Genomic DNA, 71,458 nt, shown 5'->3' on the forward strand with positions numbered 1-71,458 from the left:
AGCTATCCAGGAGCAACAGGTGTAACCTGTCGTATTTAAACCTCTGTCAAGTTGATGCTAGAGAAGTGGGTGGTGTCAACCTCCCAAGATCTTAAGCCCTTAAGGAATATGTAGTGAATACTTGAAAGTCTGGCAGATGATTTAAGATCTCCAAATTAATTGAATTGATCCTGTAAGCAAAATGATCTACAGGTCACATATTTGTTTAATTTTTACCTGACACAAGCCACTCCAGCTACTTGAGCTCAAGAGGAGAAAAGGAAAGGAAAAGAAGTCTCAAAGAAACTCAAAAGTCAGTGAAGTGAGTTTTTTTTTTCCATATGAAAAAGTAAGTAATTTCTAACTTGGGATAAATAAATTATTCTGTAGTCTTTTTTTTTTTTAGTATAATGACTATAAAACAAAATACAAAACATCCTCACAGAATATTTGTTTAGCAGAAGGTGGAAGAGTTGAAAACTACTACACAAGTAAGTTTCTCAAGGTCTAATGATCTGTTTGATCAACTACTAGATTTCACTTTCCATCCAATGATTATTTGAATTTTTATTACATAGATTAAAATCAAATTAGAAGAAACGCTGGATCCTCGGGCTTTTCTACAATCTCCATTGTTCAGTATTATGACTATTTCCAAAGCAGTCTGGAAAAAAAGTATGTGACTAATGTCAAAATCAATTTTTCTCTCGCCGCCATGTTCTGATAAGGTCACTGGGACTCATCTTGGCACTGTAGCTCTTTTTTCTCCTGCTCATAAGTTCTGTCTATATCAGTCTCCATCACTCAAAGCACTGAATACTTGTCAGTAATAATATCAGTGATAACTTGAATTTTTTTTTAATTAGAAAAGTACTTGAGATTGGCAGTAGAGGACTGCTACAGTCATTGTTCAAGGGTACATTATTGCAGAGGCCTATTCATACATGATCAATACAGCAGATATGACAGAGATTAAACAGAGATTCATCTCAACGAGCCAAGAATATGATCGATATTACTTATTTTCTTTATTTAAACAAGCAAAAATACTGAAAACAACCTAATTTACAATTTACATGATATATCTTTTGCAGAATGTCTATAGAATAGGAATCATCCTGTTCTAACTTTGAGTCAGAGCGCACAACGGCTTTGGAGCTAGCATTAGCAGGTGGATAGTACCTTGGGTGAGTTTCAACAAATGCCATACATAAACTACTAAGCGACACATAGAAAATATGAAAAGCAATCTGAAGAAATAAGCTTTTATTTATTTATTTACTTGTAAATGAAAATTTTAATGCACCAAGTGTATGTACTGTGCACCATACACACTAATGAAAAGCCGGGGCTGTTAAAAGTCTAACAGACTAATACAATGAAATGATTATTCTTGAGCCGTCCTATTCTTGAATTGTTAGATTATGTTGCCTGTGGTCACGTTCAGTAAAGCCTGTTTCCCTGCCCTTAAATTAAACTGATTTAAATGCTCGATAAGCATCGCCTCTTCAGCTGTGATCTTATCATCCATCCCTTCCACTTCAAAATGGGTCAGTGTATCATCGCTGTGATATTAAAGGCATTTGATGTGGGCTGCAAAATGTGACATTTCACTGCTGTGTTTACAGTATATTTGACTAAAACCCAACCGGCTCAGATATTTGGGTGTTTTTGTCATTATATGGTGCAAACATTCAAAAACTGTAACATATTTACTTGTGAATCGAGACTAGTGCAAGAAGGCCACTTATTGCTCATTCTGTACAATAGTGTCCATCCATCTGAAAGGGAATTAGTTATCACGGGCCTGCAGGGAGCCTTAACAGAGTTTTGTTTCAGAGAATGGCATACCAGAAGCTGCTTTGTGTTTGCTAAATGAGCAACATCAGAAGTAGAAAGAAGAAACAATGAGAAGACGCAGTGGGAAGTTTCATCTGTAGTGTAAATACATTAGATTTCTTTATTTGAATGGGTTTTTCCCCCCAGTTTTTTCTCCAGCCTGTGATGTTATAGCCTAACACACACGTTGTTTGCAGGTGGTCTCGTGTTTCATGTGATTTAATACATTAATTCTCCTCCTTCGGAATACAGTTCTTAAAGAAAAAAAATCCCACATGGACCTAACTTATACCATGAATCTGAATACATCCCTGTGTAAAATCAGTAAAATGCTGAAATAAAAACTTCCACATCAGTGTGGTAGTTAGTACAGTATTATACAGAAATCTGTTTACTCTCACGACAGAAGTAAAAGTGATTACACATGTTATTTCTCCTTAAGACTAACCATATGAACAGCCAGCCTTTTTAATTTTAGTTTGTGATGCTCATTTTGCACATTTTTGATAACTGACTGACAGTGTTGGGGAGTAACGGAATACATGTATTTAAAATACAAAATATGAGTAACTCTATTCCGTTACAGTTACCGTTTAAAAGGTGGTATTTAGAATACAGTTACTTTGTTGAAATAAATGGATTACACAGAGGTATTTTCCTGTTTCATATTGTGGCGGGTCAGGACTGTTTGGGTTTTGTTTGACAGCTATGTTCTGTTGTTCCAGGCTGCAGGTTACGGTTGGTTACAGGGTGACGCCCTCACTCTGCAATAGTGTGTTTCATGCGGGAGAGAGCGCCTTGTTGTTGTTGTTGTTGTTGTGCTAAGCTAATAGGCAGAATGCTACAGGGGTAGCTCTAAAGAATGTAGCATCATGGTCAGTGTAGTCTGTGCTGCAGGGAGAATGGACTACACGTGTCGATCGTGGATCAAGAGTTGGGAGTTGCCTTGTTATCGGAAGGTTGCTGGTTTAAGCCCTGGCTTGGACAGTCTCGGTCGTTGTGTCCTTGTGCAAGACACTTCACCCGTTGTCTACTGGTGGAGGTCAGAGGGCCCGGTGGCGCCAGTGTCCGGCAGCCTCGCCTCTGTCAGTGCGCCCCAGGGTGGCTGTGGCTACAATGTAGCTTGCCATCACCAGTGTGTGAATGGATGGCTGGTTGTGTCAAGCGCTTTGGGGTCCTTAGGGACTAGTAAAGCGCTATCCGGTTGTTCAGTGATGACGCGACGAATCCTACTTCCGGGTCTAAAGTAGTCTGCGTTTAATATGGCTTTTGTGTTGTTAACATGTTTAATGTTATGTATTTTCTTCTATTTGATCTCAAAAAGCTCCTAAAACAATCAGTGATCCCTGTTGACCTCCCTCGGCTTTTATTACCGCTAATCATTTATTTAAGCTCAGTTTTTAAAACCTTAGGATGTAACTACAGCCCAGCCCATGCAGCAGCCCATGAATGACTAACCTCGTATTGTGGATGGATTATCTCAGTTGTTCTCCTGGCTGAAGTTTGGTCCTTTTACAGCATCCTGCCATGCGATTACATTTGTTCCTGACCACCGAGAACACTCACGTTAACTTTTATCGAGTGGAAAAAAAGTTAGCTTGTTTATATTGTGCTAACATAGCTGTGTCGCTAGCGGTCACGTAGCACATCATTATATACCAGCTAGCCCAACTTCAGTAACCCTACAAACTTCACTGCTGTTTAGTTTTCTGTCTTCATTTATGCTGGAAGTGATAACAGAGCTGTACGTTCCAAAACCCCGCACTCAGGACATGCTATATTGTATTTAGATAGAAGCTAGCGAGCTAACTCCCTGCTAACTTCTAACTCCATTAAATGTCATAAATTCCGTTTTCATGGATGCCTGGATGTTAAACTCAATTGTTACACCTGGTAGAGCAGAACGCTGATCATTTTATTAAAGATGAAAGACTTAGACAGTTTTTCAACTCTCAGTAATGCCATAGTGATGGTTTGATATATGGACCTGCAGCGGAGTTTAGGTCCAGACACGGCTAGTGACGTCCGACTGAACAATCGGTCATTTACCATGTGTCCGTGAGCGCGAGGAGGGAGTTGTCACCCTCCAGAAACAGGAGCTGGAAGCATGTAAATATAATAATAACCACTGCAGCCAAAAAGAGTGCCTGACAAGCCCAGTTGTAAGTAAGCTATTAATACTCGACTGTACACTGTGTTCGTGTTTTCCTCTAAAACAATAAGCTCCGTTGGAGCAGCCTTTCAACTGCTAGCAAAGTTGACCCAGACAACAAAGTAAAGCTAGTTTTCAGCTACAAACCGGACATATTAGCCAGAGGTCCCTTTACTACGGTTCGGAGCCGCAGACCTTCAGTAACAGTAATCACACAGCAATAGTACATTTATGTAGTTGTAAAAAGCATGATAATATATTAAGTAATCCAAAGTATTCAGAATACATTACTTTCATTGAGTAACGTAACGGAATACGTTACAAAACAATACATTTTGGCGCATGTAATCTGTAGTGGAATACATTTTAAAAGTAACCTTCCCAACACTGCTGGCTGAGCATTATGCTGCTGAACTTTAGCTGACACATCATTAGAATAGTAGCTTGGGGGTATAAGAGAAACCATATTACTTGCAGGGCCATACTTCTTGTATTGCTCTTGGTCAGGACCATTACCACCTGGGAAGGACCACTACAGTGCTGATTGAATAGTGATAGCAATCTCATTAAGAGCTGGCGTTATCAATGCAAGTTAAAATATCAGCTAAGTTTCTTCTTAGCTTCTTCAGACTGGATCTCATGATATCTAAAGCTAAGAAGAAACTTTCCAACACAGAGTCACAGAGGTGCTTTTAAAGGGGAAAAGAGAGAGAGGGGGGGGGGGGGGTGTTTAAGTTTAAACTACTCATTTATTTGTACTGCAATGTACTTAATTTTGTTGTAAGGCAATGTGTATATTCTCACCAGCAAAAATGAAATAACCCTAAAAAGATGTGAGAACCTGTAGGTAAATGTATAAATATATGAGTGCACAATCCTTTCCCAAAGTTACCAAGTCAAGTCAATTGATTCATATGTAAAAAAAAATTTAAACAACACTTGCTGGCTAATAGGGTTTTACAGGCACACACTTGTAATCCAGGTCTCAAGAACCCAATTACAAACATGGAACTTACAAGTTACTTGATCTAAAATAAGTATTATAAGTCCACGTGGATGCTGATGAGGTACTATACTATCCAGTGTCTCAAAATGGCAAAGATTCACACTTATGTGTGTGTGTATTTGTGTATGTTTGTAATCCTATTGCCTGAATAGCCTAATCAATAGGTCTATCTAGTCTCCAGAGTAACCACTGCTATTTTCAGTTTTTAAGATCAAAGTTTAGCTGAAAGGGGAACATTATTATTATTATTATTATTATTATTATTAGCAGTAGTAGTATTATTAGTATTATTATAGTTGAGATGGAGGAAGACATGATCAGTCTGTGGACATTATCCAAATTTCGCGCCTGCGCAGTAGCTATATTTTCTAGCCATTCAAGCTACCCCAGCCAGCTAGACAAATGTAAGCTAGCAGAGATATAAATTAGACAAAGAAACCTTGTAAAGAGACTGAATGAAAAAGAGTTCAAAGTGACGGACCGTGAAAGGAGCAGGTGTAATACAAAGCTTTATGCGTTATTCGATATATGTGGGAGTATGAAATTGAGAGGTACGCAGTCACCACGTCTTTTTAAACTTTTTTGCCAGCAGCCAGTGTAGAGATTAGCTAGCTAGCCGCTAGTTAGCCGATGTTGTTTTCCCACCAGCAGGCTGAACCAAAGCGCTTCGTTAGGTAGCATCCTGTCTCAGCGAAGGCCCTTTTGTTTCACGCCGGCTAATGCTGGGTCTAAACAACACGGCACGGAATCAACTTGAGGTATCTTTAGTTATTTTGTGTCGCAGATGAGAAGTAATACAACTGATCTAAGTGTGCTGGGAAACATGCGAACAGATTTATTGCTAACATGTTGTGTGCTAGCTGATGACTATTCGCCGTATTTGCGGTCTGCTAAAGTGAAGTTAAGCTTGCTAATGAAAAGGTTAGCTACATACATATTGAACATAAAATCGATAAATATCTAAAATATGATGCTTCCCCTTTTATTACTGTTCTTATTTGAGCAAGTTTGTTGTTAAATGACGACATATGGTGAAGCGGCGTAAATGATGGTCTGGAAATTTGTATTGATACTTTAGCTAACATTGAGCTGTTGCTTTATTTGCTATTTATTTTTTTAATGTTTTTCATACAAACTTACTGTTAGTCACACTTGTTTACATCTGGAAAACCGTATTGGGTAATGTAAGTTGTGAGGCTCAATACAACTCCTGCGGTGTAACTTTTAGCTAATGCAATCCAGCTAGTTGAATGTTAGTCCGCATAGCATCATCTGTGTTGTGTTACAGGCGAGGTAGCACAACTCCAGGTAATGTGTTGGCCAAAGAAAGTTGCAGGTGAATCTTAAGTTTAACACACGGACCTATCAGCCGAGCAGCCACCTAAAGGATGTGGCGAGCGATAAATTGTCCTAAATTATCGTTAACGTTTAGCAAAATACTACAAACCTAAATTACTCATCCGGATAACCAGTATGTTGTCGTGAGTGCTGCACTCAGTTTTTAATAACGTGGCATTCACGACTGATTTTTATTTATTTATTTAAGCAATCACTTTCCTGTGGTTCAATTTGACTTTTTGGGGGGGATAAATGTGACGGGTTTGTTATGAGCATTTTCTTCATTTCTAGATGCTTCTGTAGCATGGGGGCTCTGCAGTTACTACTAGATAGGTTGAACAGCTCTATATTCAAGGCCTAATATTTGTTTCCTTTTTTTTTCTAGTATGTAACATCAGGATAAGGTCATGAAGGATCCAGTGATAACCTAAAAACATCCATCTGTGTACATTTCAACCATTCAAGAGGTGATTATAAGGAGTTGGTTCTTGCTCTTTAGGGCACTAGGCTCAGATGTGTGCAGACTTGATTGTGTAGATTCAGTTTGACTACTCAAAGCACTGATACAAGGCTTTATACTGGAAACCGCACATACACATTAGCATGAGTGAGCGCTATAGCTTGCAAATTATATCACAATATTTCTAGGAAATTTGCCATAGCGATAATTCTGACATTACAGAGAAGGTAAAAAAATACTGAAAGATGTTTAAATGATGCTTGCAGGCAGCAGCATTTATAAGTGCAAGTAAATGATGAGCATTTTCCATTCTGCTTTTCCAGTGAGCTACTGTCACTGATGACATACTTCCTAATTTAAAACAATGCAGCGTTTATAGTGCAATAGTAGTGACAGTATGATTTAGCTGTAAGCAAACAAGTTGTTCGGTAGTGTTTTTCCTGAAAATTTTAACAATAACTACAGTGACATAAACTCATAGCTGTACAATACTGTACAGAATAAAGGAGAAAATCTTCCACCTAGGATGTTGCATCTTGGGTCCAGCTTTTATTTATTTCTTTATTACATGGTTCCACCATGTAAGCGCGTCAGTGATTTCCATCCACCGTTTGCCCTTGCTGTCATATGGAGCGCAAGCAGAAAGTCTTCCTGTGATGCTTGGTGGAGTCATTTGTTTTCTTTTGAGTCGGAAATCGTCAGCGCCTGCTGTCTCGTCCTTCTTAGCCTGGTTGTACTTGCAGTGTGTTTTTATTTATTTATTTGTTTTTTTTTGTTTTTTTTTTTTATCTCAGAAGGTAAAATATGTTTGCTATTTCCACCTGTAGCAGGAACAGTTTTCTTGGAAATTTTTAAAAGTTCTGTTCTTATTTGGAAATTGTGGAAGTAGCTCCATTTTTTAGGTACCAAAGTAACAGAGTAGGGAGTGTAAATGTATAGCATTGATATAGCAATCATATCACGATATATTTTTATAGAGACATAGAAAGAAGTCTCATCGGAGTCTACAATAATCCAAAACAGTTTCAGTCATACTGTGTCTACAGCAAATTCACTGACCGCTGGTTTTTATTTAACGAAATGTTTTCTTTAGGTGATAAAACTACATAATGTATGATCGTGTGCTATGGTTAAGCAAAGTCATAACACACACAGAGGAGTACAAGAACATTTTTAGGTAAAACATTTATGCATTTAAGATTAAGTTTACATTATTAGTATAATGTATTATAAAACATGGAAATGGCGACATCAGCTTGCCCTTTGACACTGGATATTGTCTCAGAATTGGAACACTTTTGGGCTCAAATTAAATATTGGAAATTAAAGAAATTTTACTTAATTTTTTTATGTAGCACATGGTAGGAGGGAGGTACAAAAGATGATTAATGCTAGGGATGTTTGCCAATTGTCTAAAAACATGACCAGTTTCATCATTTTTAATAGAAATTTACTCCAAGAAAGTGTGATAAGGATCACAGGGCTTTAGAGACTTTTGAACTTACTGCAAGAAAATATGAACTTAAATGATCTTACGTTAGGAGAAAAATAAAAATAAAACTGTGTGATCCAGCTCTGATAAATATGAGCAGTTATATGTAGGTTTTGGTATATTGCTGTCATAAACATGCACTGAATAAGTGAAATAAAAATGGCATTTGTATCTTGCCATTGTTATAAAAATAGTATGGAGCACTTGTTTTTTTTTTTTTAAATTTTATTTTATTTTTTTCAGAAATTTGTGGAGAGGCATGTCTTGTAGGTGTCCAAACATTAGACATACAGTTCGGACGAACTATAAATCCTGCTTCAATTCCTGTTTTGAACAGCCAACATTGTTTTGACCCTTTTTTTGCCAGCCACAACTGCTGAAAGATAACCTTTTGATTTATTTAGTTATGTAATATTGGCTGTTTTCATTGAAGCTTTTCTTTTTTTTCTTGCTGTAATCATATTTGTAATAAATCACGCTGACTATAGCTTTACTCAAACTTTGGAGATGTGCTTTTAGGGTGACTGGCTGTCAAGTTATGGTACTTTTTACATAAAGGAAAAGTACAGAGAATACAGTTAACTGTACATGAGGATGGTTTCATTTTCATTTTGTTTACTCATGTTTCAAATGTGTTTCCAGGCTGATTCATGAAAGCTAAACTTTATGCTGTTTAATTCTCGAGAAATACTCGTTGTTTATTGTTTTCTTGTAATGTTAGTGCTTTAAGGACGCAAGTGAGTGGTACCACAGAGCCAGCGATGTCACGGGTTCCCACTCCTCCTCCTCCTGGGGAGATGTCAAGTGGACCTGTGGCAGAGAGCTGGTGTTACACACAGGTATGGTCACAACAGTACTCTTTTTGTTCTTTTCTGCACCTATTAATGATAGAACTATTTTTATTTTTTATATAATTGTATTTAAAGTGGCAATCTCATACACATGTAATTACTGGTAGTAATGAAAAATAAAGGTAAATATAATACTACAGGTCACCAAATTCTGGGGGCAATAAAGAAAAATATTGACTCCCCCCCCCCTTCCTAAATGCTGCACATAGCTGAGTCTGAATAGCAGGGCTGTAGCCTGACACCTGCAGCTCCTCATCTAACTGGCTACACCCACTTTTTGCATTTGATAATAAAAGTCAATTCATCTCTTGCACACAGTGTGAAGCTGTAGCAGTAAGAACGGCTTATTTTACATTTGGGGTAACTTAATACAGCGTTTTACTCCCAAGTATGTTGTCAGAGACACAGTATTTCTAATATTATAAACATGCATATAAATATTTTGGTACTTTAATAAGCAAATTGCAGAGTAAATCATTATCAGGTTATCTCATTATAAATAGGCAGTGACCCTACAGGCATTAGAAAAATGAAAGCTTCTTGGTTGCCACTTTAAATGCAGATTTTTTTTTTAATGTTAGTTTTAAAATCATATTTTCCTGTATTTTATTCTCCTAAGAATATTATTACTGAGGTCGGGGGTGGCACAGCTGTTAAATATCAACAGTAATCCAGCATACAAAAGATTACACCATACAACAGGAGCTAAATTGAATTTGGTCTTCATTAATGTTACAATTTTACATCTTTTGGGATGTTTTTTTTCTCTCTCCCCATAGTGACACTTTCCAAGTGATCAGAATTTACTGTGGGAGTATGTTAAGTTTCACATTAGGGGTCTGATGGGTCTGTATGTGTCTTATTCTTGTTCAAGGTCAAAGTTGTGAAGTTTTCCTACATGTGGACCATAAACAACTTTAGCTTTTGCAGAGAGGAAATGGGAGAAGTGTTGAAGAGCTCAACTTTCTCTTCTGGCCCTAATGACAAAATGAAATGGTTAGTACTCAAGATAAACCTTTTACTGCTGCTAGATGTTTGTTGTTTTTTCTTCTTCCCTTTAGTTTCTGTGGCCATGAAAATCACTGATGTGTTGAATAGCTTTTAGAGTTTTGGAAATGTAAACATGGTTTAGCTTTTTACTATTTATATCAAATTTTTTGCCTGATTGAGTTCCTAGAATTTTCTAGAACAAACCAGAATGTCAATAAAAAGTATATTTGTTTTCAGTATGTGAACTCTGCACATAGGTGATAATTACACACAGCTGCTCAGAAACATGAAAATTGCGCCTAAGGGCGCGTCGCAGTACTGTTTTAAGTTTGTATGATAACTGACGTGCAGTGTTATCTGTTCGCTTGGCAGGTGTCTGCGAGTCAATCCAAAGGGACTTGATGATGAAAGCAAAGATTATTTGTCATTGTATTTACTTCTTGTTAGCTGTCCAAAAAGTGAAGTCAGAGCAAAGTTCAAATTTTCTTTGTTGAATGCTAAACGAGAGGAGACAAAAGCAATGGGTGAGTGCAGGATTTTGAGTGTTTTTTGGGTTCCTTTTCATTCCCTACTTGTAAAAGCTATAACAAGACTGCAATTTTGTTTTTTTTTCCTCTTGGTTGCAGAAAGCCAAAGAGCATATAGATTTGTCCAAGGCAAAGACTGGGGCTTCAAAAAATTTATACGGAGAGATTTCCTCCTTGATGAAGCCAATGGACTTTTACCAGATGACAAGCTCACCCTGTTCTGTGAGGTAATCTTTCCTTTTATTCTTCAAATTAAAGTGCTACCATTTTGTCTTTTTTGGTCATTATATTTAGCAACATTACAAATGACATGAACCACAATTTCTCTACTCGATTGCAGTCAAAAGTTCTATCGATTGTAAAAATTGTAAGCGATTAAATTCATATTGGGTTCTTTCCACTAACATTTGGCTAGTGGAAAGAACCTGGTTGTCTTCTCTTTTTTTTTTTTTTTTTTTTTTTTTTGTACCAGTTGTTGTGTTATATATGGCTTTATAAAGTATTCATTTGTTATGTTAAATTTTAAATGAAGTCTTCAACATTAGACCACTCTTATATGAACTTAATTACACCCATGTTGCGACCTTTTAATGGATTAGAGCTCTTGACATGACCACATTACACCTGAGTGCATGCTGTGGTGCAACTTATTGTTAGGATTTGCTTCAAATGACATTGAACTGTTGGCAAAAGAAATGCTTCCCCCATCACACATCATTTGTGTTGGATCTTGTTTTCTGAAATAATTGAATTTGGTGTGTCAAGAAGAATGAACATCTACTGAAATCTTCTTTCAAGGGACAAGTTAAGTGAGGTGGCAGTGAATTTTCATGTACGTGCAATTGAGTTAGTATTGCTAGGATTACAATTTGCCAGCCGGCGTTTCCAGAAGGATTAAACAGTTTCAGAGAAATTGCCACTTTGATAAATAAATTGCATTCAAATTAAAGACAAACTGTCTCTTCCCATCAATTAGGGATGTCAGCAAAGTTAATTAATTTTGGATTTAAGTGGTTGTATGTTTTCAAGCATTTTGCCATCCTAATTGTAGGTTCCCTAGTCTGGATAATACACACTAAAAAAGAAAGAAATCAAACACATATTGGCTGCTAAATGTTTGCTACATATTTGCTGCTGGATTTGTTAGCATGTTTTGACTTGATACAACAGCTTTAGTTTGTTTGTTTTTTGTTTTTTTTTCTCTCTGCTATACAGGTTAGTGTTGTCCAGGATTCTGTTAACATTTCAGGCCAGTCTAACATGAACATGCTGAAGGTACCAGAGTGTCAGCTGTCTGATGACCTCGGGAACCTGTGGGAGTGTTCACGCTTCACAGACTGCAGCCTCTATGTGGGAGGGCAGGAGTTCAAAGCCCACAAATCCATCCTTGCAGGTAAGACCTCCCTGGCCTCCACAACTTAAGTTTGTAACAACTCAGAGAAAAGCCCTCAAAATGGGCCAAGACAGACACATCTGTGCCGCCTCTGAACAGCTTCTGTGGAGAGCTATAAGTACCTCGAAAGACTACGAGCAGTCTGTGTTCATGGCTTGATTTGTAGCGGCCTACTTCTGCAGTGGGTGCTAATCCACACCACTACCCCTGCTTGGCCCTGCTTGACCCAGATGACTGTAAGATTCAGGAGATTGAGAGGCTGGCTCTGCTCCCTAGTTCATCTTCATTAGACATGGTGGAAGCCTCAGTGCTCAAAGAGGAAGTGCTAACAAAGTGGCAGCAATATAAATTTTGCAGCATTTTATTTTAATAGTATAGATATTTGTGGACTTTTTACATCTGTCTTCTAAGATCTTAGTAATTTATGTGCTGTTTCCTTATGTGACATTGATGCTTATATGCCTGGATGAATTAAGACATTTTTATTTGCTTTGCTAATGTGCTCAATATTGTTGACGAGTCATTGGTAAATGTCAAAAGTGTATATTTTTTAATATATATTTTTATGCTTTTTTTTTTTCTTTTTTTTTTTTTTTTTTTTTTTTGCAGCGAGGTCACCAGTTTTTAATGCTATGTTTGAACATGAAATGGAGGAGAGTAAAAAGGTAGGAGTAAAACTTTAATTGTCACATCCTCAGCAAATCCTTTCAGTACTGTTATTGCTTTTGTGTATATATACATACTAGGTTCTGTGCACTAAAGAAAGCCGTCTAAATTTGCAGAACCGTGTTGACATCAGTGATGTGGATCCTGATGTCTTTAAGGAAATGATGGGCTTCATCTATACAGGCAAAGCGCCAAATTTGGAGAAAATGGCAGACAATTTGCTGGCAGCTGCAGATAAAGTAAGTGCCCAGTGAGATTATGCTTTTATTTGACCAGACATCTACTGCCAGTTTCTCTTGTAAAAGTAGAAAATTAACCTTATAGTCTTATGGTCTTGCTTTGTATTGTATTCAGTTACTAACTCACTAGTAACTTAAAGAGTGAAACTGTAAAGCTGAAATGGTAATTGTATGCAGTATTGTCATGGACAGTAGTGTACCTTGTGAGCGTTTGAAGCCTCCAGCTGTTCAGTGAATGGAATATGCAACACTATATGTAAGTCAATGAGGCTTAAGGGCTAATGCGGTCAGTTCTGTAATTATGTAGCTGTTAGCCGTCGTAGTCTGTATTTTTTACCTTTATTTATTTATGTATTTATGGGGGGGGGATGTGCTCATCCACAGTGTGTGCTTCCAAACACATACTTGTAGGCAGCTTTTCAAACTTTAAAGGGCTGATTTAACTAAGGTTGCTGATATGGTGATGTGGTTTCTCTTCTGTGTTGAGACTGATTTGTCTAATATTTTCATCTAGGGCTGTTATTGTGTAGCTGGAAAAGGATAAACTGTTAGAAGAATCAAAACTGTACTGAGTGAGCTTTCTGTCATTCCCGTAAACATCCGTTCTCAACATGTTTAATGGTTCCTTTATTGTAATCACCTCTAATGGTAAAGCATCTCCAAGTATGAGGACATAGAGTTTTTGCACACTTGTACTGTAAACACAACACAAATTTCTTCATTCTCCCTTACATAACTCATAAGTTTAAACTGGATGTAAACTGCAACTCTACTGGTCGACAGAGGCATAGAACTGCAAGGTAGTGCTTTTAGTTTTCTTTAAAATGCTTATTAGAGAGCCTTCTGCTTCAGCATTTTGGATCCTCGTCATTTTTTCTCCATTTCTATTAGGATTGCTGAGTCATCCATTCCAGTAAATGATTGCATCCGTAGCCTTAATGTGCATTTGCACTAACTGTGATAAAACCGTAAGTCACCGGCATTTATTTAACGTGTAGACTATAATCGCTGCTCTCTGTGTTCCCCCCCTCGTTCCATCACCTCCACCCCAGTATGCTCTTGAGCGTTTAAAGGTTATGTGTGAAGAGGCCTTGTGCAACAGCCTTTCAGTGGAGAATGTGGCCGACACCCTCATCCTGGCTGACTTGCACAGTGCCGAGCAGCTCAAAGCACAAGCCATAGATTTTATCAACAGGCAAGTATCGCAAAAAAGAAAAAAAAAACCTCCAGTGATAAATTCCTGCTGCCATTTCTGTTTACCAGCCCTGAATGCTTACCTTTTTATCTCCTTGCCATAGGTGCAGTGTCCTGAGACAGCTGGGCTGTAAAGATGGAAAGAACTGGAATAGCAAGTATGTAATTAGCTGATATATGTGACACAAGATTAATACCACACTCTTATCTCTTTCCCCAACCAGATGCATTAGAATTCATTGTTTTAGCCCAGGTAGACAGAGTGCTATTTGCCTTTTCAGTTTGAAGCTCCATATCTTTGTATCCAAGTTATTAATAGACTCATTCCTGGATAAACCCTGGAAATGGAATATTTGTAGAATTTTAAAAAGAATGCAGGTGGTTGCCGTGGGAAGATTTTTTTTTTTTCTTACTTCTCTTCCAGATGATGTAGTGCAGTGTTACAGGACACCTTGAAATATTAAGCTTATTTCTCTCTGTTGTATTCACAGCGCGACGCATTCCACCGCTCTATTAATTTTAGTTTATGCATGTGTGCGGAAAGCACTAATGGCCCTTTTTCAAGTTTAGCATACAACTCACAAATCAAATCCCACTTATTTGCTTTGTCATTACAATCTCATTTATGTTTATTGGTTTTTAATGTGCAGATTATCATGTCTGAGTATCTGACTTCATTTTTGCATGTGCTTACAGTCATGCTACAGATATAATGGAGACTGCAGGCTGGAAGTCAATGATCCAGTCCCATCCTCACTTGGTAGCCGAAGCCTTTCGTGCCCTGGCTTCAGCACAGTGCCCACCCTTCGGTCTTCCCAGGAAGCGCCTAAAACAGTCTTGACTGCCCGACTGTGTCCCAGGACTTTACTGGAGGTGTGAAGCATGGGTTTACAAAAAAGAAGGACTAGCAAGGATACCACTCTTTATTTCCACCAAAACTGAACACACTTGAATAAAGAAGAGTGGGGCTTTCTGGCCAGGGATGTGGGGGAGGCTGGCACGTGGAAGACTGACATCAATTGACTGGGGGGAGGAAAAAAAAAATTGGTTCACTCGGTGTTGCTTGCTTGCTTTGCTGCCCGAACTGAATTCTGTTCAGACTGGGTAGCAAGTCAAGCTCTCTGCTACAGTTTTATTTTTCCTGTAATTTTCAAAATGGCCTTAATATATCTGCCATTGCTCTGGAGCTGCTCTGGAGTACTTTGTCTATTTTACTCTGTGCCTGCCTTGTCACAAAGACCAGGCCTCCTCCAGGTTGCACTAGTTCCCATGAATAGTCATTTTGATATGGAGTTCTATAGGAACGTAACAAAGGTTTAACTAAATGGGAAATATTATATATTTGTAATGTTTAGCCCGTTTTGTGACTAGACATTAAAAAGCATGAACACTTTCAGTGCAAGGTCAGTTCTTTACACTTTTTAAAAGATGTGTATGCCCCATATTGATGGCACCATTTCTATGTAAATGACAGTTGAACCATCTTCAAAAGACCAATGTACAAGAAAGTGTGTCCTATTGCGTATTTGTGGGGGGAAATAGTGATCTGCCATTATGAAGACAGTGTCGATCCTTGTGAAACATGTAAGACAAAAGTGTCTGTACTTTGGCCCTAATATATTAAAACATTGGAAGTATATGGACATATTTACTCAGTCTCCCATTTGAATGACTTTTTCCAGATCATACGTCTGTGAACTGTTATAGATTCAATTTTGAGAATTTGTTTCTTTAGTATTGCCAACATGCAAATATTATATATTCTCAATATATTGTGGTTAACTAAAAGTGGAGAGACTAATGCATGGTCATGTTATTGTCAAAAGAAAGTGTCCAAGTACCAATTTTGTTTTAACCATTTTTTTTCTGCAATTATCTGACATATTTGTGCAGAATAAAATTAATTGAGTATGTGCAAAATCTTCCTCTAACATGCTTGGATATCTGTAGGATGCTGAGCATCACTTCTACTGGCAATGTTGTTCTGTGTTTGAATGAGGGGTTGTCATTTTTTATTCGGTCCGTCTTGTATGTTGTGGCGTGACAGACACTTCAGAGGATTTTGTAAATTACGAGTAGCATCATTTTTACATGATATTACTCATCATTCAGCGTCATGTTGAGATGTTGAAATGTTGGAAGCAAAAAAAAGAAAAAAACAAAAAGATGAAGTTGTTGTCTGCAAGAATGCCTGCATTAACCCATTAAAACATTTTCCAGCAGTCTGAAGTGGCCTAGGGTTTTTTTTTTTTTTGTTTGTTTGTTTTTTTTTTAATATGTTTTTAACTGGAGAATGTTGAGCTCATGAAGAGATTTCAGTCTAAGGAAGGATGGTTATTATCCACACCGTTTCTTTTAATGGTTGTACTAATGGGTGCAGGTATCAGGCTGGGGTGATTTTTTTTTTTTTTTTTTTTTTTTTTTTTTTTTTTGAGGGGTTCTCGTTTGGAAAAAAATAATAATTAGACAACAACACCACTGTGATAATCAAAAGAAAATGTGCTTTAACTGCATTAGCATAGTGCCATGTTAAATGTTGAACCTTTGTTCAGCACATAAAAGACGTGCTTCCCCCCCCCCCCCCCTATTTTATGTGTGAATGCTTGGCACAAGCCCTAATTAAAGTGAATGTGAGGCCGCTCTTTTCTGCTGGAAGAGAAGTCTTCATCAGCAGCTCGCTGATCCTCATCCGCCCCTCTCAGCACAGATCCCAGGAAAAGACCTGATACCATCTCTGCTTTAGGACGCCTCTCCAACCTTTTATCTTCCTCCTTCGCGTTCCTCTACTAACTTTAAAGCTTGAAAGAGAGAGATGCCTGCAGTGTCAAAATTGAATTTTTCCCTTATATTGATTGTCGGAAATAAGCGTTGAATGCTGAGAAGTGAAACGTATGTTAACATTCCTTGTAGTTTTCCAGGGGATTTGGGTGCATGCAGCAGGAAAGCGTAGTGTGACTTGATGCCTATAAGGAGTAGGTGCCTCACCCTGATCAGATAAGAGTAATGGAAGCGAATGAAAAGACCCCTGTCCCTGATGGCCACGGCAAAATGGATGTGCTCCCTGAGGTGTACCTCTGGTATCATCCACGCCTGTGGACACAGATTTATTGCCCATTAAAAAGCTACCCTGAAATGTACCTCTTAAAATTGTGTGTTTATCCTGTTGAGAAGTCCTTTCAGGAATGAAACGAGACAACTACGAGCACCAACAGACTAGACCTGACTCGGTGTGACAGCATGCTTTGAGCCAAGTTCAAATAAGGTTTAATGCCATAAAAACCTAAATTGATCTTTACAGTTACATTTTAACAAAATCTGAAATCAAATATTCCAAAATGAAAAGTGTAATTACACTATACACAGAAGAGCTTTTACTCCTATTTTACAAGGGAAACTATTGAAACAATTTTGAGCAAGCAGAAATCAAACTGGGTACAATCTGCAGTTACAAAAAATGAAATCAAAGCAATCTAACCATCAGCTGAAATATGACATTTATCTACATGATATTTCTTAACAAACACCAAAAAATAAGGTACAGTATACTTGATAGAGTTCTCTGGAAAAATTAGGATAATCTGACATCATATACTTTGAAACCATAATCAATAAACACGTTTAGTTTTACACATTAACACACAGCATTTGCACAAAGGAGCAGAACCAAAACATCAACATAGATCAACTCCGAGTTAAGTTCCTTATCGTACACCTCACCTCATGTATAAGGTGATGGAATCATTTACAGCTGAAGTGGAAAGACATGAGATACATCCAATAAAATGACGCTAACAGAAATGTATTCTTTGTCTTTAGTGGCACATGCCCTAACCTAAAAACCCTGGGTATCTCCAGATAACAAAACTCATGCCGTTTAAAATCCGAATGGTTTTTAACAAAAGCTTTAAAAAAAAATTTGAGTGATTTCTGAGTCGAACACATTACACCATGTACTACAAGACTGAATGTTATCCACTTTTACACAAAGTCAGCCAACTTAAGCCTGCTGTACTATTGGGAAATGTCTTATATTTCAAATTTAGTCCCTCTTCTCATTAAAATTGCAGATGGATTTTGTACTTTTGCCTTTACCCCCACCTTTTTGTTTCTCCACTCTTGGTAAATGAAATTTCCCAGGCTAATTAAAGCCTATTAAAGACAGGTAATGTCAGGGCTGGTGGCAGAACCATGACAAAGTGCTGATAATTGTCTGCCAGACTCACTAAATCCACCTGTCCTGCAATTATTGCTTCCCCCTCCCCACCTCTCCTGACACATTAATCCACTGTGGGGCTCACTAGGCAGGCTGATGCCTCAAAGTGCATCCTGCAAACACAGATGTTGGATCTCAGACTAGTTTAGCATACACATGCCTTATGATAATTGTAGCAGAAAACCAACACATTTTAAGGCGCAAACAAGGCTGCAGCCATGTTAAGCTAGGATATGTGCCTACATACAGTTTGTTAGTAATGTATGATCATGCTCTAAAGTTTCTTATGCATTAGATTAGTTGGATGGACTTATTTTGTCATGAGCACTTTAGGAATTGGTTTGAATCAGTCAAGTCACTTGCTTTTAGTCCCCACAAAAGAACGATAACAGATCAGTTTTAAGACCATATTAATTATTCATTCCTTAATGAAATAATTCCATTGATCAAAATAATTTGAAGTAATAGAGACTGTCCTGTCTGTGTTCTGTTAACAGGTATAAATGGATGTTAGCGCCACTTCAAAGGCAATGATCATTTTGACTAATCATTCTTAATGCAGTGATCTTCCAAATGGGATTTCTTTTTTTCATTTTATGCCCTGTTGAATAGCTTTATTAATGTTTAGGTATTGTAATTGTTAACATTATTTAAAGTCCTGTCATATTTTGTCACATTACTATTTAAACAAGGTTCGAAAATTGTTTGAAAATGTTGGCAGGAGTGCAGCTCTTCCAGAAGCCAGCTACACGCTTCCAACTCAGCAGGGCTCCATGCCTATAGTCTAGCCTTGAAGGAAACATCTGGACAACATACTAATTATACCCGTGGTTTACAGAGAACATGTGCTGTTGTGATGTGGTGGATTCTTCCAGGGTTGGTAACTACCTTTTGAATCCCAAGCCAACCCCTAAAGCCAAGTCCCTGTACACCTAACTATCTGAAGTGTTAAACTTGTGTATTTGTGTAGTATATACAAAAGTTTCACCAAATCCCTCCAGTGTGCGTCCCTTCATAAGTCGCACTTCCTGCAACATGTCTCAGGTATTTAGGTATTTTGGGATAAGGAGTTTAGAGCTTGACATTTACATTATTTGAAGATAAAACAAAAGGCTGATGCAGACTAACAACTACTAGGTCACCCTGTTGAGGAGTAAGGTGTGTCACTGTGGTAGTTGTAGTCAGGGCATACCTTCTGGACCAGTTTATAGTCTACACTGTAAAAGGCTATATAGATGCATATGACTTTGAAGGGTTTTGAGCATAACCATGACACATGGCTCTGCGTCTGCTCCTGATAGCACACCTTGGATGGATCAAAGCTGCACAAGGCAGTCTTCTTGTTGCGATCCGTCTTCTCATATTCAATGCGACAGTTGAAAGATTTGGTGTCTTTGGTCTCCAGTGTGGACTGCTGGGCGATCTCAAACTCCACCACCTTGGAAGGTGGCACCAGGCTCACCGACACATTCCCCAGACCTGTGGAGTTGTGGCGGAAGTAAACGCTAAAGGTGCCGTTCCCATGGTCCACAATCTTTCCTGTGATCAGCAAGTTGAGTTTGACAGTCTTGATATTGGAGTGGAAGTCTCCCCAACCAAACATCTTTTTGAATTTGCCAGTCTTGACGATGGGTCTGCGTTTAGTTCTGGCCTGTGCGCCCTGAACATCTGTCTGGTTAGATAACCAGTCCCAAAAGTCCTCCATGCTGTGTAAATATGTCATTTCCCTTATGTTACTCTTGAACTCGGGGGAGCCCCTGGCAAACAAACGCAGGGGGTTGAGGATCCGTGGACTGGCCCCGGTGGGAGATATCTTCTGTTCATTATCGCTGTCCCTCCACTCGATGAGTTCTGTGACTCCTCCATGCACTTTCCTGCACGAGACCTTGATAGGAAACAGAACAGAGATAGATAGAAAAAACAATTAACCAACGTGAAAACCTTTGTGAAATGCATTTTCATTCATTCAAATTCATTGCTTGTTAACGTGACGTGTATAAGAAAGTTTTGACAAAACTCTGTGCAGTCATGTGAAAAGGGTAGATAGCAGCCAAGTGCTGCTAATAATAACTGATCGTTAGCAAGTGTGATCACCTCTATAAATACATTTTAGCAGTTTGTTGGTCTGGAGCATTCAGGTGTATCATAACACAATGCCACGATCTTCCCAGGAGTGCCAAATTCACCCCAAGGCCATCAAAACAGCCACAGCATCAGCTAAAGGTTGGTCCACTGTTTATGTTCACTTCTTAAGAGAACTGCATAAATGAATGCTCACAAAGCTCAATGAACTGAAGCAACACTGTAAATAAGAGTGGACCCACAATGCTGGGAGAGACTGATAAAGTTACACAGAAAACAATTACTTCAAGTTATTGTCCCTAAAGATGCTCATGAATCATGGGGTGTACTTAGTTTTTCTGATATGTTCTTTTTCAGATGGCAGTAGTGTTTTTATACACTTTCATTTAAAAGTGGCAGCCTCAAAGCCAGAAAGTTCTGGGTTTTAACTTCCTGTTCAGCTCAGGGACTTTCTTTGTGGAATTTGACTGTTCTCCTTGTGCTTGCATAGGTTTTTTCTGTGTGCTCTGGTTTCCTCAAAAAAATTTATGCATGCTAGGTTAATTTGTGATTCTAAATTGCCCATAGGTGGGAATTTGACTGAGAATGGTTGTGTGTCTTTTGGTCTTATCCCTGTGATGGACTGATAGCCTGTCCAAGGTGTTCTACCTGTCACTCACTGTCAGCTAAGAGGCTTCCTCTACTACCCTAGTTGGTTAAGGGTTTAAGAAAATGGATTGATGGGTGTTCTTTAAAAACTTTCTATTTGGTAATTCTACATAGATGAATTCACATTCATTATACTTTGCTACTCTGCTTTGCATTTGTCTGTTTCACTGACATGTAGCAGAGCAGAGAAAGAGAAAGGTACATACACAAATAATGAAAAAAGCACAGAAAAGCAGCAAAGCTGCGGCTGTAGAGAGCTAAAATGATAGCGTGCATATAGACAACATGAGCCTATGAATAACTAATATGGTTAATGTTAGATAAACCGTACGCACGATTGCCAGTTCTGAAGAGCAACTTCCACCTCACAAGTTAACAGTAATAGGTTCTTGGGTTTGGTATGTATGAAGTTTCTGTGTTTTTGAGAATTGCCATTGGTATAAAGCAGATGGTAAAAACATTTACCCATAGAGTAAATATAAATAAATAAATAATATTCACAAGGCGTCACCACAGAAGGTAGCTCCACATGTTTCATTTGGCAGATTTTTACACCTCCAAAAGGTTTGGGGCTCTTCCTGGAATCGGTTGCCAGCTAAAACTACTGCTCTAGGGGCAGTATGGACAATTTTCACATTCATCTTCTAGCATATCCTAAAATCCTTTGTTATAGATATTTATGAAATGATTCATTATGGGTTCATTAATAAAGAAAAGGGAAACAAACAGATATTCACAAATGAAATAAAGATTAAATACAGAAAATTCAACAGCAGCATCTCGTAGTATTGTAAACTCAGTAATAGAATACGGAAGATTATTACAGGTCTGTGCAAGAAGCTAAATAGCATTCACTGGACATCACTTAACAACAACCAAATAAATAAATAAATAGAAAATAATCATTAATATAAATATAGCATTAAAAAGTGCATGCACATGCAAATAAATAGCATGTAATACACTACTGCTAGATAGCAGGGGCACCACAGAAGGGAGGAAACAAGAAGTTTGTATTAAACTGAACACATGATGCACTGATGAACTCAAGCAGATTCTGATATTTAGAGTGCACAGATATTCCCATGGACTTCAGGGAAAGGTGAATCTAAACTTTAGCTCGCATCCACCTATAAACACTCTTCCACGGTAGTGTCATGAAGTACGTACGTATAAAGTGTATACGTATATAAAGTATAGTGCTAAGTGCTAATCCAGACGCAGCAATGAACCGTGATCCCTCCTTGTACCTCAAAGCCGTTTAGCTTTAGGAACGATTCCTGGTCCACTTCAGATAAAGCTTTAATAATTCACAGCAATAAGCTTAGCTAGTTTTATTAGTAATTAGTAGTGCTGGGTTTTCCCCGGGCCCAGTTATAGGGATCACTGAGAGAAGCAGATGTTGAAAGTACAGAGCAGCGGCTGCTTGAATTCTCACAGAGATGCTGCATACTATTTCCAGACTAATTATATTTTTGCTGTAAGCTGAACCGAGGCATATGTGTATAAAGCTAACAAACTAGGTCTGTCTAGCACAATTTGTTTTGTCACATATACCCAAACCTTTCCATCTGAAATGTAACAGGGCTACATTCACCTTAAGCTGTGCTGCTGTGTCTTATAATTACAGCTTTGCTTTACTGTGCTGCTTATGTCCGAGACTGCGGTAACACTTTAATGCCCAAAGCGGAAGGTAATGGCTCGCCTATCTGGATATGTAATGTGAAATCAATGGGTCTCCCACGGACAGTGAGCCCGGCCCATTTATCACCTCTCACAATGCTTAATTAAGACAGTTGCTCCCTGTAAACATGGATGAATGAGGCAACACTGTAATAATGCCCCTATGTGTAGTTCATCACATCCAAAGTCATTTAATCAACCAATTCCAGTGGCGTTATTCCCCACTGATACAGCCACTTAGTAATACCTTATGTGAGCTCAGCTGTTAATTTGATTTGACTCTTATAACATCACAACAGCAGATGATGCTAAGCATAAAATCTGCAGGCTCTCAATAGGAACATTTTTCCTCTGCTGTGAACAAGGAAGATTCGGCACTTGTCTTCCCGCCAGCTCAAACTGTTATATCTTTAACACGTTGGGTGTCATGCTGCGCGGCTTCAGAGGTGAAACCAAATTGTCTTTCTGCGTAAATCTCAGGTGTGCTTTGTATAGGATGATTATAATGGAAAAGAGAGAGGAGTTTAAGTATGATGAGCAACTGGGGAAATTGCTGTGACAACAAGGGGATCAGCAGAGGGATATCTAATACTTAAATGCCCCAAGAGAGATGAAGCACTAGGAACTTGAAAGCTGGCACTGGCACATAGGCTTTGGTTTCTTTCTCTCTCGCTGCCTCCCTGCACAACCACAGCACCAACACACACTCGAGCACACCTTGTTCATTTAGGCAGCAGCGATGTCTCTTAAAACCGACTAAAGGATTCTGAGGTTTTGTACAAAAAAAAGGGGAAAAAAAGGCAAGGTCTGATGAAGGAGAATCTACAAAAGCTTAATTAAGATTTCTTAATCGGTGCTGCCGTGCTAGAGGCGTTTCAGGGCAACTTGAAACAAGACATTATTATGATAATAACTGTAGACTTATAGAGCTGAAAACACCAGACCTCATTTCAACAGCACAAGGCGCAGTGACTCGTGGCAAACATTACGGATATCTGCTAGTGTGGTTTAGCTTCTTCCTTTTCCTGCATGTCCTACATTAAAACACAAAGACATGCGTGAACTTCAGACACCCCGGCACAGATATCGCGCTTTTACACCACAGCAGTCAGTGTTCTATCTGCCCTATAAAGGACTATGTTTAGTGATACAGCAGTAAAGATAAAGGCCTATGCACCAAACAGTTTCCTGGTAATTTTAATGTACATCCACCAAGATGAGCAAAAACAGTAAGGTATCACACAAGGTGCTAATAGCTGATATTTCCAGTTCACTATCAAATGTCATGCATAAAACACACGGTTCCTCTCTGAAAGAGCACCTTAATCACTCTCATTAGCTGAGCTAAGCCTTCTTTTTTAATAGACACTCCATCTTTAACGTTATAGTGACTAGAATTCTAAATTCAAATAAATAAAACACATTTGGACTGGTAAAAAATGTATATGTATATACATATATAATGTCAGGAGTAAAATGTTTATGCTTGTATATGTTTGCATTCAAAACAGCTTTTTTTTAGGAAATTATGGGGCCATATATAGTTTACAACCCACAATTAAATTTAAACGGTAAAAGACTGTTTAAGTAATGCATTCTTATACATAAAAAAGAATCAGCTACTTAGAGATCTATCAGTATTATCTACTTTATTCTATTTTGTTTTGAAAATGCTTAAATATCTCCAAAGAATACAGAAAAATACATTTTTAACTGAAAAACATTGCACATCCTGACTAAACATTTTTTTGTAACCGACTTTTAAGGACTCGTATTTTTGTCACAGGCTTACATTAAACTGTTAATATTGGCTGACAAGTGGCGATCACATTTTTCATATGTGCGCATTAATTTCCTGCATAAATGAACGGAAAAAAGGTTTTCAAAAATTAATCTTCAACCACATCCTCAAAGTACACACCCTAGTGTAGCTGTTGAAGACAGAGTGGAAAATACACATTTGTGCCTAAGTCAGAGTTGGGTGAATAGTCTATGAACCTCCAGCTTTTACGCTGCTTTGCATGCAGGACTACCTGTTTTTACTGTGTGTAAAAGTGCATTGTTATTATTACAGACATGAACATCTGTGGCTTTTATTTTTCACCTGTCATTTCTACACCTCGGGGGCCTTTTCTTACAGAACCATGCATAAATAGGCAATTCAATCTAATGTTGTGGCAATCAGTACAATCAAGAGCTTTTCATGAAACTTACATCCTGACAGTAGCTTGAGCAGCAGCGAACCACACAGCGAGTCAGGATGAATCAGCCTCGACATTCATCTGTAACGAGCATTATGGAGCTGGCTGCCTGCTTGTCCCGTGGGTAGACATATCTTTTAGAGGCTTGACATAAAGGTAATTGCCATAGTGACCAGAACTAGCCTCTAGAAAGTTATTAAGAAACCAGTGACATCTGGCTTCTGGATCATCTAAAGAGATGCCGTTAAAATGCATTTGGAGAGAGAAGCTGGTGGCAGTGTGTTTGGTTGTGATGGGTTCTGGTCCACGGGCAGGTCTACAGCTTTTGTACTTTGATGGTGACCAAATCTTTCACAGCCTTTCACAACTGACAATGTGGCCAACTCATGATCTGAAGTCTGCTTTTCTGTTTCTGTTTTGGTTTTTAAATCACATTTTTGCTCAGGAAATGAAGTTGATACAGAGGCAAGCTAAACTAATCTGTTTTTGGGTTTTCCATAGCTGATTTTTTTTTTTCCCAGTGCATAAGGCTGAGATATGCGTCTGGGGAAAATTGGTTTCAGGCATCTTTCTCACAATAAACAAAATGGGCAATTAACCTGCTCATCAGTGCAAACCGAGCAGTTCCAATGATGCACTCGACTGTTCTTCATGGATTTATCTGTGCAAATTGACCTCACTTTGGTGGTGAAATTCATTTCTCTGCTAATTTTCTGTGTCTGAAGCTTCATTAACTTGATGCGCTTCCACATAGTAAAAATCTGGACACCCCACAAAAATTGCACCGCCTTCGCCACTGCCTTTCGTAATACTTACCCAGCTCTATTGCGACGAAACACCTGTCATATTAGGAGCTGCTCAGCCAGTGCTGCTAGCATTAGACCAAAAAAAAATGTAGCAGAGCTGGATGGACTGCACACTCTTGCTTTCAAACATTCAACATGACAAGTAGCATCTTTCAGATTAAAACTATTCTCAGCCTGCAATCGTCTGCGCAAAGTCCTTCCTTAGCCATCTTCCTCCTGATGTTACAGGGCATATCATTTGTAATGATTTACACCCAGAGCCGGTTCCATGAGAGGAGGCCCTGGAGGCGCTAAAGCAGCCCACAGAGAGAGTCTACATTCTGCTGAAGAATAGATTGGTGCTCAGATCGCTGGGACAGCCTCACGCTCCAAACCCATCACTTTTAATCAGAGGCCGTCCGGGGAATCACATGGCAGGTGCTTCAGCACTGTGGTGGATCGTAACAGCAAATCGACACACCGGGGGCAGCTTACCAATCACAGGAGGCTACAGTTAGTGAGTGAGTGTGCATGTAGCATATCTGCTACCCCCCAGTATAATCCTTTAGGCCATTACCACCTGACCTCTGTGAAAATGAGACAGACTACAGCCTCTAGTGTCATGACATTCCTGCAAAAGATGTTATAGATCTCAATTTTAATTCATCTTCAGCGTACACAGCTCACATTATTTGTGGTGAAAATATATTGGTACAATTGGTGCCGAGTAGAAATTCAGTGCATTTCTTTAGTGGTTACATTTCTGTGTAGTATATGATTTTCATACTGACTGTAAAGACACTCCTTTAACCACTGCCGTGTATTTACAGAAGGCCAGTCTGTGGCTGTCTACACATTCTGTACAAGTGTTGACGATGAGGAGAGGGCAGGAAGACAAGCTCAAAAAGACGTGATGCTGATGTTTTCATTTCTATAATCCCAGCTGTATCGCTAGCTCTGTATCTACACACTCATCGCTTCTCCTTCTTACTGTTGACAGATTTGCCCGAAACATAGAGGATCATCGCATCGCTATCATAATATGTAACAAGTCCGCTGGCGCTATCAGGATATTCGGTGGATGGGCGAAGAGGCATATCTATGAGTAAAATAAAATCCAACTTTGGTGCTTGAGCACAGAGATAATAATAAGTATGAATATTGGATTTCTTGCTTCGCACGAAATATGTATTGAAACCTTGTTGATTTAATTGCAAGAAAAAAATCCGATGTGTGTGACTTTGCAGATTGTTATGGTGCGTTTCTCCATGTTGGCTTGAAGCAAAGAGAAAAGGCAAACGCAGGCACCCAGCCACATAGAAATCCTTGTTAGTTTTAGGTTGGATCTTTTCTAGCCGTGCAATATTTAATGGAGCGTAACTAAAGCCTAAAATTTGAGAGGCATGTGAAAAGAGAAAAATTGTTACAAATTGAGAGCTTTGTGTGCAAAAAGCAGCAGAAAGAAACATAATATATCTGATTGCTTTTCCCAAAAGTTGGATGCATATTTTCATCTATTAAAAATATTACACTTAGTTTTCAGGCTCGCCCCTCCACCCACCTTTTTTAGGAAGTTAGGAAGAATTGCAGCTGTTGCTTAGACCTTCTGTTGTGTGTTACATCACTGAATATTAACTACTTGAAGCCATTTTTCAGAAATTATCTATGAAGACAGCAGAGGATGAGGGTTAATGTCTTAGAGCCGACATCAGCGAGCATTCATCTCAGTGAGAGACACTCTTATTTCCACTACTTGCAATGCTGTTGATCTAAAGCTGACCTTGACCCTAAACCTCTTTTGATGAAAAAAAGAAAGGGTAATATGTCTCAAAAGAGAGCAACTCCAACACCTGCCCACATTCATCTTCAAAAAAAATTCCAAGTATGCCGAATTTAAAGCAGTAGAGTTTGTCTCCAGTCAAGTCCTATTTTGCTTTCACACAAATACAGTGCAACAAATCTGGCCTTGTTGAGTTATTATAGCATCTAAAGCATATTGAACCCAAATTTATTATTTGTGCCTGTTTGCATGCACACGTTGTGGCAAAACATTATCTGACAGCTCATGATGTCACTCGGGGCTGCTTGCAACCTATGATTAGCATAAATTATAGCACGTAATATAACCCTCCTTTGGCTAGCATAAATCATACGATGTGAGCCATTAGTCATGTTAATAGTGTCAGCGTTGTTCTTGTCTGGCTCGATCACACAATCCTCTCTTTTTCCTCTGCATCTGAAATGACAATGACCGAAACGTCGCCTCGCCTCAACTCTTTTGGACATTTACTATTGCCACCTATTGCCCTGCAGGAGACAATGTACCAGGCAGTCCAAATAATACACAATTGCTTCTCCCGCCGTGTCGTTGTGGAAACATGCTTCAGCGACTCCTGTTAAACTGAACAAATTACAGGAAATTACACCACCGTTAGCTCGGGCCTGTTATACTTTGATTGCGATGAGAGGCAGAGCCTGTCCTGTTAGAGCCTGCCATGCCAAGAGACGCATTATGTCTGCTCACTTGTCTGACCTTTTGCTTGCAGCCACTGTAAAGCCGTATTTAAGGCTATGAATTATCTGTTATCTGTCAATGCATTTGACAAGAGAAATCACAAAATTTCTGTTCAATATAATGCAGGGCGTGTCATTCATGTGGGGGGGGAAAAGGTCATCTTGCTATGAAGTGTATTTCATGTGTAAGTCAGTTTCAGTAAGAGTTCATTTAACTTCCTACCAGATCCAATATATTTGTTTTCTTTGGGTAAAATTGTTCTTAAGACTTCTTTATTTAAAAAATTACATTTTTGGGAGGAGCCTGTGTGTGTGTGTGCATGTGTGTGTGTGTGTGTGGGGGGGGGGGGGGGGGGGGGGGCATCACAACCTTCAAATCTTCAAATTAACTTAAAACTGGATTGAGCAAAAAATGCTTTAAAATACTTAAAATATGACATTTGATTACCTTTTACAGATGTTTGCAGCTGTAAAAATGTGGAAACCCACATGATAAGTTTAGGATGAAATAGACGTTTACATGCAGTGACTTTAGCAGAATAATAACACATAAACTTTGACTCTGTAGTTCAAAAGACAATGAAAATCATCATCATCTTGCTATAAAATACTCAGTATCAATTAAAATGCATTCTGACAGTTTGTTAATTAACTGCATGAGACACGGGGGTGAAAATGGGATGTTAGTGAGCATGGCTCGGTGTGGAAACTTTGAATCCAGCGATGATGTCAGGTGTTTCCAAAGTGTTAACAAAGATCCCACCAAGAGAGAAGAGAGAGAGAGTGACGGGAGGCTCTGGGAAGAGAGCCTCCAGGTAATCTGGATACTAGTGTTATCTCGCCACCTGCCACATATGACAGCTGCAAAGCCCTGAACACTTCACTTTTAGGCAGACGTTACCTTTCAACGCATCATCAGTTTCATAATCCCCTTACATGGTCAGAGCGCCAACTTCTGTGCTGGCTCCTGACACCTGCCACGCACCTCCGTATGCCTGATAGCTGATAGGGATTGAGAAGGATAATACCACAAAGCACATTGGACTCAGTGTAATTACCATTCTCTTGACTGGTTTTAACACCTTATACTTCGTACGACAATGGTAGCTGTGCTTGTAAAACTGCTCAGCTTAAGGAGGCATGGCATGTTGTTGTTAAATTAATACTTCAAAGTTCTACTTTTAGGTTTTTTTCTGCTTTCATCTCAGGAAGACGTAATCTAAATGTTTCTCTCTCTGAGCTCCTTTTCTGTGAGCGTGCGACAACCCCAGTTTTACATTTTCTCCTCTTCAAATCCGCGCCGTGAATGATAGGAGTGTTTTATTCCAAAATGTTTTTGCTTGATTTGCTCAAAAGCACGTCCGCTAAATTTGACAGAGCAAAATGTTTCTGTTCTCCGAGCAGATTGCGCCGTGGCTGATTTCACAGAAACAGGGCTCTTTGAAGAAGAAACAAGAGTTGGAAAGACGTTGCTTCCTTTTTCCTCTGAGTAGCTGTGAAGACAGGTACTTCACAAGAAATATACAAAGACAGAGGGGAGCTGACAGTGCTTTGTTATGGCTGAAAATGACATGTTGAAAAAGAAAAGGGGGCTCAAAGCTTGGAGGCAGAGGAGGAAATGCAAAACTGAGAATAATCAGAAGGGAGATTTATTGTACTTATTCTATAGCTGTCACACTTTTCCTTTAACAGAAAGGCAATACAGTTTTAATTAAAGAGGTCAATCATTTCTCAGAGCTTTGACATGAAATGTGATTGCCTTCTCCAAAACCACACAGACGGTAATTAACAACTTCTTATGTCAGAGTTTTCAGGAAATTTGAAAATATTTAAAGAAGAAACATCGCCTGTTAAGTCACGATTTCGTGTGATTGCAGTGTGGTAGCTGGTAGACGTAGTGTTAATGTAAATATTTGACTAATTAAAAGAAAAAGTGGCACCGTGGCATCATACTCCATCCCCTCTCTGGATGCGGGCAAAATTTCTTCTTCTCTCCATAAACTGATTGCGACATTTAGTTTTGTTGCAGCACGGCAGTAAAGAGCAATACAGACAACAGTCTTCAAAACACTGGCGCTGTGCATCAGTGAGTGCTGGATGCTTCTGACACTGCAGAGAGGTAATGACAATGCTATAAGGTAGCAGAGCCTCTAGATCTAACACCGCCTCGGGCTGCACATCGCCCATAAAAATTCATAGCTGTGGACCAAGATCAGGGAACTCAACATCATATTAAACATAATGTTTCCTGCACCACTAGAGAGGCTCTGCACTTCATCCTAAACAGTTCACATCCCACGAGCGGCTAGCGGGAAAATAGCCGTGCAGCTTATAATTGTTTGACTAAAGTCTTTAATGGGCCATACCGTGGCGTGATTAGGCTTATTGTCAAAGCAAAGGGCAATTGTGTCATAGCTATCAATCATTTGGAGCTTCTTTCTCTTCATTTCAAGACCTTTATCATGGATTTATTGCCGGTACAAACACAATTATGACTGATGATTGGGAAAGGAGCAGGCTGCGGGGCTCAATACAGTCAGAAGAACCTGTAGTGGCTGCGAGCTACATTTGAGGGATTTCATTCGGAGAAGCGACAACCTTTTCTTCAGAGGTCTGAGACAACATACAAGTTGAGGACTGAAAATGCCACGGACAGTATTGTTTATGAGGGATTATCTAGTCAGGCCTCCTGGCTAGAAAGATTGTGACCCCAATATGAGCACAGATACAGATCAGCTCCATGTAAGCTCCAAAATGATTCCTGGAAGGCAGCGCATGCATACAAGGCCCCTTCACTCTGTCAATCCAATGTTTAATCACTTCCACAGAAATTTCTACTGGTCTGCCAGACGTGTTCTCTCATATTTTTTTTTCTCTCTCCACCCAATTTCTCTGGTGGGGTTTTGAAGACTTAAGTTCCACTCTTTTTTTTCTCCCTTTCTTACAAGGCAAATCCTGGGAGAGGTTGATGTGAAGACCAGGCAGAGCAGGGATGTGAAGAATATAAACACATTTTTTTTTTTTTTATTGTCCAGAGGGAAAGGGAGGTGCAGGGGGTTGGGCGGTGGGGTCTGTAAAAGAGACGAGGACCTTATCACAGCCCAGCAGCTCTGTAATTCGCCGCCATGATAAAGTGGCAGCGCGGAAAACCTTACAAGGCTGGCACAATCCAAAGACGGATTAGGTTTTTCTGACATAAGCTTCCTGAAAAACTAATCAATCAGCCCATGCAGTATTATCAGAAGCGTGAGATTAAAGAGCTGCTCCTAATCCCCCCACTGTACATTTTATTACACTTCCCAGTGTTAGTTGCCTTTAAATATACAATAAATAAATAATAAAACCAAACCTAATTGAGCATGGGGAAGGGGAAAAGGGTTAAAGAGCCCTTAGAGATGGATTTTTTGTAGAATTTGTGTTTTGTTATGAAGACAGGGATAAAACTGTTGTCCTTGCCAGAACCCTTTCTGCCTTTGAATAGAGCATCACTGTCTCACTCTACCACTGCAGAGAGGGGGGGGGGGGACACAACTAGGGGGAAAATCCTCTGGCAGAATTTTACAGCAATATTTGTGTCTAAAATATCTGATTGTTTGTAACAAAGACTTTTTTAAATATTCGCCTGACCAAATAAGTAAACACATGTTTTTAAATAAATTATTAACTGTAGAAAATTAAGGCTAAATCCTTTGGGAAATGACTCGTAATCCCTTAAATCACTGCACATCAAAGTTGCAGGGATGAACTCCAAGCCTGGCGTGATCTGGAGTACAAGACGCATTCAGCTTACTAGTAACCAGCTAAGCTTCGTCTCGCTAGTGCGTCACACCCATCTTTTAAGACGTTCTTGTCTTCCGCGCTCAGTTCAACCCTAGGTGGTGTTTTCGGTAACGGAAAAGGCAGCAATACATCTAACGCTGCGACTGATCCTCTTGGCATGGGCCATATAGATGCTGTGTTGTGACATAATATTGCCAGAGGAGCTCTCACCCTGGCAAAAAGACATAAAGGCGTAATAGACTTTGTCAACGTCTCCTAACACTTAATCCCAAGCAGAGTTGAAAACCCCACTTTCCCTGCGTGCAGTCTCTGGTATAGACGTAGGGCAGGACGGGCTGAGATGGCAGAGAGCATGGCTCTCAAATATGTTTCATCTTCATCTACATTGTTCTGCTGTCATTGCACAGAGGATAACTGCAGCAGATGTCAGGGGGAAGAATGGATTCTCCCAGGATGGCTTTGACCCTCTTATTTGTCCCTGGGGCATGGCACAGATGCTGGGTCCAGGGTTACATTTTCACCGTTTGATTCATGTTCTAAGCGCTTTTTAATTGAATGTGCATGTGACGAGCGATGGGAAAAAAAGTGTGATTTTATCTGGGGGTCTTTGAGGATTTGGACCACTTTTTCAAACTCTGGATTTTTACTTAAAACAAGAAGCTTAAAAATTTCATATCAAGGGGTTTAAGTGTCCTGCGTGCAATCCTCTATCACAGAATGCTTCTCGGGTTCAAAATCTGGCCTTGCGCTGATGGGCGTTATCCTTGTGCATCTTTTCAGTGGTTCATACACTAACAAAAAAGAAATCTTATTCATACATCATGATATATTGCAGCACTTATTCCATTCCTTTGCTGAGGGTCAGATATTTGGGATTTTTTTGAACCTAAGAAGGTAGGGTAATATTGATAACGGCCACTACATCCCCAGTCAGACATTGGTGAATCTGTTGGGAGGGAAGCTACTGAGGCATACAAAGAGAGCCTCTCCAGGGAGGCAGTCTGTCTCTCTCTGGAGGCACAGCTCCCAGAAGGCACAGGGCTGATTACAACCGCAGCCAAAGCAGACAGCACTTTGCTGCTGCAGCTGCACAGTTGAAGGCTATCTTTAAAGAGGTCCTCTTTGAGGATGGCACAGATGTGAAGAACTTCTTCGATCCCATGGCATTTTCGGTGCAAGTTTGATCATGGCAAGAATCCATAAAGCAAGGATGAAAACGCTAATACCCTCGCTGTATTCAACTATCTATAGGGGACAACATCACGATATGATGGGGGTGGGGAAAGGGCAGGAAAGGCCTTTATACTCCCCAAAAGCTCATGAACTTTCTTCCGAGTGCTTGCTGCATTAAAACCTGAACTAGACTACAGAAAGATTACGTCTAGAAGCTTAACACAATCATTCTCTGGTAAATACTAAATAATTTTCTTTGGATTAACAGGGACATCACCGTTATCATCAAGCTTTTAAAATCCCTGGGTTTTTCAATTTCCATCTATTGTTCTCAGTTGTCTTGAAAGGGGAAAAAGTAATAATAAAAAAAGAACTCTGGCCCCAATTTGAGAGCAAAGACACTTAAAACAGGTTAGGGGTTCAACACAGACGTCTAATGATTCCAGTGATCACCAAAGGTGCACCTGAAGGGATGAAGAGGCAGGTTGCACTTTCAGATGAGCTGTGATTGAGAGAAGCAACACACCCAAGGACATAATACTGAATATAAACACTGAAAGAAAAGAATATTTAAACTTTGCAAACCAGCACAAAAATTAATAGCATATTTTATAAAATATCTTCAGTAGATTTTTTTTTTACCTCGGTAATTCTGTGTCTCTATTTAGAATATTACCTAATTGTTAATTCTAACCTATTACCTTTTGCAACACTCTGCTTGTAATGTAAAATTTCCATAGCTGAGAAAGCTGATGGTCTTACAAAAAGCCACAATATCAAATAGAAATAATAAACTCAGATGCTTTTATGGTAATTAACTGCATATTGTAGAATACATGATGCGCATTAAAGCAAAGCTGGAGTCTTTCCAGGATTACTAAACGCATTATGTTTGCATTATGTTATTCATTGTGTTTGTTTTTACCATATTTTTCAGTGGCTACAGAAAAGAAAGAAATGATGCCATTTCTAAGGGTATTAAATTATTTACTATTTTATGGATTTTAAAAAAAACACATGAAAAGTATTTCACTGAATAGTGTGCGAGCCCTGATAACATAAAACAATTAAGCTTATCCCTGTAAGACTGAATGAGGAGTTCTGCTCGGCAAATGAATTTGCTCCTGATGACTGTGCCAAATAAAATTTCATGCCAGGAAATTATTCAGTTTGGCACAATGTGGAGATAGACAAGTCTTGCACAGCTGCGTGATAAGGATCCACATAAAAGACAGGCCAACAAAACAAATATAAGCAAAAGAAGTTTAAACCATTACCTAGAGTGAAGAAATAATTATCTCGTAAGAGTCCTACAGCATAATAAAAATGCTTCATCTCTACTTTTTCGCAGTCGGAGACATGCTTCTGCATAATTAGCCTCTTTTCATTTACTCATCTCACTCCTCACCTGGTGCAGGAGGAAAAACAACAAGAATGTTTGCAGAGGACTCATCTTCAACGACTTGTCGACTTATTCAAGATGAGCGGGGATTAAATCCTCTCTGGAAGATTTGGAGAGGTGAAGACGCTCATGGCACTGAAACATCGCTATGATCACCTGCAAGAAAGAGAGAGGGGGGGGGAGAGAGAGAGAGAGAGAAAAGTGGAAATATTTACGTCGTTAAATCATTTAAAACGTCTCTTTTTAATTTGGAAATACATCAAAGATGGAGGCAGTGAATTATTCAAGAAATATACTAAACTTTTCCTTACCGTTTCGTAAAGGCAATACCTCACTTATTTCGGTAAGGCGGCTGGGATCATCCTCTCTCAGTCCACGTTCAGCAAAGAGACCTAAAATCCTCTCAAAACGTCTCTCAGGATGTCGAGGTACTTTCCCCCGAGCAGCTGGGACTCTTTGGCTCGTCTGTAGTAGTGAAGCGCCTACATTAAGCAGTTCAGATGTAACAACGCTCCTCTAAGTTTAGAATCCAGGCAAAGCGAAATAAACTGTGGACTATATTTTCCCTTACTCAATCCGGAGCAATGTTGGTCTTAAGTTGTCAGTATGCGCAGTAAAACACAGCCAAGCGTGCCCGTATCCCAGTGCCAGGACTGCAGTCAGACAGACAATAGTCAGCTCGCTGTCTTCGCTTTTAGGCTCTGCTTGATTTCAGTGCGCAAAATCCTCTTCTGCGCGTCTGGAGACTCCAAGGTTGGCGCGCATCCGTTCAGAGACTCAGACCTAAAGATGTACCTTAGAAGTCTTACTCTCTCCATCTAAGAGACAAGTAAAAGCTTGATGTCACCGTTGTCCGGTTTTGTTCATCATAGCGCGCACGTGTTTAACCCCTTAACGTTTAGATGCTTCATCGCAGAGAACAGTTATGCCGTGATTTTCGTTGGAAGTTTTGTGTGATGACTCGAATGCGTACATGTCCAGTTATATAAGAGTGCATGCAAGCCGTGTTTAGCAGAATGTATAGAAAAGCCTTTAAAATCGTTGCATGTATTAAACCCATCTTGCAAACGCAAGATGTGTGGACATTCCTGTTTGCATCGTGCAGCTAAAAGCACAGCAACCAGAGACACTTATTCTTCTGGAAACTCAGCTGATGCTGCAATCCTGACCACAAAGTGCAGGCAACAAAAGGTCAACCGCTGTGCAAGTACAGAGGGGTGATAAATGAAAACACACAACAAAAAGTTTCTTAGGCGTTGAGCCATCACATGATGCCAAAACATCTTTGGCACTGAATGTGCACATCTCCAAAAACTCCAGTGGAGGGATGAAACAACCTTTTTCTAAAAGATGTTTTAAAGATGGCGGTGGAGTGGAAAGGAGCGTTAGGTGTGTTTCGATCGGTCGATTTTAAAGTCCACAGCTTACACATTGCAGATCATTTTCATATCAATCTAACCGCTTGTTGACCCTCATCTGGAAGAGACCACTCCCACCTGAGTAGAAATCTTTCATTAGAGAATAAAAAGGTAATCGCTCATGATAACTTTGTATTGATTAACAGTGATTTTCTGTAAAAGCACAAATGGAACCAGACCGCAGAGCAAAATCCTTCAACTGTTAAATAGAGCTGCGGAGTGTCCTCCTCACTGCTGGGGCCCCGTGGCTGTGCAAGCAGATTTTCTACAGTGACTAGTATTGGTTTAGCGATTCTTTTGAATTTGGCGCCATCATGTGGTTAAAGCGAAAAATGTCGCTTTACAGAAAAGGCTGCAGCAGCAGAGTAGAGGTGAAATTAGTTTGTACTAAAAGCATCAGTTTGTATCTTTTCATTTCAACTAGCGAATATTTGAATTTATTAAATTTCTATGTAAACATGAATGCGTGACAATTATTTTGGCAAGAGAAGGTTTGTGCTTGAGAAGTTAAAGTCCAAATATGAAGGTGAAAGAATGAAACCCAGTAAGAGCAGATCAGCACAATATGTTGCTGAGTAAGCCATCAAGGCAGTATCAGATCAGTGTGATTGTATCACCTTATATTACTTTCTTTTCTATCCCACAAACAGACTTTATGCATGCATACACACTCACACTATGTTTTAGTCGTGCTATAGGCTAAATCTTATTTAGCCGTATACAAATGAGCTGGATTTTTGTCAAGAAAAATTCTTACATTAAAATGAAACATGTACTTCTAAATTGTACACTGAATACCTGGTGTCAGGTGTATTACAAATAATTAAATCATAGAGTTAAGTGACCTCTTCATATGACAACACATCCTTTTACTGGCTCTCATTGAAGGGAGAAACTGAAAGAGATAAACCAAAGGAAAACAATTAAGAACAGTGATTTAATACTGTTCCTATATCAAACTTTGCACTTTAGAGCCACCAGCATTTGATTTGAAATGTTTCAATACAGGCAATCCTCTCTTTTTCAGGAAAACAGTGTAAACAGTGCCCCCTCAATCTTTACTTCACATGTACCACAAATACTTTTAATGGTGTGCTGGCTGCGCACGTGCAGGTTTAACTGCCATGAGGTGGATCAAATGTCACTCTCCTGAACATTAAACTCATATCAGTTTTCCTGCTACCTTTCATAACACCTGGATTTCAGCCATCGGGACTCTAAAACTTCTAAAAGTTCCCTCATAAGAATTTGTAACTAATTAAGTCTTTCACTCAGTGGCAATGTTGCAACCACACTGTCTAATCAACAAGGGTGTAAAGCAGGTCAATATGTTTGAGTCAATGTTAAAAAGTTATCAACAAAATGATAACACACGAAAGGGCAAGCTTATACTTTAAATTCTGAGGTTAGTAAGGGAATCATTTTGAACAGACACCTGTTTATATTAGTAGCATTCACCTGTTAAATGAACATTTCCAGAGCTTTCAGCTTCCAGGCTCCTCCTCTGTGGAACCTGCTCCCAGTTTAGATTCAGGAGACAGACTCCCTCTCTAAGTTTGAGACCAGGCTTAAACGCTCCTTTTTAAGTTTATTGTCAGGGCTGGTGACCCTAAATCCTCCCTTAGTTATGCTGCAATGGGTCTAGGCTGAGTGTTTCTTCTTCACTCACATTGTTTCATTCACTATGTGTTTGTACACCACTCTGCATTTAATCATTAGTTATTATTAATCTCTGGCTCTCTTCCACAACGTGTCTTTGTCCTAATCAGAGGATGGTGCTTTGGTAAAGAGGCAGCAAACCAACAGAAAACTTCAACTTGGAGGGTGTTTCAATGATTTGGCACCATGCCATCTAGGTGAACAGCAGAATCAACTTCACAGTTTTGTCAGTCAGCATGATATCAGCACAGCCTTTTTGTTTTTTCAGTTTGTTTGTTTGTTGATTGTTATGCATGTGTCTTATCTGCTAAAATGCCACATGGCATAATGTGGTCAAGGTCAGGAACTATAATATAGTCCCGTTTGTATGATGTTTTATTACACTGTCACAATTGTTTATTGTTTTATGATTGTTTATCTGTGAGCACGGAGAGTGTGTTGCGTGCCGAGGCTTTCTTGTCGCAATAGCATCTAGCCTTTTTAGATTTTCAAAAACAACAACCCTTTCACACATTAAACAGACTTTACTCTGCCGGCTCCTCAGTATAGCCATTGTATTTCCAATTATATAAAAGTACTCAGGTTACTGCTCAGTAAATCCACACATGCAAGGAAATGGATGTCATGTGTCTTGCATCCTGGATGCTCTATGCAGGTTCTATACTCACATAAAAAGTATTTCCAGTAGTGAAAATACATCTGGCACAGACAATGTCCCCTTTTTTTTTGCTACTAGTGAGAAAGTGAATCTTTCCAACTTTGGTTCTTTTGTGAAAATGTCTCTGTCAGTCCATTCCCAGTGTCAAAGGGCCGGTGTTCTGTATCAGGGTGACAATTCCTCACCCTGTTTTCAGAAAACAAAAAGTCTTTGGATAAGAGAAAATATGTGAGACCACAGTGGCAGACTTCCCAACAGTTTACAAAAATATTCTAGTTCCAGTTACAATAGGGCTGGTAATTAATAGTCATTCAAGTTCAAGGAAGGTGAGGAGAGTAGTCACACCTCAAGAGTCCTTTACAAGTATAAATATCTGCTCTTCAAGTGTCAGTAATCTTGAAACTGTCAGGTTTCTGCATTTTGTTTTCTAACCATGTCTGAAGGCTAAAACATATTTTTTCTTTAGAGCCACAGAGGACTATGGAATGAAAAGCCTGCTGTCTAAGTTTCAGTAGAGATAACAGATAATGCCACAAAAATGTCATTTTATGAAAAACTGAAGATTTGTCTGCCAATGATGAGAGTTGATTTTTGTTTTTTGTTGCTTTTTTCTTGCACAGTAATTTTACACTTCACTTCAGTGGCTGCTAACTTGTAATTGTTTCAGCATGTCCTATTGCAAAAGAGTTGAAATGCAGTTCATGTGAAAGGTCAATGACATCATTATTCAGACTTTAGGACAATAAGGCTTGTTCACTATAGTGTAAGTCAAACATTCCCACTGTTAAGTTGGCTGTTGTGCAGAGAAAATGTCTAAAGTGTTTTGACTGTCGATGGATGGATGGATGGATGGATGGATGGATGGATAGGGTGCCATTGTTGTTTTTGCTGAATCTACAATCCTGATTAGTTAGTTACTTACAGAAATTTATTTTTTAAGACAAAGCGATGTTTACACAAAGGTAAAATTCCACATAACTGTTCTAGTATGTGTGGGTTTACGTGCCACCACTCTCACTTGTAGGTTATAGGTAAACTGGAATAAAGGGCAGGCTCTCATTATATAGATAGTTTTCTGTTATTTAAAGAACATAAAGCACACACAAAGCAAATAAGGACCTTTGCCCTTATTGATAATCAGTATATGCTTTGCCACCATGACTTGCAACTCCTACTGACTGCTAGAGTTTGACATTTAACCCATTAGTGTTCAACAGTGAAATTTCATGGATTAATTTAAAGTGACTAAAACGCTTGCTCGGCTGAACAAATACGTAGAGGCTAGACTGAAGTAGTTTTTTTTTACAACATCCTTTTTGTTACTTATCATTCAAACAAACACAGGTGCAAACAGACACACGCATGCATGCAAACAGTCAGGAACAAAGTATTGTTCAGTTTTTCTTGTTCACTCAGGAATAAAGTAAACCAGGCTTTATGGACCACAAAGAACACAACCACAATTATTTGATGTCTTATTATAGCTGGATAATCATGGGAGCCTGCACCTCTTGTAACTAACAACTAAAATGAGATACAATACAAAAAAGGCTGCAAATCGAACTGCAGTTATATCACGAGCAAGGATTTCACTGGATTTAACAGATTTGGATTTAAGGCGTGCAATGAAATGAATACCACATATAGTCTTGTATTTTTATCAGTCAAACACAAATACATGATTTTGTCACATAGTGCAGCCACATGTTGTGTCAGTACCCACTGGAAATTTTGTGTTTAAACCCCTAACAAGAAAACAAAAACACACAGAAACAGTTTTCAGTCATTTAGGATCGAACAAACAATAATCATTTTTAAAAAGCCTTCAGACTAAATGACTGCAACTTAAGACTTCTCCAAACAGGGTGCCTACATTCTGGATTGGAACTTGTTTCTACTGAAGAAATTATTTATTTAAAGATGGTCAACAATGTGGCCAGTAGGGAACCCCTCCAACCCACTAAGACCTCCTCCCTTTCCCTTTAACCCCTTCTTTTTTATGTAATAACAAAATCACTGCACTGAAAGTTATAAAAGTATGTGTGTAACCCTGAATCGATTCATAATTTCCTTGTGAAAACTGCAGACACAGCGAGCCACAGCACATTCCAGGACATGGGAATTTGTTGCTGTGACTTTATTCCAGATATTGTACTCTTGTTCTCTATAAATCTTACCGCTCTAACAAATATTTAGCACTATGGTTATTCAAATCAGCCTCAAGCAAGTTGTAACCAAAGGTAAAATTCCTTACATATGTTGTTTCTTTGATAATATCAAACCCCTCCAAGAAGAAGGGTGTTGGTGTCCTATTACACTTGGCTTCGCACGCCATCAGTCTCATTACAATGGCTCAAGGTTTGCGTGTCTGGAGGAGAGAGAAAAAAAGAACTCCCTTTAGCCCACATGTGCCGGGGGTTTTTTTTTTCAGGGGGAGGGGAGAAGGAACATCCAAAGTAAATAAAGATGACTCCGCTCAAACTGGCAGGCATTACATGCAGTGTGTGACTTTCTGATCTTACTAGAGTTTGGCGGTGGATACGATTATAATTGCTGTTAAATCACCTGCCATACAGGTTAGCATGATAAATGTGTTGAGTGTAAGCGGACTTCACAGGACACAAAAGAATGATTAACAGGAGATGGAACTGTGCATGCTAGACTTCCCCCACTTCCCTCCCATAGGAATCCCTTCTCCGCCTGTCTTCCTGTTGTGTAATAGGCCAAGCCCAAATGCAGCCTGAACTTCCTGCAGAATTTAAGCACACACACACCCCCTCCACTTGCCCAAATACATAAAGCCTCCACTACGTCTCACACCAAACCAGCTTGCAGTACAGAGAGGAGGCAATGAGCAACGGGGTGTGGTTTCCTACTCTGGGGCTGCTGGCCATGCTATGCTGCTTCAGCATGGGGCCGGTTCAAGGGGGGAAGGTGCTGGTTGTGCCTGTGGATGGAAGCCACTGGCTCAGCATGAAGATATTGGTGAAGGAACTCATCCGCAGGGGCCATGAAGTCGTAGTGCTGGTGCCAGAAAGCAGCCTGTTGATCCAAGGCTCAGAGAGCTTCAGGACAGAGATTTACAAAGTGCCTTACACCAAAGCTGAACTGGATGGATCTTTCAACATCTTCCAGAATGAAGTCTTCCTCAAACCTGCAGAATTTGAAGATTTGATAGTGAATTTGAGGCGACTGGTCAACTTTACTTCACTCCAGGTGAAAGGTTGTGAGAGTTTGCTGGACAATAAGCCTTTGATGAATCGACTGAGGGAGCAGGGTTTTGATCTTGTGCTTACAGACCCCTTCCTTCCTTGCGGGTCTGTCCTGGCTCATATGTTTTCCATTCCAGCTGTTTATTTCCTTCGTGGGCTTCCATGTGAGCTGGATATGAAGGCTAACAAGTGTCCTTCTCCTCCTTCCTATGTTCCAGTGTTTTTCTCTGGAAATAGAAACTCGATGACTTTCCCAGAGAGAGTAAAAAACTTTGTAATGTATGGTGTGCAGTCCTACATTTGCACAATACTCTATCCTCACTTTGATGATCTAGTCAGCAGGTATATAGGAGAGATTTCAACTTATCAAGAACTTGTCAGCCACGGGGCTATCTGGCTTCTCAGATATGACTTTACCTTTGAATGGCCCAGACCTCTCATGCCAAACATGGTGTTAATTGGAGGGATCAACTGTGCAAAGAGGGCTCCCCTGCCAGCGGTGAGTATGTGAATATATGAACGCAAGTGTAAACAAGCACATGTCACGTCTGGATGTAATCAAGCCAAATCACATATGCTCAGAGCTTACTGAAAAGCAGAGAATCAGCAGTCATTAGTTTTATATGGAAGAGGAGGTCAGAAACTTTTCTAACAACAACTAACATGAACTGCTTAGTGAAGTGATCATTCACATTAATGCTTGCTAAAGGGTTCTGGGACTACAAGAGATCTGTTAGTTTCAGAAATAGAGATGCAAATTATTTTTGACAGTTTTACCAAGAAATGAGTTATGATACTAAGGCACAACTGGTTTTTCTGCTCTTCTGGAAAACAAAGAAAATAAATGCAGATTCCCGAACAGTGGCCAGAATAGTCTAGGAAGAGAAGTGAGAGGCAGTGTTATGTCAACAGAGATCAAAAGCTGTACAGAACCAAACGGTTTGTTTATACACAAACAAGGAGGCTACAATACACAAACTGGTAATCAAATGAATTCTTTTTAGTATATTTTAAAATAATGCATAAAAGCTGTTGGAAAAATGTCTTTGTTTTAGATTTTTTGTCTGTTTTTTTCCTCCCCTCTCTGCAGGACTTGGAAGACTTTGTGAATGGTTCAGGAGATGACGGCTTCATTGTGTTTAGCATGGGTTCAGTGGTGTCCACCATGCCTGAAGAGAAAGCAAAGCACTTCTTAGACGCTTTTCGAAAAATACCTCAAAGGGTAATGATAACCTGAGTAGCTCACTGTACATCAATGGAATCGATTCACTTTTTTATACTTCTGTTTAGGATAAAGCTGGTTAATACACAAGATTCAGCCACACGAGCCACACAAACATTTACACAATACCCAGAGATTTTCACACTGTGCAATGAGGTCAAATGTCTAATCGGATTAAAGTGCAGGACTTTGTCCTCTGCCTTGCCTTGCTCTAAACATACAAAACCCTCCATTTATTACTTATGTACTCTGCACAATGAACAGAGATGGTTTTATTTGTGTTTCAGGTTGTGTGGAGATACACTGGTGCACTACCTGATGATATACCCAAGAATGTCAGAGTTATGAAGTGGTTACCTCAAAATGATCTCCTAGGTATGCATAGTTAAGTGAGAAAATTATGGTGTGCTGCTGTAATATCACACCTTACAAGCTAAAAACATATGACACTGAGATGAAATTATCTACATGTGATTCATGGTTGATTTGACCTGTAACCGAGTTTGTGTCTGTGCTCCCTAGCCCATGCCAAGGCTAAAGTCTTCATCACTCATGGAGGCTCCCATGGTATCTATGAAGGTATCTGTAATGGTGTGCCCATGTTGATGTTTCCACTTTTTGGAGACCAGGGAGACAACGTGAATCGCTTGTTGGGCCGTGGCGCTGCTTTGAAACTCAGTATATACGACGTGACAACTGAACAGCTACTGGGTGCGCTAAAGAAACTTATCTATGACAAAAGGTGAGGAAACTGGTTATTGAATTGAAATGCACTGAAGAATGCAAAAAAAAATGGTGTTGAAATACTGTGATTAACATATTTATTGGACCCACATCATAAAAACAAGACTAAAATGACTAAATTTATATTTTTTATCGAGTTGGCACACTGGAAATTAATCAAGCATAACCTTCGACCACTAAAACTACTTTTCCTGTTAAGGAACGCAAGTTAATAACTTTAAACCTACATGGACGTGCTTGGTGAATCAGTAACTGGAAAACATTAAACCTTTAACAAAATATTACCTGTCCTCAGGTACAAAGCAAAGATGATGGAGCTTTCAGCGATACACCTAGACCGTCCCACTGAGCCTGTGGACCTAGCTGCGTTTTGGACCGAGTTTGTCATGAGACACAAAGGAGCTTCGCATCTCAGAGTGGGCGCTCATGATTTGAACTGGTTCCAGTACCACAGCTTGGATGTGCTGTCGTTTTTCGCCGTCATTCTCATAACAGTTGTGTGGATGACAGTGAAATGCTGCCGATTTTGTATCCGCAAGTGTTGCAGGAAAGGAACTGCAAAAAGAAAATGTGAATAGCGTTTATATTCATTTGCATTCTTTAATTTTTACATATTCAGTGACAAAGCTAATGGTTGAAACACTGCACTGAACTTTCAGCTGGATGTACTGTACGAGTGTTTTCAGAATCAGAATCAGAATACTTTATTGATCCCTGGGGGAAATTATTTTTTGTTACAGTGCTCCATTTTAAACCAACATTAAGACAAGACAGACAATACGCTAACTAAGAATAGTACAATATATACATTTATGTGTGAAATCTCAGCCAAAGTGCTATTACCAGTGTTGGGTAAGTTACTTTAAAATAGTAACGTAGTTACATTACTAGTTACTGCTATCAAAAGTAACTCAGTTATTTCAAGTTACTTGTTACTTTCAAAGTAACTAGTTACTAGGGAAAGTAACTTTGCTTTTACTCAGAATTCTCTTGTTAATGTGTTGCTTCCGTAACTGGATACCCAGCAAGAGTGCCAGTCTTCTAGCTTGCTTACTTGCCACAAGTGCACTGTGCCACCTACCAATAGAAAGGAAAAAAATAATGTGTATATTTCCACGAGAGAACTCCCACGCCTGGACCGTCGTTGACCGCCGCCATGATTCTAGCCTACGTCACAGCGTCATGTGCGCTTTTTACATCCAACACGAAAACTGCAGTCGTGGTGCTTTCGATTGTACTATGAACTCGGAAATTCTGCCTTCTGAATAGGAAGATGTAGGCAACACCAGACTGCAGATGAGCTGCATACAGGGCTGGACTGGGACAAAAAATCGGCCCGGGCGTTTTGACTGACCGGCCCGCCATTATTGGAAAAATCATAAAGCCTTTGAATGAAAACAAACGCTGTTGTGACATTGATGTACACTGTTTTGATCTATCAATCGTTTGTTGTAAGATTCAGATAATTATTTTTTAAAAGCTAGACATTTTAAATGAGAATAAGAAAGAAAAGTATTTCTTTGTGCCCCCCTTTCCCTGTTAATGCCCTACCTGGACCCCTGGCAACACTTTGCTAGATCCACACCTGCACAGTTACCAGCTGTCAGCTACCTAAAAAAGGATCCTGGTGTTATTTGTCTCTCAGAAACAGTTCATAACTTCCCTTCAACTCATTCATGTCACCTAAAAGGTAAACCTGTTTCTCCATCACCTGTTCAGCTCTGATGATTCAGTAAGGACATCTCCTGGTTTCATCTTCATGTTTCCCTCTCACCACATATCCAAAACCGATATCATGACCAGCAGCTTTTACAGCTGTGGCTCCTGCAAACATCAGCTGATACTAGAAATTAATATTAGATAAATTCTAACAACAGCTGATCAAGCTTAAACGTGCTGCTGTTGTTTAGCGCGACATCCACTGGTTTCTTCTTTCTGGCACGAAGTGGGCGATAAACAAACAAGAGAGAAAAGCCGATCAGCTGATCATTGATCAGTTTCATGATTGAAGTAGAAACGGGAGAGGGAGGGGGAGAGAATGAGAGAAGAAGAGGCAGCTGTGCAGCGTAAAGACACAGAATAACTCCAGCTTTGTGTGTTTTTCATGCTAGCTGAAGTACGGGGCAAACTGTGTTCCTTTTCACCTCAATACCAAACGAAAATATTACGAAACGCTCTCTGAATATGGAACAATTCGGGATGGTTGGCAACTCTAATAACTAACCTTATGAACAAAATAAAGTTTAACATCAGTAACATCATAGCACCCACCCAGCATGCTAGCTAGTACGCAGCTTAATGTAACTGACTGTAAAAAGTCAGCACAACGAAAATAAACTCCACCTAAACTTGGTTTATATCTGACCCAGATAGACTGCAGGTCACAACTTCTTACCTGAAGTTCAGTTCACCTGACACTCGGACAGGCGGCCGCTTCGGGTCTCTCCTCCTCCTGCCTCCCCTTTCCCTCATCCACCTGCTGGCCTCCACCACTTGCTAATATTACTGAATCTGTGGAAGCTCCGCGATAGCCTCCACACGAAGTAACAAATAACGAGCCTATCTAAATCCCAGTAACGTGTTCCTGATTTTGGCATAATAACTAGTTACCGTGCTCGTTACCACAATAATAACGTAGTTACTGTAACGCATTACTTAATAACGCGTTAGTCCCAACACTGGTTATTACTGACTTTAAGAAGTGAAATATAATGATGAATGACATAATTCCAGGCAAATAAATGATGCTTTTAAACAACTTATGTGTGGATTTAATTGTAATATTTCTGAAAATTTGAGAATGTTGTACATGGAACAATACTTTGAAGACTGAGGGACCCTTCATCAGTCATCAGTCATTCATCGGGATTGTTGAGTGATTGGATTACTAGTGCACTAAATGGCTGAAATTCTGTTCCTTGTTAGTAAGCAGAATCCCAACAACTAACAAGACAACATTTCTAGTGTTATTTACACTATGTATTTGTTAACTGGCATCTCTCCCAGAGAAATAACTCATATAAAAACTGAACTTATCCACTTGTTTAACAGAACAGCTGACTGAAAGAGCCTTTTTTACTCTCCATATCAACATCTTGTAAGATTATTTCAAAAATAAACCATAAAACCTGGAGTTTTTACCTTTGAAAGGCAAACATATACTTTAGTTTTCAAGAATGTACCAAAGAGGCTGTGGCCACAAGTGGTCGCTGAGTGTTGCTCACTGTTAGGTGCAAAACAGTGTGACAGTAACCTCATCTTTAAACCACGATAATGAGAGTGCCCGCTGTTTTCACTCTGACTCCATCTCTTTGATTATAACTCAGGAGCCAAAAGATGTGTTAAGAATGCAACACTGGCTCTACAGCGCAGTCCTGCCAAGAAGTTTTCAGGTGTGTGAACGAGGAAGAGAATGTAAAACCTTAGAAACTAATTGTTAGGTATTTTAGTACCATGGGAGCATTTACTGGATATTGTTTTATAGTGACATTATACAGGAAAACTCTGTCATTCAATAAGGCCCCTTTGTTTTAGTTATTTTTCTCTTTGACCCAAGAATTGATGTGTGAGAATCACAGGCTGGTACAAGGTTGAAATACCACAGAGATCACTCCCTCAGCTACATTAGTTTCTAAATCTCTTAGGAGACGCCTGTTGAAGGCCAGATGGTTTGTTTCAGAATTCACTAATGAAAGAACTCTTTATTTCGTGCCTTGAAAATATGTCGCTGAGATAATCATAATTGTAGCTGAACTGATAAACTATACAAAGGGTGCTTCTTCACCCAAGGTGATCTTGGTCTGTACTGGTTTAAACTGAGAATCTGCTGACTCATGAATTTTTCCCTCTATATAAACTGTTGTACTTGAGAATAAAGTTGAGTCGATTTGGGAAGACAACCTGAAGCAGTCTCTGTTTTCTTGTTCTCCCAAGCTGCTCCCGAGCTCATACTAACACGCTGAATGGCATGCTTGAATGTTACTTGAGAATATATTTGACTGTGTTACAGATTAAGGGACAATCTCTGCTGATAGGTGAAGGTACAATCTCTGCTGATAGACGCCCACGCCTCGGAGGAAGCAGATCCACGGATTAGGCCCTGGAAGCCGTTTCCTTCACTAATCATGACACAAATATCAATAATAATGAGGACATTCAGGCTTGTTGGGACATGTGCTTTTGACAAGTCAAATTATTCAGTTTCTGTTTATCTGAGAAAAAATGTATGGCTTTACCACCTGTGTAATTGGTGTATGACTTAATTTCTTTACTTGTACAGACAAATCTGAATGAACACAGAGCGATGTAGTTTAGTAAGTGAAACTAGTATTTTAGTAATTCCCCTGTGATTAACTGGAATTTCAATGTGATTATATTTACCTACATGTATTTAAAGGTGGGTAGACTAGAATAAAGGTTGTAACAAGTCAGTTTTTTTGACAGGAAACAAAGAAACTATACTAGAAATTTAAAAAATGTTTTAAAAGAATATTCAAAATTCAACTGGTGTGTAACTAATTTTAAACACAGCATAAGGTTTTCTTTTACATAACCTAAGGACTAATTTTAAGTATTGCATAAATTCAGGTATTTTACAGGAAAGGAAACAGATGATCAAATGATGCTGTAATTTTAAGCAGTGCATTATTTCATGTTAATTTGGAAGAAAAACAAACTATATTTTCCCATCTTGCATTTTGAGTAAGCTGTACTTTTTGTTGTATCAGGTCCTGCATGTGCAACAAAGTTTTTAACACCCTGACACCAAAGTTTCCGTTGTGGCACTTGGAAGCCTGATGGCAAAAACAGTTAAGGGGCTTTGCAAGCCAAACTTTTCAGCTTTTGCTTCAGTGCCATCATGATCTACTGCATCACATGCATCTTTCTACAAGTCTCCCTCACAGGTAAGATAAGGTCATTTTTGAAAGACAAGTGAATAAAGCATATTCCTTTACTTTATATAATTATAAGGTCATGAGCAAGAAATGGGCATGATTTTGATATAATCAGTATATTGATTCTGCATTCTTTTCTTATGTAAGGGGCTGCTGAGAGCAGTATAATTGGTGGCAGAGAAGCAAAGCCCCATTCCAGACCTTACATGGCATCACTCCAGTATCAAGAACACCATTCATGTGGTGGGATGTTAATCCGAGAGGACTTTGTTCATTGCATTCATGGCTTCTCAATCATATGCAAACATTTGAGGTCCGTTTTCCCCTGTGAAACCAGTCATCTGCATAGAACGTCTGAAAAAGATCCCCTTAATCTCAACTTAATCTCAACTTAATTCATATATTTAAAAGATACTTCCATTTAGCAAAATAATTATAACACTGTGATACGCGTACATACCAAGAACGAAACAAATGTGTTCTAAGAAGACTAGCAGATACACATTCATTTGAACAGGCAGGGTATTTGGGTTTATGCAGTTCTGGGAAAAAGAGTAGCACTTCAGGCACAAATCAAAGGTGTTTAATCAGGTCTGACAGTTTCATGTATGGAACGCGAAAGTGAAAACAACACAAGGATCCTAACAAATGTGTGCTTTTTACTATGTTTTAGTTTATACTACCACTAGATGTTGCCAAAGTCACCAATTTTTAAACGTATACCAATGGGCCACAAACTGTGGAGTGGCCTCCTCTGGTGGAGCAAAGAGCTACTGCTGGGGTGTTCGTTACCAATACATTCATTGAGTTATATTAGGAAATTAATGAAAAACTGCAGTAAATATATTTTAGAATTGAAAGCATCAATTTGATTAAAGAGCTCCCAAACACTGTGGATTAACCAGTTTATAGAAACATAAACCTTACACTTTGTGGTGGTCTAATGAAAGTAGTAAACTAGTTAAAGAGCATATTTTTAAATCTGCAACATCTGTCTCTCAGTCACTGCATGGTCCAACCACACTCTCTTATGCTGGTTGGTTAGGCCTCTTTTCTGGCCAATGTGGACAAGTACACTGTGTGCTTGGCTGAATACTCTGCTGTTCTCTGTACTGTATTGTAGAGGTTTCCTGTGGATATGTTTTGTACTCAGGATCAGATCTGTTTCAGTTCTCAAGAAAACTGAGACACTGTTTAGACAAGCGAGTGTTGCTCACAAATCAACACTTACCTCATCCTTAAACTATGAGGTGAGAGTGCCCACTGGTTTCACTCTAACTCCGCCCTTTTGATTATGAGTCAGAAGGTGTGTTAAAAAGCAAACCTGGATCTACAGTCAGTGACATTTACACTTGTAGGACCATGTGCTGTTAAAAAGATAAACAGTTCTGTTTCTGTTTTGTTTGTTTTTTTCAGGAAAACCTTTGTGGCTAACTGGTGCATGGCTTTTTACCCATACAGACAAATCTGTATTTATACATACAGCTATTTAGTTTAAAAAATAAAACTAATGTTTTAAGTAGTGCTCTTAGTTTTCGGTTTATCCAACTTACTCTTTGCAAATATTAGTTTGAATGAAATGTTATCAGTGTCAGCGTTTTCATTGCCTATCATCTTTGTTATTGTGGTGATCACACAGCAACTATAATCACATTTCACTCTGTGGTAGCCTCTGCTTGCTGCGATCATGTGGCTTTTGCTAGGTTGGTTAGCCCATCTGACTGCTTTCTATATATTGGGATCATGTAAAACCCCTTAACCGCTGTAGTATTATATCCTGTTCTTCAGGAAGCAGCTTGAAAGTGTAAACAAAGTTTCTGTATTTTACAGCATGTGCAGTAAAAAAAACAAGTGTAGATCGAGCCGTGCTAGATTTCCCACTAATTCCCTGATGTTACAACAAGTAATATTTGGCATAATGTCTAATTAAATGTGAGTTATTGGCTTTGTTAGATCATTTTGAACTCGTGTATTTAAAATAAAACATAGGTGTTTTGTACTAGAGCAAGAGTGTTTTGAAGCTTTTACGAGTTAATGAAATGAGGACGGGCTGCCAGAGGGGATCATCTGCTGTGATTATTAAATTTATGTTTCTGTGAAATTTGTCAGTGACACCCTCAATTATGATGAGAGATTGAACACATCTGAGAGAACATAGAGAGTAAATCAAACATCGAAATTTGTTCAGCTGCACAGATTCAAAGGCAAAATGAGAACGTAAACTTCTAACCTTTTGTTGTGTAAGGCAATGAATGTACTGTTCAACTACGTTTACAGCATTTAGTCAACAAGTTCATGTCCTTATAGAGAATGCTGTAAAGACACCCACCAAACTGGGCTTTAAATAATAAGTTATTATTAAATAATAAGTTCAGAAAAAACATGTGCACTGTATGTGCACATGTGATGAAACAAAAGAAAAAGAAAGAAAGAAAAAAGGAAGTAATGTGTGTATAGGGTTCATAGTGAGAGGTGTGAATATCTTTGTACACACCGTGGTTACTATGACGATAATACACGCTTTCCATTTCACGATTTACCACCAACCTTCACCATCTTCCTTTAAAATAAATGTGATCGACAGAAAAAAAAGGAACTTTCATCAGAGCAAAAATTGGAATTATCCTCTCATAGAGGTGTGTGATTTTTAGAGAGGACAACCACAAAACGTAGGATTTTGAATTGAATTAATCTGAATTGCATAAAACCACATGAAGGTGCAAACACACATACAGTATAGAAAAACAATAAAGCATTGACAATTTAACAACGTTTGATGCTATCTTGCTTGAGAAGATGGCTACAGACGATCTTTTTTTAATATGTTTTTTCACAGTTGTGTTTCACATGTAAAGCAGTGAGCAGGGTGTGATAGCAACTCCTGCCCGTGCAACAACGTTTTTGACACCTGCCCACAGCGTTTCCGTTGTGGCAGTTGGAAGGCAGACAGCAAAAAGGGTTAGGGGGGCTTTGAAAGCCAAACTTTTCAGCTTTTGCTTCAGTGCCATCATGATCTGCTGCATCATATTCATCTTTCTACAAGTCTCCCTCACAGGTAAGATTTTTGGAAGAGATATAATTAAAGCATCTCACTTTTCCTTTTTAAGGTCATAAACAAGAAATGGGCATGACTTTGATATAATCAGTGTATTGATTTTACCTTCTTTTCTCTTGTGAGGGGCTGCTGAGAGCGGTATAGTTGGTGGCAGGGAGGCAAAACCGCATTCCAGACCTTACATGGCATCAATCCAGTATCAAGCCCAACATTCATGTGGTGGGATACTAATCCGGGAGGACTTTGTTCTAACGGCAGCACACTGCAAGTGAGTGCAGGGGCATTTCTTTTGTTTTGGGTTTCTTTGTAAATCAAGAACTAAAGAAAAAAAGTCCTAAAAATTGGTATTTATGTAACAATTACCCCCCAAAAAGTTAAGGATTTTATCTATTCAAAATATATCACTACTGAGTTATGTTATAAACACAGTTTAACACACATGTTGTAGGTCTCCACTAAGATCCAGCGGCACATCACTTTCAGACTCACCTATCTATTCAGCAACACATTGTGTCCTATGACACAGGCATTTTAACCCCAGAAAATAAAAACCACACACACACAGATGTCGGTCTAACTATTTCATAATACTGCAAAGATGATTTCTCAGCCCAAATTTGTAGAGTCGTGAGCTTTGTAAGACAAATGGATGCAAACTACACTGATCAAATATCCACCACAGCATAACAGTCAAGAACTCGGGTTTTTCCTTGAATTTGTCACCTGTTCAGTATTTAAGCATATTGTAACCTGGCTGAAGAAAATTTGCTGTTATGAGTGTTTCATGGCTGTACTTTATAAACCTTTATTTTTATGTATAATCAGTGTAACTGTATGAGATTTCAGGACATAAAAATGTTAGCTTTTTTCAGATATGACAACAGCGGTCCTTGCACAGTGGTGCTTGGAGCACATGACATTAGCAAGAAAGAGAAAAGTCAACAACGCATCAAAGTGGCCAAGTACTACCGTCATCCAAAATTCAACGGGAAATACGATTATGACATCATGTTGCTTAAGGTAAAGCTAATAGGCCATCAAATTTCATTTTAAAGCATTTTTGTGCAGTGTACCTATTCACAGTTAAAGCTTTGTTATGCAATTTCACACTTGTGCTAGGTAGCAGGTGTGAGTGTGTGTTAATTGCTGACCTTTATATATAGAAGAAACTCCCCTTTCAATAACACGTTGCTGCCTTTCACAGTTAGAAAAGAATGCCACACTGAATAAGTATGTGAAGACCACCGGACTACCTAAGAAGAATGGGAAAATACCTGCCAATATTAAATGTTATGTGGCTGGCTGGGGTCGGACTGGAAAAAATAGGCCCACCTCAAATGTTCTAAAGGAAGCCACAGAGAAGATGCAATTCAGCAATGAGTGCAAAAGTATTTGGCAAGCATATTTTAATTCTAATCAAATGATATGCACCAAGTTTACCAAGAAGGATGGAGGAGTTTGCCAGGTAATCAAACGTTAAAGGCAACCAGTACACCATTATTAATATTCAGAAAAACTAGTTTTTGTTTTTTATTCATAACAAGAAAAATGCAATGTTTTTAAAGACGACTTAATCAAGTCTCTCTGCTCTTTTTTTTTTTTATAGGGCGATTCTGGTGGACCACTTATTTGCAACAAGATGTCTCAAGGTTTAACAGCTTTTACTTTGGCAGATGATTGTAATAATCCAAAATATCCTCATGTCTACACTAAAATTAATTTCTTCATTCCCTGGATCAAGGAAAAAATGAAAGAATAGAGGAATGTTGCATGAGCCACTAGTGAGTGGAGAAGTGGGCTTTTTTCATTTACTGATTAAACAATTTTAGTTGAATGGTCTTTGTATTAAAAAGGAATTCAAAAGTTGAAATGTGTATGTTAAGCATTTGGATAAACACACCTGATTACACGCAGATATTGTGTAATAAACTTTAAACTGTACCTTTTCATTTTCTGAACTTTTCTTTATTTGCCTTTTCAATTTTGATTTCTAACTTTTAGGAACTTTTTATTTACTTTCATTACTTAATGTTTAAGCCAATGGAGCATGAGGCTGGGGTCTGATCACACCATAGTTCACAGTCATTGCATTCGTGGCTTCGCAATAAAAGTGAAAACCTTTGAAGCTGAACAGTTTTGCTTCTGTGAAACTAGTCTTCAACACAGAAGTTCTAAAACGTTGCCCTTAAACATTCTGTTCCTCTGTTTGATTCTGTTACATGTATTACATGTTTAAAAGATCATTTTTATTTAGCAAAGGTAAGACAAAAAATAAAGACTAAGAAAAACTAACTGGACTTGGATCTCTTTGTCACATAATTATTTCTCTATTACCTATTACAGAACAGACATGTGCATACCTAAAACATTAGAAATTTGTTCTACGAAGACTAGTTTTAGTCTGTTTCACACCATGTTTTACAGCACTTGATGTGTCTGCAGCAAAGTACCTTGGGTTCATGCAGTTCTGGGAAAACAAAATACCGCCACAGCCACAAACCAGGCATAAACCAAGGGTGTTTTGTTAACAATCTCACGTGGAATGTGAAAGTGAAAGAATGGATGTTGTGAAAATGTGCTGTATGACATGTTTTAGTCTACCATGAGGTGTCACCAAAGTCAGTGTCTGTTTTAAATCATACCAGTGAACCAAAGACTGTGAAGGGGGCTCCTAGTTTGGACAACCAGGAAAAAAGCTGTGCATCAATCCATCCATGGAATGTCATTTATCTCAATCTGGGTGGTGGAGGCACGAGTCTAAGCAGAGGCACCCAGCCCTCCCTCTCCCTCCACCTCTCCTTGGGGAACACCAGTATGTTCTCAAGCCAGCTGAGATATGTAAAGCTTCCAGTATGTCCATCAGAGTGTGCATGTTACATATAAAGTGCTTGTATGAATGTGTGTGAGTTGTCTTTGTGTGTCACTGGTTTTGTTTAGTTTGCACTCTTAGCTTCTTCAAATGCACAGGAAGCACGGCAGCATATAAATTTAAAGTCACATATTTAAGGGTTTTTTTTCTGAGTGTCTGACACTGTGCCCACTGTGTGTGCAGATGATGGTTGAAGCTGAAGTGATTTACCTGCTCAGCTTTTAGAAGAAAAAAAAAAACACAGAAGCAGAATTTGCCCTTTCCAAGAACCACCACTAAACACCTGAACTTCCAGGCAAGTTTGTGCAATTGTATCATGAGTGTTCATACAGGAAGCTGCACAAACGCACTACAGTCGCTGAGGGAGAGAGAGAGAGCGATGTGTCATTAACACTGATTTCAATATCAATTTATTTATTCATTGCCAAATCACAACAATAGTCACCACAAGGCACTGCAGCCCTCTGCTTACTCAGAGAGAGGTTTAAATCAGAGCTAGAATAAGTGACAGTATGGGCTAGATGTACTAACACATTGCAAACTTTGTGAAACAAAAAAACACAAAAAAGTAATGTCAGTATTTACTAAAAATCAACAAAACTCAAAATGAATCAACAAAATGTCTTCAACATACCGTGGCTTCAGTTGCAAGAATTGCTCAGTCCATGTAATGGAGTTCACAGCTCTGACAGTGTGTGAGATATAGATCACAAAAACGCATACGTGCATATGTTGTGCCCTCAAACTGGAGATGAATGAAGATACTTACATGCAGCTCTCGACTTCTGTATAGAGTGTCAGCTACAATAGACACAACCAAACCCGTATTCTCTCTGCAATGATAAACTCTGTCTCAGAACCACAGTTTCCAAACAAAGTTACTGTTATTTTCTGCATTAGCTGATGAGAAGACTTCAGGCAGTGCACAACATGAACTGTGACATAAGATAAATACATCTAATTAACTCACATATTTTAGCTGACACTGCCTTTCCACAGTAATTAAATAATACTTTAGTTCTGTATGTCTTTCAGTAGTTAACTTAAATATACAGACAGTGGCAGAAAAAACATCATTCAACATGGTGGGACAGTATTAAAAGCTAGCTTACACAGCTGAAACAGTCCACCATTCACCTCTTCCCTTACAATGAACAATGATGATGGAGTAAAAAAGTTTGTAGAGTTTTGTGCATGGCAGTTACCTTAAACAGGGGAAATAGTGAGGGGAGATGAATGACTACATTCCTGTGTACTGTAGTCCCAACCAAAGACAGTACCAATGGATCTAAACACAGTCAACCCAGGCACAATTCTCACCACTCCCTTTTCATTCCTACTGCATATTCCATACAGCAACACATTCAAAACAACAATTAAGTCAATCAAAAAATATAAGGAATAAAAATGTACAACCCTGAAAGGAATCAAATTTCGGATCCACCACACGCCAAACATTCCCCCACGAAATCAGCAAACCCATTTTTTTTCAATCACACATTTCCCATCATCAAAACATGATGTCCAATTGTTACTTCTTACAGTCCTACATTGGACTCTGTCAGTTACTGAAGTTTGTCTCCATTATAATGATTCTCTGCTAGACTGCCACTGTAGGCCTATATTTAACGTACACGTTCCATATTAATTTACTTCATTTTCTGTTTACAATTACAATGCTGCACCTGTCCTGCTAGAAAATTATCTTAAATTACCATCTCTTATTTTTTGACTGTGCTTGAAATTGCATTGCCTTTGGCAGACTGAGTATGTCATATTGAATTGACTGCATCTGTGTTTAGAAAACCAACGACCGAACTAACCACACCTGTAAGCAGTAATTTGTGGATTTTGCTCCCATTTTTGCCTCAATTAATAACTCTTGCAGAAAAAATTCAAAAACGTTTAACACTAGAATGGTAAAATAATCAAATCAGGCCCCAAAACTACAGAAAAACACACACCGGTACCAGAATTTAATGATATCTAAAGATTCAAAGCGTTGCATTTTTAGAATAATGAAACCAAAACTGAGCATCCCAGTATCGATCAAGGCCCGTCTGCAGTGTACTCTAAACCTGATTGTGCTGATGGTGGTGGAGGCTTTGCTACAGGTGGTACCGGACTCCTCATCAGTGTTTATTCACTCATAGCTGGATGTTTGATCTCTTTTATTTAACATTAAGCTGTGTTTTTTTCTTCTTTTGGGTGGTTTGTGCAGCTGTGGCTTAATGCTGCTTCTGTTTCTTAATGTGAATATATAGTATGAGTGAAGATGAGACTAAAATGACTTTAAGCTTTTAAAACTCAACTAAATATATTTTTAAATTATGTTTTTAAAGCAGCTACAGGTACTCTGATTGCAATCTGATTACACTGCACATTAAGCCTGATTGCTGACATATTGTTGCTGACATACTCAAATCAGTCTCAGTGGGTTGACCGACAACCTGATCCACCAAAAGGTATCATAGGCTCTACTATAAACTGTGTCTGGATTGGAGTCTGCTTGCACAGAACCAGAAGTGTATTGCTATGTGTTTAATTAGCGCATCCATCACGCACACACATGGCCGTGCACGTTTGAGGTGTGATTTCCGCCTCTCTTTAACTTTGATGCCATCTCTCTCCTTCACCTGCTCTCTGGTGAATGTTGCGTATATGGGGTAAGACTGTCAATCTAATGCACTTGATCTTTCTGAGTCCCACTAATAGCAGCCTCTTTGAAAGAGACTTGCATACAACCAATCTGCGAAAAAAAGAAACCGCGCAAAAGTGATCTGTGATGTTGCAGAGCTGTCACTCGCTCCCTCACAGTCTCTCACTGTGTGCTTATTTCTGAGCCGCTAATCCACTCAAGTCAGGTAATCATTAAGATGTACTGACTGCATCTTTGCATGGAAATCAGTGCACCGTTAATAGATCAACAAAATAATTTTCCACTTGCATGGGTGCAATTTTGCAAATGCATCGTAACACTGACATCTCGGCCTAATCTGGCCTTTGATATCATGATGACAGCTTTGATCGCTTGTTATTACGTTTCTTGCAGGAAATACTCTAACAGTAGAAACTGAATTTCAACCAGTTCAACTAACTGAATATTTTATTTCCTCTCCTAATTTTCCAGCTCATCCTACCCAGATCGGTTTATAACGTCACAATATTTTGAATCATCATCTGTGTACATCCTCCCAAAACTATACTGAAATATTTAAAATCTATAAAAAACAAGACATTTGCCTTTACTGATAAAGCTTTACATTCTTTAAAGACTTGGAAAGCTGCCCTGCATTCTTTGAGTTATACGTGAAATTGCTCTGAAACGTCTCTGTTGTGGCTGTAAGAGATCCATCATCTGTGAGTAAAAGTGGGATTGGCTCATATTAGAAATGATTAAACTGGGAGACATTAAAGCAAATCTAAGGATATGTATCCACTAACGGTAGAAATAACAAAACCCTCTCTCTAAAGAAAAAAGGTTTGTAACATTTAATTGAGACATTTAAATTTTACTAAATACTCATTAAAACAACGTAATGTTCATAAACTGCTACAAAAACAGTTTTTATTTAATACACTGTATTCAGGGCAGATCCACCTTGGGGTCTGATGCTATCTGGGTAACTAATATCTCGATCCATCAGTAAACTGCGTGTGATCTATTTCTTCAAATTTTGAACTTTAGTTTCCGTGTCCTACATTTTATTCCTGTTTTGTTACAGCTAAATAATTTAGATGTAAACATCAAATGTAAAATTTAGATTTCAGCCTATGTATTTACATTCTGCCCGACACCGATTGTGAAAAATGAAGGGGCCCTGCAGTGAAATGTAGAGTTGATCCTCCGAGTGTGCGCCTGTAGACTCAGCCTATAACCACCTGTTGAAGGTAACATGCTAACATATGGAGCACCACAAGAGCCACGTGCATCAAGTAAGGACTTTTTTTGCTTAAATAATGAATTGTACAATAAGTTATGCATTTGTAAATTCATTTACAGATTCATTTATTTATTATTTTACTTATTCAAACGTTAATAAAGTTATTTATTATTTAATAATTGAATTTAAAATAAAAACACTATTTTTCGGTGTGTGTGGCTCTGTGGTCCTCCATAGATGAGGTCTTTATTTCAGAAACATGAGTTCCTGCTATGTCTTCTATTTAGTGTTTTCCCTTTATTTAGCTACATCATCAACTACAACAGCTGCAGGATCAGGAGTGCTGTCTTCCAATGGTGCAGGTTCATTGGCGCTCAGTTGTTGTAGGCTTTGTCCTGAATAGTCTCTCCCTGCAAGAAAAATGATTCATGTATTAACTTTCAACAGAGCAGCTGTGTACGGCATATGTGTGGATCTTTTTCCAATGGATCTCAACAGCGTAAAGGGTTGACACAGAGCAGAGACATCTGTGCCTGTGCTTAATTTCGTGTTCTGAGTTCCAATGGAGGAAAAGTGGTCTTCATGAAGTTATAGTTTGAGGTTATTTTACACCCTGAAATGTTTCTCTCTCACAAACTTTGTGTTGTAGCTTTCATTGGTAACTGCTTCAGAAGGTGAGCTAAAATTAAGAGATTGATACTAATTTTCCACAGCGGTTTAAACCTGGTGCATTCTCTCAAAGAGGTTGCAAATTAAAGGAAGAAAAAAGCAAAATAAGTATGTACTCAGTTGTCCAGTTGTTGCTGCCAGTCACTAGTGTCAAATCGGTTGCAAAGAAATATATGGTGCCACACAAAAAAAATCCTTGTGATTGCATGAAAAACACCAACTTGTCTGCAAGCATTGCAAATGTGTTTTTTTTTTTTACTTTAAATGGAAACTGTCAGTTTCCAGTTTGTGTCAAACTTTACACACTTTCATTAAAACTCGAAGAGTATTTGGGTAGTATTTGCAGATAAGTGGACGTCTTTCTTGCAAACTACAGGCAAGTGCAGCAACCTTATGGTGTAGCACTCTCTTTTTCATAGCAAATGCAAGCAACCACTCACCAGCCAATCAAGTAATAACACATTTTTACCCAGCAACCAGAGTTTGCTAAGGGGTCAGAGTCACTTTGTCATTTTCTAATGATGTATATAGTCATACATTTTACTCAGTACTGCTGTTACTGATCCTCCGCACAGTATTTGATGTAACCAATTTTTAAACATTTAATTACATAATTAATAATTACAAAGGAAAAGGAGCAAAATTCAAAAGTTTACAGACTTTTCCTTTTTCGGCAGCCAATGGTGGCTCCTGCTCCGAGTATTACTGCAAGTATTACCGGTACTCCAAGAACAGCTCCCAAAGGCAGACTCCAGCCTTCATCTGTAAATCAGGAACAAGACACAGTTACAACAGTCAGTTGTGTTACTTTACCTACAACTTCAACACAAAATTAATCCTTAGTGCAAAAATCATCTAAATCTAAACAGCACTGTAAACTGAACTTTAGGTTAACTGCTCATGGGAATCTGTATGAATGAAACACAGAAAGCTTCCACGAACTGATGGGAATTGATGTGCATCTTGAATTCTCTTGCATGAAAATGGTAACGTTGTAAGCTACTGTAATTCAAATCAGGATTGTTGGGGGCCACACTTTTTTCAAAAAGTTACTTTAAGAACTTCTCTGGTTTGAAGAGATTAGTGTTAATATAATTATGAATTCATTCACTCAAATTGTATCTATAAAAGATTTGCTACTACTAAGTCTGCAATGGAGAATTAGGTTATTTTCTAGGCTTGTCAAGGCTTTTGGCTCGATGACATGAAATTACAGGGAAACAGACCTACAATTGATGTTATTCTGGGATGAGATGTATGTAATTCCGGCAGTTTCAAATTTCACAGTGCGTTTTTAAATTTACAGAAAAATTACATATATATATATAAAAAAAGTTTTTGTCTGTGTTTAAGATGAACTGTGACTAAAGACTTAGAGTTTTGCCTCAGGAGTTGAACCTCAAGTTATTCTATGTTTTTGTCATTGTTGGTTGATTAATAAACACAGTGGTTTACATATCTATTTCAAACCTATGGATATGGATTCTGAATTTATTTGAAAAGTCAACTTCAGGCTGAAAAGCAAAAATGATCCTTGGAGTACCTGTAATTACGTCTTTAATTACACTCAATGTCTCCTTTGAAGTTGGGTTGTAAACGCTGCATGTAACTTTCTGTGATCCTCTGATGTTGGCAGTACTGGTAACTCTGTAGGTGCCGTCATCTTCCTTGTAGATCTCAAGGGTCTGGACATCAGGTGGTTCAAGTGTACGTTCATGTCCCTCGTGGTCCACGGAGATCCATGATAGCTCTGGTTCAGGAAAGCCCCCCTTTGTTGCACACATAGCCATCATATCTATGGTGTTGACCACGATATTTGGCATCTCAAAACGAGCTGGAAATGAGTCAGAGATTTTTCACATGTATAAATGTTAGAATTTTCATACAAATTTTAAGAAATCAGAGATCATTATTGTACAAATTAACAAAAACATAAACTAGTCACTAGTTTTATCCCTCAATCATCACTCAACTCAGTGAATAAATACATGCAGCACTCGAAATGATCATCACGAGCCACCTGTTTTATTATTCTTAAGATATGTGCCTGAACACTGCCTGAAGGGTTTCATCTTTTCAATCCCATTGGACATACAGTTTGCATTTCACATATTTAACAAATACTGATATTTGCATCCATGTTAATTAAGGTGAACTATACCTGCTACATGAACAGTGGTTTGGCAGAGCGTCCTGCTTTCTGGTATGTAAGCAACTTCGATGCTGAGCTGATCGTCTTTCAGCATCAGCGGATTGATGACAAGGGAGAAGTTGCCAGAGGCCAGTTGATCGCGGAAAATTGCAGTCCTGTTTTTAAATGACTCACTTTGGTGTTGAAATTCCTCTTGTCCTTTTGAAAAAACATGAAGAACGCTGGAATTACTTTGCCAGTATATGGAGGTTTGCTCAGGAATGAACTTTTCGCTGAGGTTGTGATGGCACTGAAGGACCAGCGGTGCCCCTCTGGTTCCATTTGTTTCTGATGAAACTGGCACCAAGAACCAGAACAGCAGACCTGCAGGGAAACAGAGAAACATCCAGCTAAAAAAAAAAAATCAACATTCCAGACAGTAGAGCTCTGAATCTCGTAAAATACTTTCTGACCTGTGGAACGTAGTACTTTATTGTACTTTATACAGTAAATTGAGACTAAAAGAAGTCCATTTAGATTCACTCAATTCAGACGTCATAACCTCAAGACTTGTTTAAGCCTAACTAATCAGCTGGTAAAATGGAAAAAAAATGCAAGTTATAATGCAATAAAAGTTACGTCCAAATGGGACTGGTGGACTGGAGCTGCTCCGTTTACTGCTCGGTATGTAAGTACAAGTATTTTAAAATTAGTCTTAAAATACATCAGGAGCCTGTGTAAAGAGTTCAAAATAGGAGATAAGTTCGGCGTGTAGAGCAAGGGTTCCCCACAGAGAGCCTGCACGAAGCCGTTTTTTTCTTGGACTCAGGCAGGGCAAGGTAATCTGCCAGTAGCCCTTGGTCAAATCCAACATCAAGAAAAAGTGAGCAGTGCCTAACTGGTCAGGGAGCTTGTTGACCCAGGGCATGGAATAAGTGTCAAACTGTGAAACTTGATTCACCTTAGGGTAGTCAACACAAAACTATATAGAGCCATCTTTCTTCACAAAAAGAACTATGGGGCTACACCACGTTGCTTTACTCCCATTTTTAGCATTTCAGCCAATTCCCTCTGAACAATTTGCCACTTATGCTCAAGTAACCAATAGGGTGTGTATCAAAATAGTGCTCATAAGACTATCATTAGACTCGCAGATATCGGAGTCATTATTTGGTCATGAGACTAGTATAGCTGAGCAGGGTGGAGAACAAATCTGCAAAACACCGCTACTCTGCTACTCTGCTCTCTGGGGCTGTGTGAGATGGTTGCCACAATGGCGGGAGGCAGGAATCGTGGAATTATGCACCGCCAGCCCCAACTCATCTCTCACCGTCACCAGGCTCACCAGAGAAGCGGTTTCAGCCTCTCTTCATGCTTTTAAGAGTTTGAGGTGATATATTTGTGTGGCTCCTCCCCTGTCTGACAGTATGATGTTATAGTCAACGCCACCACGTGACCACAACGAGACCTTACCAATTGGCAAGTAACTTTGAGCTAAAAGAAAGGAATAATACAAGCACTTTGTGGCGATCCCAACTGCATTTATCCTCGTGAATGAACTTATGAATCATGGGCTTTTAAGTCTTGTTCAGTGTCTACCACCCGTCAGTCTGAGGGTGGTAGACACTGGTCCAAACAGATTTAATGCCCAATAATTCATACAGCTCCTTTAGTGTGCAAGACATGAACCATGTACCCTGGTCAGTCAGTATATCTTTCAGGATGAAGAATGGGAGATGACCTGAAACAGTGCTTGTGCAACACTCTTTGCAGAAACGGTGCGCAGCCTCACTGCTTTGGGATATCAGATTACGTGATCCACCAGAACTAATACAAAGCGATATCTTTGTGAGGACTCTGGTAAAATGGCCTGATGAGGTCAACACCAAAGACTTTAAATGGGACCTACATTAATGGTAATAGGCACAAAGAAGCTTTTGCAATCACAGGCTGGTTAACCAGCTGGTAGCGGAGTGGGCCTACTTGTAGACCCACTCTATGAACGGTTTGAGTATGATGTGGTTGAGCAGCCGAGCCTCACCCTACGCAGCTGCCAACTGTGCAGTTTTCCAGCTCCCCTGCTCTGCCCTTCAGCCAGTTTATTTTAAGCTTTAATTCAACCAGATTATTCTTTTCCTCAGTAGGAAAACAGCTCCAGTGAGCTAAACTGCACAATACCTTAGACTTCACACAATGGAGCTAACTGCTAGACCACGTCACCTTTTGTTTTTTTAACCCTCCACATGCACACACAGTTAGATGCATAGAGCAACCTTCAGGTTCAGGATCTCACTTCCAAGGCAACACTTCAACTTTTAGGCTGACAAATGACAGCCACTATTTTGTTGGCTTACGTGGTCATCAGACAAAAAGAGTTCTCCCACGACACTCGAACTACTTTCACGTCTCACGCAACATTTTTATCGCTGAATGTAACAACTAACAAGACAGCTGATGAGATTAGTAAATAATGATATTATAAACTGGATTAATAGAAAGAGCAGATTTCATAAGCACAAAGGTCACCATGCTAAAAGAAGTACATATACGCACACTTTGCTTCACATACATTTTTGCAGTGTCTTGAAGGCATATAACAAATTTTCAGACACACCAAACAACGTGGAGAAACAACTCATTTCCATTTATAGTAAAAGGAACGTCCTTTTGTCAGCAGCAGGATGATATGTACAGAATGACGAAACAGGAAGGAAGCGTTTGAGCATGTGCAAATGTAGTTTCAACTACATAAGGGAAAAAAACGTTAAAAAACAGAAAAACATTTTCTTTTATTAATTAATTACTTATTAATTAATTTTATTTTTTGTCTCTCATTCTCGTTATGACTGAAGGATACTGTAAATGATACCTGTATGTGTTAATAATGTAGATGATTTTCTCCATACTGCTCCACAGGTCACTCAAAATAAAATATTAAAGCAGATAAATCAAAACATGCTTCAATTCTGGGCTCATGTCTTATTTTGACTTTTTTGTTTCACTGACAGTAGCCTGAAAAGCAGACAATAAATACCTGAATTAAAAAATAAATAAATAAATGCTCTTATGATTAACACAGTATAAAGAATAAAAGTATCCCAATTAGATGAATATTATATATTTTTTTATATATGGTTTATAGATAGAAAAAATTAAGGTTTTAGGAAGAGAATCAAGCTCACTTCTTATGGAGAAAAAAAATGAAACTATGTGGTTCAAATGACCAACATAAATGCAATAAAAAATATTTTTAAAGGATACCCAGGACCAGAATGACCCCCCCCCCCCCCCCCTACCTGATGATTGGAGTTTGAAGCCGAAAAAATTAGATGAAATATTCCTTGAAGACCCTGACAAGAGAATAGATAGCTCCCGTGCAGACTTCTGAATATGTGTGAATATGTTTCTTTCTGTAAGAAAGAATCAGACCCACACTGCGTAAACAACCGCAGCCCTCGCTGTCTGAAAGGCAGAGCCGCAGACTGCGCAGGAGGGGCGTCTGCAGCTTCGTGATGTAAATCTGGACCCAATCCAAAGTGCATTAATACTCTGCAGCATTTAGGTCTACATTACAGAATACAAAACGTTAGTCTTGTGTCTTCTGCTTGTTATTTAGCTTCACTTCCTTTTGAGTTATGTTACATCGCTTTTGTACCCACTGCTACCTTTCGCCTCATTATCTTCAAAGCCTAAATTGTCTGACAAAGCCTGTCCTGTGAGGATTTTATGCTGAGAAGACTGAAATTTGGCTCACATTATGCACCACTATGTGGTGCAACTTGGTCCCTCAATAGCAAACAAATCAGGACCTACTTACTGTAGCTTGCAGTGGCAGATATCATGTAGTCCAGGGCTGGAAAAGTACAAAAACCTAGCCTAGCACCCAGTCTATCTAAGGTGGAGCTGTGGCTCTATATGCTCATTCATGAATTGAAAAGGAAGCTCATAAATGATTAAAAACAAAAAGCTTTACAAGAATGCTTCATTTAACAGACCCACTGCTCTGCATTTGGATAGACTGTTGTGTTGTGACATTGTTTGTGTTTCTGTTCTCTAAACTGTGTAATACTTCTTCAATTCAAAGTAAAACATAACCAGTGGGTCACATCAGGGGGACAGCAATCAAAACTTTAATCAGTTCCCCAATTTATTTTATTTTTTTTACTGTTTAAAAAGAGTTTGGTGGTTTTTCTGAGTAAAAGCCTCTACACACAAGAAACATAAAATCTGTGCAAATATATCGTCCACTAAAAATATTTTATGACTCACCTATTCTTGATGCAACCCAACACGAAATTACGTAGGAGGAATTTGCAACGTTAATTTTTTGAAGTTAAGCTAAATTTTTCCAGTGTTTCGGTTGCATGCAAACACATCTAACCAATCACATCATTGTCTGGTGGTGACACAGTCAAAGTGTTGAACATGGTGTTACATTTGATTGTTGTTGTGTCACAATCGGCTCTTGAAATTATTTCTCTGCCTCCTCAAGTATGGTCTCATTTCTCTGCTAACAAGAGTTCAACTGGCCCCACTGACATCCAGAAATATGCGCAAAAGCAATCGCAATAAAGCTTCAGCTCCTGGATCCCAACATGAAGTTCTGCATGCTGCTCCTTTCTCTTGAGAATGAGAGGAACAAAGAATTTCTGTTTGTTCCTTTTTTGGTTTAGTAAAATCAGGACTAGCTCATCATTGCTTGATGTCAACTCCTTTTTTTCATAGTGTGTTATTTGAGGATGAATTTTCTGCAAACACGTTCAGTGTGTATTTAGGTTACACAGCATGTTTGGATCCGTAAAATTCGGAATTACATGACGTTTTTATGAAACGCTTCTGGTGTGTAAAGCCTTAGCAGGACAAAAACAGCTGTTTAGTAAATTCTGAAATTAGCTGCATTCTGCTTACATTATTAGAAAACTACTTAAATCAAGCTGTCTGACTGGTTCTTAATTACTTCTGAGATATCATTGCCATTTTATAATCAGTTACAAAGTTTTCCTTTTTGATGACTATGCCTGAGGAAACAAAGAGGAAAAAATTGAACTGCTTTCACTTCAACAAACTGAGTCTGCTTTATGTCCCAGACAGAAAGTCAGCAAGAATACATCTGTGGCAGAAAACAAAAACAAAAAAGGATCCATGGACCACAAACCTACTGTGCTTCACCAATATTTCTGGTAACTAACAACTGCAGCCAGCAGACAGTTGCAAAAAGGAGAATATATGTGCTGACGGTGATTCGTTCTTGTAATACAGGCTTGAGAAATAAAGTTTACATTTTGGCATCATCATAAAGCAACACTGCTGACTTTCTTTGCTTTGCTGCCATGGTTTCTGGCTGCAAAACAAAGACAACTGAAGTACAAGTGCATTGTGGGTAAAATATAAAGGCTCCTATCCCCCTAAATACTCTGATGGCTGCTCAGAAACAATCAATTTAACACAAGGATCTTGCCGCGATTGCTAACCTGCCAATGATGTGCTTCCAAGGCCCTAATATGACCTAAAATAGTATTATATAACATACTGTATATTAATATTAGTAGTTTCCATAACAGTAGTATACTATTTCACTTTGATTTTTATCATGATTAGTTATGATGATGGTGCAGGATGAAGATGTTCATATCTGACTGAAACACAAACAACAAACCAAAAACATCCCGTGAAGCTGACACTGACGCGTGGTTGTAAGCCAATCAAGTGCCAGCAGCTAAATCCATTTCGTCATATAGACATGATCAAAACAACCTGCTGATGTTCAAACTGAGCATTAGAATGGGGAGAAAAGGTGATTTATGTTAATTTTATGAACATGTCATGGTTGTTGCCAGGCAGAAACTGACAATCTACTATCATTTTCCAACACAAACATCTCTTGGGTTGTAAGAGAGCAAATATTCAATGAGTGGCAACAGTAACTCAAATGACCAACCACGATTACAACCAAGGGAATGCAGAAGAGTATGTCCAAATGCAAATGCAGAATCTTGATGCTGATGGGATACAGCAGCAGGCGATAAAGCCAGGTGACACTCCTGTCAGCTAAGAACGGGAAACTGAGAGTACAGTTCACACAGGTTCAGTAAAACTAAACAACAGATGACTGGAAAAACAATATCTGGTCTGATGAGTTTCAATTTGTGCTGCAACATTCAGATGGTCAAGTCAGACTTTGATGTAGACAACATAAAAACGCAGACCCATTCTGCCTTTATCAGCGGTTCCTGCTAGTGGTGGACAAGTAATGGGGTGGGGAATATTTTCTTGGCACACCTTCAGCCCATTAGCACCAAATGAGCTTTAAACACTCCGCCTACCCTGAGTATTGTTGCTGATCATGTCCATCCCTTTCCATGGCTGCCCCAAACAAGATAACACCGCGAGTTAATGAACAAAAGATTCACATCATGGATGCAGTGCACACATTTGGTGCAATTGTGTGATGCTATCATGTATAATATCATATGAACTGAAATCTTTGACGAATATTTCCAGTATTTTGTTTAATGAAGAATTAAATTCTTAATGAAAAATGAGGTTCACACCGGACCTAGCAAGGTGTACCTAATAAAGTGGGCAGTGTGTGTACGGTGATTGAAGATACAAAAACAATGGAAACCAAAGATACTACCACAGAAAGCAGTGTAAATTAAACTGCCTGTATCAGATCAACAAGAAGATTACTGAACACAGAGCAAGCGAACAGACTGAGAAGAAGGCAAAAAAATGATCAAAGTGAAGATCAAAGGAGCTAAACGTAAGAGAGACAAAACAACTTCAAAATCAATGAAGAAAAAAAGAGCAAATAGAGCAACAGGAAGTTGTGTGATTTTTTTTGATGCAACAGTTTTTCTATTTTGTCTAACCATGAGATATCCATTTGAGAATCTTACCTTTCGGCCCCTGTTGGTTTTCACACACACTGTTTCTATGTTAGGCGGGCAATGGAAAAACTGTCAGGTATCATGGTTGGATCTGTAAACACACGTGAGTCATGTTCTTCCTTTTCTATCATATTAAACTGATTTCATATCTGCATCTAATGGCAGGTGGTTCTCAATATTAAGGAAGTCATCTGAACGTCTTTGTCTGACAGAGAGTGGAAGCTTGTCGTGCAGAGCTGAACAGAGAATATCAGCTCACTCTTCTGTTTTATTTTCTAGCTCTCGATGTCGGAAAGGCTCAGATTATTGAGTCTCCTTAGAGTACACTTGGTTTAATATTCTGCTTTAATACTCTGACACGTTACCCAACTCTCACTTCCTCTTCAATGGCAACCAAAGCACGTAGGCTTTATGTAGTCACAGGGCACTGATAATGCAGATATTAGCTGCTCTCCGCAGCCGAGCTTTACTTCGGTATTATGAAGACTTTATTACTAGTCATTCTGGGGGGAAAGGCCCGATGAAGACTGTCGAGTCAAAAGAAGGCATCTTGTTAGTCTCCATTGCACATGACCTCATTTTTAGTGTCCGTGCTCACTAACACGTGTTTTACTCGCTGCTCTTTGACAAAAGGCTCACAAAAATGTTGATCCTATTTGTACTTTTTTTCAGTCTCACGATCGGTAAGCTATCACCTTTTTATAAGACCATTTTCATTCAAAGCTGTGTGCGTGTTTGTGTACATGATGGAACTGTACCGTTTGGCTTATCTGAGAAGAAATTCATTTTAAAGATAAGAGTACTTGGTATTAGACTGTCACAGGATTTGAGGAAGTAGCAATCATTAACAGTTGTCTATTTTATTTTATTTTTTCCAGTTTCAGTGGGTAATGCAACACTGGTGTATGTTAACACCACTATCACCGACTCAGCAGTCCTCGAATGTAGTATACAAAATAAAAATATCACGGACTGGAGTAATGTTCGTTTTTATTGGCAAGATAACAGGGATTTTGTGTTGTATTCCTATAATGAAGGAAGAAAGATGGCTGAGCATGTAAATGACTACTATAAACACAGAGTCACAGCCTTCCCTCAGGACATAATTAGAGGAAATATCAGCATCATAATCAAAAACCTGACTCTTGAAGATAACGAAAGGACTTTCTGGGCTTTTGCGGCAGTCTTGGACGGCAGCGTGATGAAGAAATACCACCTGGAACACACACAGATCTGCCAAGTAACTTTACAGATCGGTGGTAAGAAAGGTTTTCAGTCTTTTTCACAAAAATAAGAAAGAGAAGTTATATTGTCATATAAATAAGCACCTACAGTCAGTGGAGATGACATTGATTTTATGCTATTGTGGTTAATGTAGAATGTGTAGTTTCCTCCTTTCAGGCACTGCCAACAGTGACAATGCTAATATTTGCATTTAGTGATTGTAATGATTATTTATCGGTAATCAAGTGACAGCTAGGTTCAAATCATTTTGGACAAAGACACAGTTTGTGTATTTTTGCTCTGTGCACAACCACAGTGGGTTTTAAATCAAACAGTCAAGATGTGCTTGAAGTGCACAAGCTATTCAGGAATTATACATATTCACCTCATCCAGTCGAAGGACTGATGAGGTTATGCCATTCTGAAGAATCTGGCATGAAGAATCGCTACTCCTGTTAGAGTAATATTCACTTTCTTTAGTCAAAAAATTTTAGAAAGATGGAAATGGTCTTCTGTCCCCTTTTCTCCTCAGTTCCTTATCAGAATCCCAGGCTAGATGTTAATATGAAAACAATGACTGCAGTGTGCACTACCCAAGGAGGATTTCCTGCCCCTGAGATACAATGGGTCCTCCTCTATACCAGCTCTCATCAATCAGTAGAGTCGAGGAACATCCAAACTACAACGATGCAGAATTATCACGACCGCCTTTACAGCTCCCGCAGCACTCTACTAATCCCTGCAGGTCCTCACGAGGCCGTGAGCTGTCTCATCCACAACCCGACTTTGAACACGACAAAGAGGGCCACCGACACTTTCAGCAAAGGTATGTTTGGCGCCATCCAGTGGACTGAGAAAAGTTAAACTGGAGATAGAGGGGATCTCACTCATTTCACATGTAATCTACATGCCAGTACAGTCACTCGAGGTTGCACAACATAATATTTGTGGTAGTGGTTTTTATTTTATAGAATTTAATAAAATGGACAGTAAAAACCATATATCAATTTTTTTTAGCGGTCAGATATTTTGTATTTTCCAACTCTGATCACTTTTTCTGTTTAATAATTAAATGCAAAAGAATTTGATGAATGAAAGAATGAATAATTATCACATCAATGTCAAAACACTTTTCTTCCAGTGGAAGTAGCGGAGGTGCTTTGAAGCCAGAACTATGAGTCCACTTGTTGTAGCTCATTATTCTCTTCCAGTGTTAAAGCTTGGCCATCTTTCAACTTGCATGACAATGACTGTTCATTTAAAAGTATTTGAGGTGTATCAAAAAGAATAATTTTAATTCAAAAGGCTATATTTTTTGCATCCCAAACGTATAAATGTGTCCCCCTTCACAGACACAGAAAACCTGTCCCCTTGATGTTACACCCTGTGTAACGCCCATTTTAATCTATTTGGTGCTGAAAACAAATTACAAACAAACTATTAAGAGAGGAGGGAGTTTGCAGCTGTTATGAAGCTGAGCGGTTTCATAATCACCACTTTTGTTTTTGCAAACTAGACATGGTGAGCTCATATGCAGAAAGCTGTTAGCCACAAATAAGAACAAAAACAGCAGTTATTTCAACATCTCTGTCATCAGGATGTGAAACAGTAGGACCTCAAAACACTGAGTAACCTTTAAAGTTTCTGAGCTCTACTATGTAGCTGTCATGGCAAGAATACTTATCATGATAAAATAAATGCATTTGTAGTTGCTGTTTGCCCAAAATTATAACTCATAATCAAAACAACGCTGGTATGAATCAGTCCAGAAAAATTACTAGCGCAAATCAAAGCATCTAAAGCGCATTTTTAACAAGTTTGAATTATTAAATTATTAAAATTTGGAAACCACAAAAGGGTCCTCCAATATTCACTCACAAATTCAGGATATCAACCATTTTCTGCAGTTTTGCATTATCAGTGTTGCTTTTTGTCATATTTATTTTGTATTCTTTTTGTATCTGTTCACTTCATCTCCGGTCTCAGACTGAAGTAGAACAACAATGATCTGTTCTCGTGCAGAGGAAATGTCAAATTACGTGTCAAACGCCCTCCCCACAGCTCAGAGCTTGAAGCAGAAAGTCACATTCAGTTTGAGACAGATTTCATCTTCAATTTACGAGCAGTCCCACCGACTGAGACTCATTTACTCAGTCCTGTAATACTGACTTAAACTCTCATGTGACAGTTTTACCTCCTGTAGTTTATTCCTGGAAAAAGAGGCTTTTAAAGCTGATGTGGCTATTTCTGTTCTGACTCAGGTCACGAACATTTTAAAACCAGTATAGAGGTATGTGCAGCGATAAGAATCAGTCTAAGGC

General features: G+C 38.9%; 6 protein-coding genes across 11 annotated transcripts in view; 4 read left to right on the forward strand and 2 right to left on the reverse strand.

Moving 5' to 3' along the window:
* The first annotated feature begins 5,307 nt into the window (after positions 1-5,307).
* spopla (speckle type BTB/POZ protein like a) lies at positions 5,308-16,352 on the forward strand. 2 transcript variants are annotated; one of them, XM_026145195.1, is made up of 12 exons: positions 5,308-5,734; positions 6,700-6,781; positions 8,988-9,105; positions 9,992-10,113; positions 10,480-10,631; positions 10,734-10,861; positions 11,850-12,027; positions 12,637-12,692; positions 12,810-12,932; positions 13,985-14,127; positions 14,231-14,284; positions 14,823-16,352. In XM_026145195.1, exons 3-12 carry the CDS (start codon positions 9,028-9,030, stop codon positions 14,965-14,967), a joined length of 1,179 nt encoding a protein of 392 aa, XP_026000980.1. In that variant the 5' UTR covers positions 5,308-5,734; positions 6,700-6,781; positions 8,988-9,027; the 3' UTR covers positions 14,968-16,352. The 2 variants fall into 2 exon arrangements, with proteins under 2 accessions (XP_026000980.1, XP_026000979.1); XM_026145194.1 differs by having other exon boundaries at positions 5,308-5,527.
* Positions 16,353-17,367: 1,015 nt separating this feature from the next.
* On the reverse strand, positions 17,368-35,750 carry nxph2a (neurexophilin 2a). Its single transcript, XM_026145572.1, has 4 exons — positions 35,179-35,750; positions 34,919-35,089; positions 34,614-34,763; positions 17,368-20,224 (listed from the first exon to the last, which is right to left on the reverse strand). Exons 3-4 carry the CDS (start codon positions 34,656-34,658, stop codon positions 19,478-19,480), a joined length of 792 nt encoding a protein of 263 aa, XP_026001357.1. The 5' UTR covers positions 34,659-34,763; positions 34,919-35,089; positions 35,179-35,750; the 3' UTR covers positions 17,368-19,477.
* A 5,325-nt stretch (positions 35,751-41,075) lies between these two features.
* Positions 41,076-44,248, forward strand: LOC113008366 (UDP-glucuronosyltransferase). The gene is given in 5 exon segments (XM_026145728.1): positions 41,076-42,053; positions 42,645-42,776; positions 43,064-43,151; positions 43,299-43,518; positions 43,816-44,248. Coding segments are annotated over 5 exon segments (1,701 nt in total). The 3' UTR covers positions 44,099-44,248.
* Positions 44,249-51,287: 7,039 nt separating this feature from the next.
* LOC113007914 (granzyme B-like) lies at positions 51,288-53,411 on the forward strand. Its single transcript, XM_026144967.1, has 5 exons — positions 51,288-51,470; positions 51,594-51,738; positions 52,343-52,490; positions 52,675-52,935; positions 53,077-53,411. The coding sequence occupies exons 1-5, from the start codon at positions 51,425-51,427 to the stop codon at positions 53,227-53,229; spliced, it is 753 nt and encodes a 250-aa protein (XP_026000752.1). The 5' UTR covers positions 51,288-51,424; the 3' UTR covers positions 53,230-53,411.
* A 4,971-nt stretch (positions 53,412-58,382) lies between these two features.
* LOC113007840 (ICOS ligand-like) overlaps positions 58,383-71,458 on the reverse strand; it is a 16,881-nt gene continuing 3,805 nt past the window's right edge. For 2 of the 5 annotated variants that reach the window (XM_026144836.1, XM_026144837.1), the window contains exons 4-7: positions 61,054-61,407; positions 60,436-60,726; positions 59,553-59,654; positions 58,383-58,633 (exon numbers count right to left, since the gene is read on the reverse strand). In XM_026144836.1, the coding sequence (XP_026000621.1) occupies positions 58,521-58,633; positions 59,553-59,654; positions 60,436-60,726; positions 61,054-61,407 (860 nt within the window). In that variant the 3' untranslated portion in view covers positions 58,383-58,520. Of the gene's footprint in view, positions 58,634-59,552; positions 59,655-60,435; positions 60,727-61,053; positions 61,408-64,840; positions 64,886-71,458 lie in introns of those variants that run through there. The other 3 variants (XM_026144840.1, XM_026144838.1, XM_026144839.1) reach the window with 3 other exon arrangements.
* The window catches only part of LOC113007842 (CD276 antigen homolog), a 4,946-nt gene continuing 1,712 nt past the window's right edge, over positions 68,225-71,458 (forward strand). The window contains exons 1-3 of the mRNA XM_026144841.1: positions 68,225-68,596; positions 68,792-69,172; positions 69,670-69,963. Of these exons, the coding sequence (XP_026000626.1) occupies positions 68,557-68,596; positions 68,792-69,172; positions 69,670-69,963 (715 nt within the window). The 5' untranslated portion in view covers positions 68,225-68,556. The remainder of the gene's footprint in view (positions 68,597-68,791; positions 69,173-69,669; positions 69,964-71,458) is intronic.

The sequence above is a fragment of the Astatotilapia calliptera genome, chromosome 16 (genome assembly GCF_900246225.1).
Source record: "Astatotilapia calliptera chromosome 16, fAstCal1.2, whole genome shotgun sequence".
Lineage (NCBI taxonomy): Eukaryota > Metazoa > Chordata > Actinopteri > Cichliformes > Cichlidae > Astatotilapia > Astatotilapia calliptera.

Coding starts and splice junctions, on each gene's coding strand:
- spopla (XM_026145195.1), top strand. CDS start 9,028: ATGTCACGGGTTCCCACTCCTCCTCCTCCTGGGGAGATGTCAAGTGGA. Junction 12,028..12,636: donor CCACAAATCCATCCTTGCAG/GTAAGACCTCCC, acceptor TTTTTTTTGCAG/CGAGGTCACCAGTTTTTAAT. Junction 14,285..14,822: donor GGAAAGAACTGGAATAGCAA/GTATGTAATTAG, acceptor ATGTGCTTACAG/TCATGCTACAGATATAATGG.
- nxph2a (XM_026145572.1), bottom strand. CDS start 34,658: ATGAGTCCTCTGCAAACATTCTTGTTGTTTTTCCTCCTGCACCAG. Junction 20,225..34,613: donor TGTTTTTCCTCCTGCACCAG/GTGAGGAGTGAG, acceptor TTTCCTATCAAG/GTCTCGTGCAGGAAAGTGCA.
- LOC113007914 (XM_026144967.1), top strand. CDS start 51,425: ATGATCTGCTGCATCATATTCATCTTTCTACAAGTCTCCCTCACAG. Junction 52,491..52,674: donor ATGACATCATGTTGCTTAAG/GTAAAGCTAATA, acceptor TGCCTTTCACAG/TTAGAAAAGAATGCCACACT. Junction 52,936..53,076: donor AGGATGGAGGAGTTTGCCAG/GTAATCAAACGT, acceptor TTTTTTTTATAG/GGCGATTCTGGTGGACCACT.